Below are 71,219 nucleotides of genomic sequence, written 5' to 3'. Positions count from 1 at the left end.
ATATATGCTTAAATATATGGAAGTTCATGCATTGTTCTAGTGATCTTTATGCTAAATTTGTCATCTTGGGAGAATTGGAATGACATTTTACTCTTCACAATCTCAGAAAAAGAACATGTATTATTCACTCTTGTTTCTTGATGGGTTCATCTCATGAAGTTCAATATCATTCATAGAAAAATTGAATGATCCTTGTTTGAATTAATGATTAATGCAGCATGTTTCGGTTCCGATTCCTTCACCGAAGAAATACGAAATCTTGCTGAAGCTTGATGCAGTAGCTATTAATCCAATTGATTGGAAAATCCAGAAAGGCATGTTAAGGCCATTCATGCCTCCAAAATTCCCATTCATACCTGGTAAACTCTTCGAAAATCTAATATATTCACATTTTGAATTTATCTACTTTCAGAGCGAAGATCATTTCATGAGGTAATTAATAAGACAACTTGCCTGTGAAACAGTTGTTGATGTCACCGGGGAGGTTATCGAAGTCGGTCCTGGAGTGAACTCTTTCAAACCTGGAGATAGAGTTATTTCTTTGCTTGATTTTAAGGTATACTTCATCTGCATTTGTTCTATATAAAATGAGGAATAATACGACAAATATAATATGTTTCAATCTTTGACAGAATGCCGGAGGTCTTGCTGAGTACGCTGTGGCGCCGATTGATTTTACAGTGCATAGACCACCTGAAATTCCTGCAGCTGAAGCTGCAGGTCTACCCGCCGCCGCCTGCACCGCTCTTCAGGCACTAAAGACTGCCGGTGTTACATTTGACAAACCCAGCCAGCTAAAGAACATTCTTATTACTGCCGCCTCCGGCGGCGTTGGTCTGTTCGCCGTGCAACTCGCCAAAGTCGCAAATCTTCATGTCACTGCTACATGTGGTGCTAGAAACATCGAACTAGTGAAAAGTTTAGGCGCCGATGAAGTTCTTGATTATAAGACTTCAGAAGGTGCTGAATTGAAGAGCCCGTCCGGTAAAAAATACGACGGAGTAATACATTGTGCAACTGGTATCGCTTGGTCAGTCTTTGAGCCTAATCTGAGCACATACGGAAAAGTTGTCGACATTAATCCAACTCTGAAGTCTATGTTATTTTCTGTTGTGAAGAAGGTGACATTGTCGAAGAAGAAACTGGTTACAATGTCGTTGACTGCGAAAGCCGATGAATTGAAGTTTATTGTTGAGTTAGCAAATGAAGGGAAGCTCAAGACGGTGATCGATTCGGAACATTCGATGAGGAATGCAAGGGATGCATGGACTAAGAGCATTGATGGTCATGCTACTGGGAAAATCATTGTGCAGATTAATGTTGAGTGAGTGTCAATGCATCATTTGGAGTTTGTTGTAAAGTTTGATTTAATAATAAAAGAACATGTGTTTGTATAATAATACCTTCACTATCTCCGACGATAATAAGAGAGCCGTAACTCATTTATGTTCTGAGTGAGAGATTAAAAAGTTCAACTTTGAGGTTATGCCTTGTCTGGATTTACTAAATAAATGCAATATTGTCTAAAATTCAATTTTATGAAACAATAGTGCTTAACCCATTTTACCAAATAACTAAAATAACTGAATTTTAGTTTTTGTTATATGTGGTTTTGTTTTATGTACTATAATATATATATATATATATATATTCTCATGTTATATGTTCTATGTCTATTTTAATAATTCTTTTAAAATTACTAAAAAATATACTAATTTTCCAAAATTACTTTTATTTAAATATCCATAAAGATTTAATTAATTTCTCTTTATTTTAATCATAATTTTTTTGTTCTTCTCTCAAAATAGTGTTTTATTTTAAATATATATATATATAATATTACTTAATACTACAAAAGTTTTCCAATGGGCATATAAAAAAAACAAGAGAAGAAGGTATATAAATAGCACCTGATGAGAATATTTTCGTTTTTGCAATTTTTTAGTTGTTTATAATATATTAAAAGATAAGTACTTATTCAACTCTATTAACTATAGTTATGATATATATTAAATATATTATCAAAGACATGTTTGTATTATCTCACGAAAAGTAAAACTTATTTTGATTTGTAGTAAATACTTCTGACTTTTTATTTAAAGTTTTGAATTTAAACTGAAAAAATAAAATAAAATATAGTATTTCTATAAAGAAATTTTTGGATGTTTTTCAGAAATATCAAAATGGTTGTTGCAAAATGTATTAGTATTTAATTATTCAATAATTTTTGTTTTTCATTAATTGAAAATTTTCAAAATAACCAAACTGAAAAACTATCCGGATAATTCAGATTTGAGTTTGTGACATTCCATTGCATATCTCTTTTACTATTCTTTGGTTTTCTATTTTAATTGAAAAATGAAAATTGAAAACCAAAATTTATTCAGAAATCATTTTATAATAATATCTCATCCCATGAATTTTATTATCATGAATGTCTTAGGATAAACATCACATCCATGATGTGGAATTACTTTTAAATTTAAGAAAAAAAATCCTCTCTCTTCCCACTTGAATCTTTTTTATTTCATGCGTGTTAATTAACTATTAGTCCCCCTAAAAGTTCTTAAATAAGTGACAATCCTACATTGTTACTTGAGTTACACTCTAAAATAATTATTTGTCCTAAATCCAAGAAAATGTTATCATGGTTATGTTTATTTATTTATTTATTTATTTGACATGATGTACAAAGTCACCACTGTCAGGATGTGCGCTCATAGTCACAAAAGGAGTTCTTTTGCTCACTATAGACTTTAATTTCTGGAGCCGCAATAAAATTGAATTCACATTTCAACCCACAAAAGATCTTATACGCTTAGCTAAGTATCTTTTGAGTTTTTTTTTTACAAATATGAACAAATCACTTGTTAGGAATGGTATACACGAGGAGTTGAACTTTATAATGCATGTGGCCCTTCATCTACGCGACCTGGGATTTAAACCTTCCTCAATAAGATGAATATCTTATGTAGGGGAACTCGAATCAAAATGGTTGTTGCCCTACTTAATTATGTTTATTTTATTTTGAGTCTTGTAAATATATATCATTTTGGTCATTTTAATAATAACTCAAGTAAATTAGAAAACTAAAAGCAATCTATCATGTAAATAAATTGAATGTAATTCCAAGTTAATATGAAGTTATGAACCAATTAGAAGCTTTTATTCTATAAAAATAAAAAAATCAATTCATTACCAAGATAATTTATTAGATAATAAAATTTTCATGAGCATTAAAAAGTTCCATTATAACAATATTGCCATAAATACAAAGTCTCATTATTCATTCAGAAAATTCATAATTTTATGAGGATTAAAAGTTTCAAAAACACGCTTTGAAAAAGTAAGATAATTAAAATAATAAAATACTTAAACTTCCATAATATTGAAAGTCATAAAACATACAAACCGAAAATGATATACATGTAATTATAAAAGTTTATAGGGATATTTCTATAATATAATATTTTGTAAGGGGATATATGCAAATCTTTTTTTTTTTTTAATAAAAGAGTTTGGTTCATTGATTGGGGACCATTCTTCTCATCAATTTTCCTTTTTTTTTTAATTAATTATTTTATTTTATTTTACTCTTCTTCTCATAAATTTCCTCGCTTCTCTCTCTCTCTCTCTCTCTCTCTCTCTCTCTGAAATTTGAGCGAAATTTCGTGCTCCATTGCATCCAAAGATCATCTTCAATCGCGGTAGTGATTGTATCTTCTCAAAAGGGTTTCTTGCAATCGTTTCTTGAACCATTGGTGAGCAGTGTTTCTTGTATTTTTGGTTTCTATTGAGCTTTGGATTCTTAGGTTTTGATTTGGTGCTTTGGTGATCCTTGCTGTCTGTTTGGGGTTGATCTGGGTTGATGATTTTGGTTTTTTGGTCTGTTATGCGCTTCTGAATGCGTTTTTCTTTCTTTTGTGTGTAATCATGGGAATTGGGCCTGTTCGATCAGTGGAATTTGTTGGAAAATTTTGTGTTTTTTTTAATGAGGAATTTTTTTTACTAATTTTTGGTTTTTTTTTTAATCATTGGGATGCTAAAAGAGTGAATTTTGATAAATCCCTTTGGATGCTTTGTTTGGTTAATGGTGCTATTTTTAGATGTTTGGTGTGGTTTTATTTCTTTGAAAACGAAGGAAATCAAACAGTCATCCATCACATTACTTGACCGATTTCTTTTATTATTCACAATAATTGGTAGTTTCTTTTCCTTGGTTTGGTACAAATTTGTGATTCTGTTGGCATAAATTTCCATCTTGTTACACAATTAATCTGGATTCTTTTGATTTATACACTTGCGTCAATGTTATTATCGAAGATGCAAATTTTCTAGAGCTTGGAAAGGTTTTTTATTTTATTTTCATTTTATTTTTCTAAGAAACCTAAGCATTGTTAGATAGTTTGAAGTTTCTTGAATTGCTCTCAGGAAAACACTCATACCTATTCTTTTCTCTATCTATTGAAGATTCTATTTAGGGTATTACCAATCATCTTTATCAGTTCAAGAAAACAGAGTAACTGATATTAAAAAAGATGTTAACTGAGAAATAGTATCTGCTTAGTTGTGATTTGATTATTTTATTTTGTATGGTGGGAAATTATTCTTTGTAGCTTGAAGCCTAAGGTGCATCTCCTCAACTGCTGCTGTGATTGTTCCTTGCCTCTAGTATGGACAGGGTTCATAATTCTTTGAATGTCCAAAAGAATTTAAGGTAAATTGGTTCCCAAATTTTCTTTGGATATAATTAACTTAATCCATTTTTTGTGCTAAGTTTCTTCCCGGCCGTAGAAGCACCTGAGCTGACACCTGGTTGCTTCTGGCCTTTGGATGATATTAGTCCGTTGCCACTTCTAAAGACTCCATTTAAGAATGCCGATCACATTCTTGATGATTTTTGTGCCCTCTCAAGATAGCATTTCTCACGTGAAAATTAATGAAAGGCACTACAAAGCCATTGTGAAGGCTTCTGATCTTAGATCTTTAGAAGTACAGTGAAACTGTCGCACTTGCAAGTTACCACTCTCAAAATGGAAAAGTGAGTAAAGCACAATACTCTTTTTTTTTCCAAATTGATTATTATTTTGTTTGGAAGTAATCATGTTCTGTGTTGTCTGTTCATTTGTAGGTATAGACTAATAAAGGAAATTGGAGATGGAACTTGTGGAGTTGTTTACAAAGCACTTGATCTTCAAACCAATGATGTGGTAAGTATTGAAGGCGATTGACCAGTAGTTCTTTCTTTATTCGGTGCTGGGTTACTGGTTTCCTTGAAGCTTTTTTTTTTTTTATAGCATAAATGATATCTAAACTGTAGAGAGACTGGTATTAGAGTTTGATTTTATGTTTCTCAAGTCCATGCTTAAGTATGAAAGCATTCTCATATTATGCCAGCTCAACTGATATATTACCATATTTGATCATGAACAAAAATGGAAATAATGCATTGGTCTCGAAATTTGTTTTAGATTTACATTCGAGTCTTAATATTCCTTTTATCATCTGCATATTACTGCAGGCAGAAACATGGAAAGATATGCATTAATTTAAACATCTCTTTTAGATGTGCAATTAAGATTTGATTACAGTTCTATCATTGTTGATTGTGTGGTCAAGTAAGACAATCTGGCTACTTCTGCCCGGCAATATTTCAACACGCTCAGTTCCAGCGATTCAGATTTGTCTTTGTGGAACAAGAACATTAAATTGAAACAATTAAACTAGCCACTTCCACTTAAGCAGAAAATGGAGCTTCCAAACTTGATTTACTGTGATGCATTTGCTTGACTGGGGTTACTGCTGTGAATAACATGAAGCACCTTATTCATGATGATTTAGAAGACCAATGATAGTGCATTTCCATATGAATGACCGAAGTTTAGTTTTTGGAGCAGCATTTTTAATGTGAATTTCATCATGATCTTGTTTTCAGAATATTTTGTGTACTGGTTCTCTAGCATTTTGGTGCAATAGGTGACAACCAGATGGCATTGCTTTGGAGGAAATCTCGAATATTCTTTCATAAGCTACATAATCCCATCAACAACCTTCAATCTTTCAATACCAGTAATAATTTGTTTGCTAAGTTGATTGGCTTCTGTTTTGACTACAAATAACATTATTCTCACAAGGAACAAGCTCTGAGAACGCATTTCATTTAGATTTCTCAAAATAAATATTATTTGGCTGCCATTCTTATTACAGAAATTTTAGTGCGTTGTTGAGGTATTTAATCTTCTGTTGGCACAAATATCTTTGTGAAACCAGAGCTTACTTATTGTCTTGGTAGTAAAAGGAGGTCACCAATGTTTGCTGCAAAATATTTCCAGGTTGCCATCAAGAAGATGAAAAGAAAATATTTCTTTTGGGAAGATTGTATGAATCTCCGTGAAGTTAAGGTTAGTTCTCTATCAGTAATATATGAAGCCTTGGTTTTGCATGTGTCTTTTCCTGTTGCTACTACAACTGTTAAATGGGGTAAAATACCATTTTTTTTATTAACCTTGCAGGCTCTTCGTAGATTGGACCACTGTAATATTGTCAAGTTGAAGGAAATCGTTAGAGAGAACAATGAGCTTTTCATTATTTTTGAGTACATGGTATGTTTTAAATTAATTATTCTTCTCTATTAGTCTATTGTAGAAGAAAATTGTTTTTATGTTTATTGTCATATTGTCATTTATTTTATCTGAGGAGATCCATTTCCCGTGAGAATTTAATTTGCCTGTCTTTATTAGTTCATTAAAGAAGTTATGGAAATTGATTCATTATCCTTTGACAAGTGTTCCTTATGACATGTCTTTAGGAGTGTAATCTATATGAAGTCATGAGAGAACGAGTAACTGTTTTTTCAGAGGAAGAAATTCGGAACCTTATGTCTCAAATGTTGCAAGGGCTTTCGTATATGCATAAAAATGGTTTTTTTCACCGTGATTTGAAACCTGGTAATTGAATGATAGTTTATACTATTGGATACATTATGCAGTTACTAGAGAAGAACCTGACATGGTTGATCATATTTGCTTGTTTAGAAAACCTTTTGGTGACAAATGGCATCATAAAAATTGCTGACTTTGGTTTGGTAAGAGAAACTATGTCAAAGCCTCCATACACAGATTATGTTTCTACACGATGGTGAGTTAATTCCTTCCACATTTCTATATTTGATAATTATGTGCAATGGAGAATTATTGTTGTTTATTATAAGTTTTCTAAGATGTGGCTGCATTTTTTTTTGTTTTTTGGGCAAGGTATCGAGCACCAGAGGTGCTGTTGCAGTCTTCTTCATATACATCTGCAATTGGTATACCATATGAGTATTTGTTTTTCACTCTCCAAATATCTTGATCTATTTTCAGATATTTTTGGAATTCTGAATGTTATATTTGTGCATTTAAAGAGTGGTTCAACCATTTGTGATGTTTAAGCAGTATCAAAGATAAACCAGTTATACCATGCTAACTGCAACAAGAAATGGATGAAGAATTATCGTCTGTATTCTGTTCAACATATTCTTATGTGGTAGTCATTTTCAAGAACTCACTATTGCTGTAATATCCAACAGATATGTGGGCTGTTGGTGCGATTTTGGCTGAGCTTTTCACTTTATCTCCACTTTTTCCTGGAGAGAGGTAAATTTGCCTGAGCTTCCCATTCTTGAAAATTACATAGAAAATCTTGCCCTTCATAGGGCAAGCACTATCCAATGGAATGACACTTGGAACATTTATTGGAAATTCTCTTATTATATGAGGGTTTTTTGTTCATTGCGTCTACTTGTATTTTATGTAAGCTAAATTGGTTGTCCAATAATATGCATTAGCTGCCAACGACCTTCGGGTCTATTAGACACTGGGTCGCCATGCAGACTCTCACCGAGTGGTGAGAGTTCGATTCTCTACTGAGGCACATTTCCGGGAGTTGTGAATAGTGGTTGCAGACGGGTGGCTCCAGCTCCCACGTGAGCGCGGGCCCCGTCCCCACTTGTTCTATCGAGGACATGCGATGTCCCCCAGTCTCTAGTGGGTTCGCCCCGCTCCTCTTCCCAAAAAAAAAAAATAATATGCATTACCTTTCAAATGGAGGCTTACCTATGATGGTAATTCTTGCAGTGAAACAGATCAATTACACAAGATATGCGCTGTTCTTGGAACACCTGATGGTAGTATTTGGCCTGAAGGAATGAACTTTTTACGTGCAAACCATTTCAACTTTTTTCAGGTAATAGATACAATATCAATTGTTGTTTCTTCATTATGTCTTTCTAACATTTTGTATTCTGTTTTTGCTTCTAATAAAGTTTCCACCAGCTAATATCGCTGATATTATTCCAAATGCTAGTTCAGAAGCAATTGATCTGATTTTGGTATGTGTTTCTTTTTATTGTCTTTTTACGGTATTTAGTTGTTAGCTAGTCCTTCGGCTTTGGAATTAACATTTTTTTTTGTGTGGCAATCTACGACAGCAACTCTGTTCCTGGGACCCTCTTAGGAGGCCCACAGCAGAGCAGTCTCTGCAGCACCCATTTTTCCATGTGATGATTTATTTTTCTTTCGATATCCTTTATTCTATTAGTAGGATGGAAATAGCTTGATCTTACTTTTTTGAATTCGTTCAGGTCAAAACATGGGTCCCATATCCTCTGAAGGATCCATATTATCCAAGATTAAATCAGACAGGTGACATACTGACTATAATAATTCTGATTGCAAGAAGCATCCCCTCATTCACATACTACACTAACCTGTACATATGTTGTCAAATTAAAAATGGTTTTGTATGGTAGTCTCAGGAGCAACTCCAAAGTTAGAATTGAATCTCTGGGATTTTGGCGCTGAACCAGATGATAGCTTTCTTGGCTTGACTTTGGCTGTGAAGCCTAGTGTTTCTGATCTAGGTGATTAACTAGATTTTTTTTTCCTTGAAATAACATGAATGCTTCTGATTATCATAGATATCTTTGGAGTTCTATAAGTTTATTCAATCAGATTTTGAAGAGACTAGCCTACATGGTAGTGTTTTGAGTGCTTCTGCTGCAGTAATGAGAAGAACCTAGATTGCGCCTAATATCAATAGCTCATTTTAAACTTGTCTTCATTTCTAATACGATGCATTTTAATATACAGATTCTAAGAACCGTGTCTCAGGGCAACCGCAAGAGGTAAGGTTCTGGTGACCTTGATGAAACATATATGAACATAGGCATAGGCACATTTCTCATGGTTATGGTTTATTGCCGTACTTTCATCTTCCCACAGAGATGCAATTCCTATTTGTTTGTTTGGCATTCTAACAATCTTTTGATCGACAGGAATTACTGTTTTGCTCCGGTTTTCAGGGCCAATGTGCACAATCATGTAAACTTTTTGTTTCCCTATCTTTCCATTTTTTAATTCTTCATCTCGTAAAATATAGAATCTGTTGTTGGTTGCTATAAAATGAATCATCGAATAAACTTACATTATAAAATTAAAATCTCAAATCGAAGGGTAAAAGTTAAATTTATCGTTCCTTGTGTAGCGGTTCATCTTTTTAATAGAGGCTTTTCCAAACATTAATTTCTAGTTTTTGAAAGCTTAGATGCTACACTGCTTATGGTTGTTATTCATTACTTCTGCTCATCAACTGTTAAACATGTCTCATGCATTTTAGCCATTGTATCATCATTCTCAACAAATTTCTGTACATTTAAATAAATAAATGATTTCATTCAGTAATATGCTCTACTGATGTTTTCTTATACTACTTACAATTACAGTCTTTTGGCCCCTGATATCTCCGGATCGCAATGCTATGAACAATGCGCAGGTTAATCCTCCAGTATCTTCGTCGTACCTCACGAGCAGGTATTCGCAATGATAATTAGTATATCACTTTCTTTTTCAGCTGAATGATTCTGAATTTGTCGAGTTGTTTATATAGCCAAGCCATTCAACCATCTATCGGCATTCCCGAATCCTCTGGATATAGCTTCCCTCAACTGCAGCCGAAGATGTTCGACTTCGGATCACTTCTGAACATATCCTCACCACTCCAACAAAGAACCTTCTTTGATTGAAGATTCAAGACTGCATTCTCTCATTTCTAACAATTTTCTTCTTCTGTTCTTCAGAAATGTAAATATGTTTAATGGTCTTGTGTTGCTCTTTTTTTTTTTTCTTTTTTATCTTTTTTTTCATGTGTGATATAAATTGGGTAAAGTTCAATTAAGAGAATTTACTGGATGAATAATGTAAATTCACTCTTCTTTGTGTTTGATTGATCACTAAATTAATATAATTTTTAATCAGTATTAAAATGTTTCTATCACTAAATAATAACCATTAATTTAAGAATGCAAATTTAATAAAATTGTTTCTTGTAATTTATATTTTTCAGTTTGTTGCTTTATCTCATCAAATTTGATAATAATAATAACAATATTTTAGGGTCTTTTTTTAAATATTGGTTTTTTAATTAATTACCCAAATACGAATTTTTAAATATTAAAATTTTATTTAAAAAAACCATGACCCATTATTTTTTAATATTAAAATTTTATATTTTTTTTAAAAGCTATGGTCCAGTAGATTTTAAATTTATTATATTCAAGCCTTTATAATTTTATAATAATTTTCTTATAATTTCATAATAATTTTTTATAATTTATTTTTCCCCCTTCTCTCTCCTATTTTTACTTTCAAACAGTTATAATTTCATAATACTTCCACTAATTTTAGAGAAGCTTCTCTTTATATTGATAAATCTTTTACGAAATACGTATGTGTTTTTACAAAAACTTGGAGGTTTATAGGCGCTTCATCTAATAAATTGATGGTTAAAATCAATTTCATCTAATGACTCTAGTGAATGGGGTAGGTGCCACATGCCACCAATAATTCATCCTAACAAGCCCAATAAAAAAATTATAAAAAAATATTATGAAATATAAAAGTTTGAATGTAAAACTATTTTTTAATTTAAAAAAACTACTGGGTCCTGCAGTTTTTTTAAAAAAATAAAATTTTAATATAAAAAATTAATAGGACATGTTGTTTTAAAAAAAAATTAACATTAAAAAATTAGTAGGACCTTTTTAACTTAAAAAAATATTATAAAATAAAAAATACTTATTTTCATAAATAATTACGGAAATATGTATTTCAGTAATTAATTAAAAAATAATATTTATAATAAAAAACGATATTTTAATGATAAAATGATCTGAATTTTGAGGTCATTAATAGCTTAAATTAGAATAATGTGTAATAATTCAAATTAAAGATATCGGGTTATCGGATTTTAAAGTAATCGGATCCTTCGGAGGATCCGCAAACCGAAGAGCAACGGAAAGAGAGGCTCGACGCGCTTCTCTCTAATTCCCTCCCGCGTTTTATTCCCTTTGCTTCTAAAAAATCCTATCTTTCTCTGTGATCCTCTCATCTATCTCTCTCTATTTTTCAAATTCTCCAAAGATTAATGGTGCGTTTGTGTTTCTTCTCCTTTTTTTCTGAATTTTTCCATGTTTTCATTGTTTATTTTGATCAATTTCATGCCTTCATTTCAATATCTATCACTTTTGGATACGCACTGCTTTTTTTCCTTATTTTTTGACTAAATAAACCATGGATTGTTGAGAAATCATTTTGATGTTGGGGTTTTCTGCTTCTTTGTTTTCTTTGGTTTGTTCTTTTCATGCATGGATTTCTTGAATATTAGATTGTTGAATTTTGAGTTGTTAATTGCTTGAACTTGAGCCCTAAAGAAGGTTGTTGTCTTTAAGCATGAAAGAATGAAAGATATGTTTTTTCTTCTTCTGAAATCTAATATATATATATATATATATATATATATATTGTGCTATAGTTGAGTTCAAATCATTGTTTGAGAATATAGTTGCCACTTTGTTAAGAAAACCAAATCCAATAAGAAATATTTAATTCTTTATCTTTAGTATATTAGGTATGGTTTTAAGCTTGTATGGCAAGTTCCTTTTGCTGAGATGTTTTATTCTTAGGTTCTCTTTAGTGGATTTTTCTCATTTCCTTTATTCTTTTGTGATTTCTTGAACATTGCCTTATTGATTTGTTTTGTTCATTATTTTTTTATTTTTTGGTTGGATGGAGGGAAATACATGCTGAATATTAGTTTTATGTCTCTTTTGCTTCAATTGGTTAGTGGGAGTTTGGAATTTTGAGATATTGGTACGAATTCAATTGCAAAACTATGGGTTCATACAAGACTTGAATGGAATTGGATTCGGTTAGAGATGAAATTAGGTTTTTGTTTCCCTTTAGTGCTCAATTTCTTTTTCCTTGGTTGGTGATCGATCAGTTCTAGCATCTTCTTTTTGTGCGTTTATAGTCGTTCATTTTTTTTATATTTGCAAGTTTGCACTTATATCGTTCAGTAGTCACTGTCATTTTTTACGGTTTCGAATCCAGAAACAGTTCCCTTTTTTTTTCAATTTTTTTCCCTAGAATTGTGCTAGTGCTTTTCAACATCTCTTCTTATTATACTAGTTATCAATGTTGCTGAGAAGTTTCATTATAGAGTTTATAATATCCATAGCCGGATAATTATTTGATCTGATGTACTCTGAATCCAGTGATTCCTAACTTGGTATTGGATTCTCCTTTCATTGTCCATTTGGTGTTCCTCTTTTTCTTCCAATATTGTATTTTCAAATCACGTTTTGTGGATTGCTTTGTCTCTTAACTCCTTTATGTATGTCTCTCTTAGTCATCTTTTAGGCATCTCTTGTTGTTGATTTGCATTTATTTTAGCTTTAAAAAGTCCATACAAGCAATTATTATTTCCTTAAAATTGCTCACGAGGTCTGTCTCTAATTTGGCATTGAATTAGATTTAATAGCTTTTGGCTGCATACATCATAATTAAGTTTTCATAATCCTTGAAGGCAATTACCTTACACTGCAGAAAACATACATGTTTCAGGTTTGGTTGGCGTTTCCACGGTAGAGAACAAATTGAATGGAGACGCTACCTGAAATATATCCATTGACAGGCTTGCAAATTGGGTGAGTACCAAAATAATTTTCCTTTATAGCAACTATGATCAAGACATATAAGTACTATGGTTAACTGAAAATTTCGATTGCGGCATAGTAATTGTGTGTTTTGAATTCTCAAAATCATAAGGCCAAGTTGAGGAGCAATGAGGATATGAATAAATAATTATTATCAGAACAGGATTTTCGCTATCAACTGGCAAAGTTTCTGCACTAATGGAAAGATACCAAAAGCTGACTTGTTTCTAATTTCTGTACTTGGCCTCTTGTGTTTTAATCCACTTGATGTCTACTGCAGTGCTTCTGTTTTTTTCTTTGTTGTCTCAAATCTGATCATCATATTTCCAATTTTTTGTTATATTAAGAATGTTATCTAAAAATATTCGGCAGATGAAAAACAAACATTCTTGGTTACTGATTACTCATATGTTGAATTTCTGGCACACTGAAATATATGCATCAAGATTATTTATCTGTACTGTAAGCATAAATTCTCCAATGGTCGAAGGGAGTTAATACTTGGACAGATTAAAATTTATTTACTTACATTCTTCATTTTCATGCATAAGAATACTCTGACAATTCTGAATGAATTGATAACTCTCCTACTGAATGAATTGATAACTCTCCTATGATATTTTGCAGTGATATACAATCTTATGTTTCACGGGCTTTCTTGTATTTTACTCTCGGGAGTAATAAAATTTTGATTCTAGTTGATAATAGACCATGGTTGTTGAACCAACAGTCCAGATCAGCAAGGCTGTGGCAATTAATGGTTACCAAGGTGTGTCCTTCTCACCATGTCTTTGTTGATGTCCAGCTTTTCATTAAAAGTTATTGTTATTTGCTCATCGTGCTGCCTTATATGCAGTACAGAATGTCTCCATTTGCAAATACCAGGACCCGTGACAGAGCCACTAATGCAGGCAATGAAACAGAACGTAATGGCTGCTGCTCATCTAATCAGGATAATGCCAGGAGGTTGTGCAGATGGCTGCCGGTCATTGAAACTTTAAAAAGGCGAGAGAAATACCTCTTCTCTGCTATGGACTTGAGCAAAGCTCTTCATGGTTTTCTTGTGTTTGAGGTATCATGGAAAGATGTCCATGGTATTAACTATTTGAATGAGCTGCAGGTATCCATTTATGGACTTCTATTCTGTATAATAAATTAGTCCCTTTCAGTTCATAATTTGTGCTCTCTTGTGTTCAGAAGACTTGTGTGTTGTTCGCAGACTGATACATCTCTAGCTCTTGAGGTGAAATCCATGAAGAAATGGGAATTCTATAGCCCCGACCAAGCTTTAAGTTGTCTATCGGTATGGTTCTCTGGCAGAAAATCTGAAATTCAATCAGTTAAGGACAACCTAAGGAAGTTATGTGATCCCAAAACTGATCACTGGCATGATGATTCTTCATCTGAAGAAATTCTTCACGAATGCTCAGATGTTCAAGAATCTCCTCATGAGACTGATGATAATATGAATTCTAATGGTTCTGAAAAGAGATCAGAGGAGTGTGTAGAGATGGACGGGGAACCCGAAATTGGACCAACCCATTACTCAGACAAATTGCTACTCTTCAGATTTAACGACAGCCTACTGCCGTTCAAACTAAGGCAAATTATCATTTCTGAACTGAGGCTTTTGACATTGCTCGAGTCTGGACTTCCTTCTTGGGTTATATTTTTCCAATCCTATCCTCTTTTTTGTCATTTTTATCGTCCATGGATGCGGCACTTAGCAAGAACTCTTTATATATTGATATCATTAGTAACAGTGATCATCGGTTTCTATGATTTGTATAAGAATGTACCCCTACTGAAGGTCACTGCATCTCGCATTTGTGGTCCATTATTTAGTTGGATCGAAGCATGGGACATGGCTTCAAGAATACAGTATCTTGGAACAATGCTATTCCTTCAGAATCTTGAAAGAGGTTTTAAGTGGTTTATGATGATCATAGGGACAGGTAGAACGGTGCTAGCAGCAATTGCGAGACCATTTTCTGCACCACTCTCGGAAGTTGCAGGATTCATCTCTCCTTTGTGGGATGCATGTTCTGAGACTGCCGAGCTTTTCTTATCAACAGCATGGTTTGCTATTGAATCCATGTACAACATATTTCTCGATCTAATTGATGTTTTTGTTTCTCCATTTGAGCTACTCTATTCATACATTTGCACAATTGGTACGCCATTCACACAAAAATTTCTTATATTTTTTTAAATTATCACTTCAATTTGTGTCTTACCATATTTTTTTCCTTACAATTTCAGCAATACCAGTTTATCCTTTAGCATGTTCTCTATGGGAGTTACTCCTTTTTCCCATAAGATGCATCATCACATTGGCAAGCTATTTGATATCGTTACTATTCGATGCTGATGATTTTGTAAGATACGTATGGGGGTTCGCTCGAAATATTCTTCAGCTGGCATATGTGTCAAAAGCAAAGCAAGGGGCTAATGAAATATCGGTGTGGCGGGGGCTATGGAACGATTTATTCTCTCAGGTTTACTAAATCATATTTTGATACAACATACTCAATCTTGTATTCATACAATTGCGAACTAAAGCCATCTTGTGCATTCTAGGTTTTTCGAGCTAGCGGAAGCATTATAAAAGGCTTGTTGGCATTCTTCAGTACCTGTAATCGTCACAGACTAAGGTGTGAAATCGAGTTTAAACCATTTATTAGCTTTAATCGATTTCTTGTGATGCCTATAAAAATTAGCTAGTTAAGCATACAAGAACTCATCATCAGTCATGTTTTGATTGAATGAAGTAAAGAAGGAAATTGTTACCTACTGTTAGAATAAATGAATGAACTGCATGCTCATTTTTCGATTGTTTCAAACAGGATGTGAAACTGAGTTTAAACAATTTATTAGCTTTAATTGATGTTCTGTGATGCTTAAAAAATTAGAGAAAAGAATCAAACTACACACTTTTTTTCACTGTTTTAAGGCATGTTTTGTTGAATGAAATAAGACATTGAATGAATGTACAATAAAATCATTCTCTCATCGCCTCAGTAAATTTAGTTCAAGCACTTCAATTGATGTTCTGTGATGCCTCGAAAATTAACAAAATGAATCTAAACCATGCACTTTTCAGTCATGTTGTATTAAATGAACAAAGATGGGAAATTGTCGCCTACTGTTTGATTCAATGAATGAACAACAAACTTATTCTTCAATTTGTTTCACTTGTATGTTTTACAATTAAATCTTTGAATGCAGCACATCGAACCAGATCCGAGCATTCTTCTTGCGCCTTGCTCGCTTCATTCACTTGGCACCTCGAACCTGCCAATGCAAACAAAGACGTCGAATTCAGCATCTTCATGAGGAGGTAAAATTGCATGTTTTTCATATAACAAACTATCCGTCGTCTTATTGGTATAAAAACAAGTAACAATTTGCTTTTTGATTTCAGGAAGAACACACACAATGTCATCACTGTGAATGAGAATCAAATTAGAAGTTCATCCTCATGTTTTTATGTTCATGTATATTAAAAAATCTTTTGATTAGTTTCACTGTATATAGTGAGAAGAATTTTTACTACAATGATGAAAAACTTGTGTGGACTTGTATAGATAAAATGAGTAAAGAGCTCTTCATGTACAAACTGTGAAATTGTTTTAGTAAAGTGTTATGGCTTTTTTTGTTAATTGTTTTATTTTTAATAAAAAAAATTAGTTATTTAAATTAATATTTTTTTAAGTATATAATATATTATTTATTACTTTAGTATATAATTTGGCTTATTTGGATTTTTTTAAAAAAATTGGTTTTATATCCATTTGCATTCTAGTTTTATTTATGTTGATCTAAAATGTTTATATATATTTTTAGATTGCTTTTAAAAAAAATATTAAAATTTTACATTTCTTATAATTTTAAATTGAATGAATAATTTAATTGAGAAAAAAAACTGAAATGTATAACTTTTTAATTAAGTGATTAATTAATTTTTGGTGGATATGACATGAATCTTGAAAATGACCTTCATGTGACAATTAATAAATCTAATAAAATTGATTAAACTCATTGTTTATTTAGTCAAGTCAAAAAAACAAACCACTCAAAAAAATTATTCACCAAAACCAATGGTTTTATGGGGCCATGTGCAATTTCAAGTCTTTCAAGGGTTTATGAGTAAAAAGAGAACTAATAATTTATTAATATAAATGCTTTAAATAAAATTCTCAAAGATAGCGTAACTTAACAGCAACCAAATCAATGAGTCAACTCAATATAATGATCCAATAAATTTTTAAAATAGTTTATTTTGAGACACTTATAGTTAACTTTATCTTTATAAAACTTTAAAAAAATAATAAATATTGAGTTTAACAAATTAAATAGATAATTTAATAAAAACAGATGATTTAAAAAATAAATAAATTGATGAAAAAAATTATCCATTTTTTTGATAAAAAAAAAATCGTAGATTCCCAGAAAAGGAAGATAAGGAGGAATCTTGCCTCGAGATTGCAACCTAATCTTAAATCCACGCCGTACGATGGTGATCACGCTTTAAATCTGGAGGCAATCGTACGGTTTAGATTTGTGAAAGTGAATCGCCGTCGCGTGCAAGGAGATCTCTGCCGTACAAAAACCTTGATGCAATGCTGGCCGTTAATCTGGTGGCGGATTCGAAATTATTATTCATTTGGATTTTTTTGGGTCGTCACTATAAATTGAAAGGCGAGAACACCACAACGCGTCTGTGATTTAATTTTTAATTGGTTTTCAAAACCCTAGAAACCCTAGATCTCGAGGAAGACGACGATGTCGGGGCAGCAGGAGGAGGATAAGAAGCCGGCCGGCGATCAGTCGGCGCACATCAATCTCAAGGTCAAGGGTCAGGTTCGATTCTCTATTCGCTGTCTCTTTTGATGTCTTTTTTATGTCTGTTTTTTCTAGGTTTTGTGGGATTTGTTTGATCTGGATTGAGATAGTAATGTTTGTGTTGTTAATCGTGTGGTGTTGATGGGATTGTTGGTTGTTTTGTTGGTTTTTGATGGTTTTTACAAGAATTTTTGTGTCGATTTGGATGATTGATGGTTTGAGTGAAGGTATTAGGTTTGGAATTATGGTGATTGTTTGGTGTTCGGTTTGATTTGGTCTAGATGTCTCGGATGGTGAAATTCTTTGTTGGTTGGTTGTAATTTGGTGCTGATGCAATTATATAAATTCGTATTTGATGGTGAATGATCTGAATTTGAGGAAAAGACCATGCTTTTGTGATTGAATTGGGGTTTTGTTGTTCTTAGTAAATTTAGGCCTTAAAGGTCTCTTCGCTGCTTTGTTTTGGGAAATCTGATGTCGTGGTTATGTATATTGTTTCTGGAGCACTTGTGATCAATTAATTGCTTTGATTATGTCCTCTGATTTTAAATCATTTGTAATGGATCACTTCAATTCCCTTTTGAATCTCTACTGGGCAACTGTATTGACATTTGTTTATTTTTCTGATGTTTGATGTACTGTGAATGTTTTACAATTCTGATTTGTTGAAATGAAAAAATGTAATTCTTGGAAATGGATCTTCAGTAGGAACTATTTATGCCTGATTGCTTGGTTAGCAAATCCATAATGCCTGTCTCCAGATATATAATCTGCATTTACGTGTGAGGTAGCTCTTTGAGGATTTGTGCTTATGTTTCTTTTGATATACAAAAATCGACACATTACATAAATCTCAATTCCCTGATTTGTGTGGCCCCATCATATTATACTTGTTTGCCTAAGGTTTGCAATAATGTATATACCTGACTCCAAATTCTGATGAATTCTTCAATTCATTTTTATCATCTATTATCTATGACTCATGTATTTGTATCCATCAACTAGTTTGTAAAGGAACCCTTATATGATGAACTTCGTATTGTTCTTAGTTTAACTAGGCACATTGCAATATTATTAGTACATCCATTCTGTATTTGCTTGGTCTGTCATCATCCATTAACCTGAAATTAACCATGATTCCATAGATAACCCCATTCAATCATTTAAAATGGTAGATTGACTTTGATCTCAGCCTTGTTTGTTGATAGTTCTAATTGTTTGCCTAATTATATCTAGCTTTCTGAATCCATTAAGGCTTTAAGTGTGCTTCTTTATGGGTAGTTCTAATTTTGCTTAATGATCTGGACTTGAGCTAGTCCTGTTTTGTCTACTGGTTTTCAAGTATGCCATCACATGCCCAGGTGACTGTGCTAACATGTTGTGGTCGTTAGTTATTCTGTATAGCCATATGTTATAGAAGTCTTTCTCCCCTGTAATATATATATTTCCTTTGATTCTCAGTACTTTCATTTCTCATAACCTCCAATGTAGGATGGGAACGAGGTTTTCTTCAGGATCAAGCGCAGCACTCAGCTTCGGAAGCTGATGAACGCATACTGTGATCGGCAATCAGTGGATTTCAACTCCATTGCTTTCCTGTTTGATGGGCGTCGGCTTCGCGGGGAGCAGACCCCAGATGAGGTAAATATCCTAAACATAGCATTTGCCTTCAATCCTTGTTGTGATTGGATTTAATCTGATTAAACCTTCGTTTCTTTGTCTTTGTTTTCTTGTATGCGTGTGTGGTGCTACTACTATATTCAGCTGGAAATGGAAGATGGGGATGAAATTGATGCCATGCTGCACCAAACCGGTGGTGGTGTTGTTGGTGGTCTGACTGAAGTTTAGGTTTTACATTTTAGTTGAGATATTTAGTGGTGTGAATGCAAAGTGGGCCTTTGTAGAGTGAAATGACCAGCACTATTCTGGATAGACATGGAATTAGAGATTCTATATGGTTTTAACTTTGTTCGACTCTTGTGTCATTTTCTGTTCAATTTGGACACACTTGCAATCATGTGTGCGATGTTTATTCCTGCCTTTTCCTCTTCTCTGCCTCTATTTTTATTTTATGTTCAATTAAAACCCTACCTTCAATTTGGTTCAGTATTTTTTTTTTTTACGAGGCCAAAAAAATTTGATCCGGTGCTTTTGAAACGTATCCTATTCTAAAGATTTTTATTTTATTTTTTATTTGTTTATTATAAAAAATTTGTAAAACATGAAATATTATTTTTTAAAAATCTATTTTTCCTATTTAATATATTTTTATAATTTTTAATAAATTATATTTGACTGCATATTTTTAAGAAATATATTTTAAATAAAAAATAATTTTGTAAATGTTTATAAATTTTAAATTATAACTAATTTTAATTAATTTTTTTAGTATGTATAAATCAGTTAAAGTGAACAAATAAAAAAAGTAATGTTTTTTGACATCATATTAGTTTGCATTTTTCGATTCCTATTTCTGTTTTACTCGCTGCGGTAAATAAATTGTCCGTGTTGAGATACAGTAGCAACACTTGTAAATAAATGTATTTATTAATCATGTTTAAGAAAACATTAATATTAATAAAATATCTAATATTAATCGAGTCTTCCAAATAAATTAAAAAAAGAAGTTATCATGTTGCTGAGAATAAGAATAGGGGGAAAAAGGAGGATAATGAAGAATGTGTTTGGATGGAGGGAATGAGAGTTAGGAATAGAAAAAAGTAAGAGAGAGATAAAATAAAAATTACATTAATACCCTTTGTGTAAATAAATTATTTGTATAAAATAATTAATTGTGTTTAATAATAAATATTTAATATTATTTATTATTAAATATTTAGAATTTATTATAATTAAATATGTAAATTAATATAATTTACATATTTAATTATAATAATTAAAATAATAATAGGGTATTACACCCCATTAATTAATTATTTTAATTATAATAATAGTTAAAAAAAATAATGATGTTTAAATTATTTTATTATGTTAATTAATATGTAAATATGTTATTATAATTAATTATTTAAAGTAATAATTTTTTAACATATAATTAATTAACAAAAATAAAAAAATTTACTTATAAAATAATTTAAATATCATTATTTTTAATTATTATTTATTTGAAATTAATATTTAATTAATTATATTAATTTTAAATATTAATTCAATATAAAGACAGGGGTAATATGGATATTACATCCCATTACCCCCTCTCATGAGTTCCATTAGGGGGTAATGGGAATCCCCTTAATGGGATGGTCCAACCATCCCATCAGAGCAATGGAACTCTCATTACTTTAACCCAAACATGGGAGTGGGATGCATGAGTACTTGTGATTCCCACTCCCAAGGATCCAATCCTGGATCCAAACGCCCCCTTAAAGCTTTGTTTGGTTGGAGGAATGGAGAGGGGTGTTTGAGGGTGTAGAAGTTATTTGGTTAGAGAAGTGAAGGGGGGTGAGAGAGGGTGTGGAGGGCAAGAGGGGTGCTTCACCCCTCATAACCCACTCTCCCATATTGGAGTCTTTTAGGAGAGTGGGTGTTTATTATTTATTTATTTATTTTATTATTTTTTAAATAATATAAAATATCAATACTATCCTTCATGTATTTGTATAATTCTCATTATATCCTACCTATTAAAAAGACCTATCTTTTCTCATTTCACAAATGAGAAAAAGTTGGCTGCCATTGATAGATGCACTGTGAAGGCCATCGTTGCTCATTGATTGGCATCCTATCTCTGATTTCAAACTCTTGGCTTCCACCAAATTCAAAAAGATTTGTTATCTCTTATTAATGAGGATTTTCATGATGGGTTTGTCTAAAAATCATGATTTTTTTATATATTTTTTTATTGGATGTCAATCTTGATCCTTTGTGAGCATCTTTAATGTTTATGGTCGGTCTCTGACCACAAATACAAGCATTTTATTAGACTTGGTTCTTCTCATGTTATGCTCTCTCTGACCAAATGGCCTGCTTGACACAAATACAAATACTTTGCCACCCCTTCCCCAAGTAATGTTTATTTTGGGATTGTGAAAACTTGAATATGTTTATCACGGCAGAATTTTTATTAAATATGAAAAAAAAAATATAGTATGTTTTTCAAATATATTTTCACCATTTTTGATAAATTTGTGAAAAAATATGAAAAAATAGGATATGTTTGAATGATTATTAGATGTTAACAATTTAACCAATATTCATCAATTATAATTACAATGTTATGACTCCTCTTAATTTTTTTTTCAAATAAATCTCTTTCCTTAATTATTGTATTATATATATTATTATATATATTTATATGTTTTATAATGTTTATCATATATTATGTTATTATTATTATTATTCTATAATTAATTATTATATATATATTATTACTTATTTTATTATAAAAGAGCAAAATAGTTAAATACACATTGTACTTTCTCTTTCCTCCCTCTTTTTCAACCAAAAATAATAATAAATTACTCTACACTCTACAATCCTCCATAAACCAAACACAATAGTTTTTCAATCACTCCCTACTCCTCCCCCGGTTCAAACAAAGGGTAAAGGTGCAACTACACCGGTGTTGATTTTTAAATTTCAGTTATCACAGCTCATAAAACAAACATTAAACTTTGATACAAGAGAGTATGACTTTCACCATGTCTTATGAATGAAGTGGCCTACATTTGACTAGTTTTAAATGACCTCAATTGGATATAAAACATTCACAACTCTTAAGCGCTCATGATTGGATCTATAAAAAACTCCTGGTTATTCCCCTCTCAAAGGAACAAATACACCTTCAAGAAGTAGAGGATCTTGATACTATGAGATGCGGGTGCCAAAAGATCCAACAATCCAGTCTTGGCATGAAAGAGTACCAAAATGTTGATGAAAAAATGTGGTCCACATTAAGCTGGTAACTGAAGCTTCACATTATTTTTCCAGCTGCAAAAATACCAAAAATGTCATTTTAGGAACGTATTGATTACACATTTGAATTTGAGTGTGTCACAATTGTTCACCTGTTGAAGTAATAATAAAAGAAGTCGGCATAGAGCAGAGTCTGCACAGTTCCAGAAATCCAAGCTGTGGCGAGAAAAACATAGTTTGGAAGGAATTAATAAACAGAGAAATAGTATTAACTTCATCTTATGGTAGTGTATTGTCGGAAAGTTGACATCATTCACATACTTATCCAGTGAACATAGTTAGGCTCCGTGATGTAGCGGTATATCCAATTTAGGATGTACAATGCTCGATATGCTCTGCATGCAAAATGAGCTTGTTCAGTTCGACCATTGCATGGTTTATGTAAAATTAGGTGTCAAATGGCATTAGAATGTGCAGGAAACAAACTGAAATTTACAAAGATAAACAACTACTATCACAACAAAAGGTCAGGTGCGGTATAAAATTTCATGTATAAGGAGGAGGAACAGAAAACTGCCTCTTTCATGGCCAATGCAGAAAACATGTCAGTCGACAGGAGGTAGAATCTATTATATTTAATATTTAAAGTTCATACTCTTCAAACCTTCTCTACTGAAATGGAAGACACTCAGCTCAAGAAACACATACAGTTTCTCAATAGCCACAGATTATTATTTATATCCACTTGATTTATGAAAATGTAGTTCATAATGAGAGAGAAGGTCTAACCTAGATCTATTTTCATTCTGAATATAACCACAAGTATGCATTACAATGAAGGTTATCCTAAATATAAACACCAGGTGTGCATTATTATTGATAATGGCAAAATATAAAATAAAATAAATAATAAAACAACGACATGTAACTTGTTTTAATTTTCTCACTTTGCTTAAATCAGGAGATCATAAAACAGAATCAGAGAGAATTTGCTCACCCTAGAAGGAGAACATATTGCCCAGTTAAGTTGTCAATATTCCTTGTCCTCTGCAACAATACCAACTGGGGGAGTATCGCAACAGCCTCCAAGTATAACGAGAATGCCCACATTACCTGTGCAAGCAACATTTGGAGGTGGCAAAAGTAAACATGCAGAAATGATGGAAACTGAATAACAGTCATGAACATTTCTGAGGTAAATTCAACATATTTAAAAGCAAGGAGTTGAAAGAAATCACTATGGTAAATATGGACTTACCTCCTTGAAGGTAAATTTTTCATTAATAAATAGCGCCAAAACAAAGCATGGCAATATGAGAAAGTAATGGCGGAAGGTATCTTGTTCCTTATCATAAGATCTCCGAACAATCTTGTGGCGTCTCATGTACCAAACAATGGAGAATGAAGTACCCAAGAAAATCAATTTCATAATAGTATTGTACAGTGATATGAAGTCGGTAACAATGTCCAAATACCGACTAGCAAAAACAAGAGCAAAAAGTTCTTGAGTTTTCAAGGAAATTCCTGCAGGAGAAAAAGGATGGAAGGTGAACTCTGCAATTAAATGATAGGATAAATACAGTTATTCCAGAATTGCATAAATAAAGATGATTTGAAAGCCGTGAAAATTGGCTAATGCATCAACGCCATCAGCACAACCCACTGTAAAAACCACAGATGGATGGTCTGCCAAGTAAAATTATGGAGATTTTTACTTCATTTGCAGGTATTCATCAGAATTACAATATTTACACCTCATTGGTCTTGTTCCTACATCTTTGCATATATGCCTATGATCAATAATTGATCATTGGATCACTAACAACTTCAACAATGATTTGATTTGGTGGTTGTAACAAAATACATGCTAATAAGAAAATTTTTGAAGTTTCAGCAAGAAATAAGACATATATGTTGACAAGTAAACAATATCTTAAGGTTGTCAATGATATGTAACTGTTCTTCTTCCCAGAATCCCAGGCTTAGTGTTGTTTACTTTATCAAGCTTCCAATATTTAGTTTCATAAAAATTAAGTTTATTTTGAAAATTTTCTCACTTAATTCAAAACTAGCTTAGTAGCTCCATTTTTGTAATTGCCAGAACACGTTGGAGATGTAAACTCCTCTTGCTTGTCTTTGTTATACACATATTGACTTCTATATATCAACTTTTGATTGTTCTGCCGGCAAGCATTCGTTGGTTATGTAATGTCAGAGTACACCAAACCAAAACAAGTTGATTCTTTGTAATCCTCATTATTCTTATTGTAAAATCATGTAAAGTATTATGCATAGTTAGCAATTATGCTTATGTTAAAAAAAATAATATTGGTCCTATAGGGATTTATCAGGGGGAAATAGAATGAATACACCTAATAATGTTGTTTGGCTGGATTTGAATTAATGATCCTTCCAAAACCATACCTATAATATTTTTGCTTAAAATTGTATCCATGCCGAACACAATAAAATAAGAAACACAATCACTCAAGTGTCATTGGTTAAAATCCAATAATTCTGTAAACTCCCCACACTCCATTATTATTTTATAACATACTCAGGGGGATTATCAAGGTAAAAATTTCAGAACCATAACTTATTCTTAAAGTTAACTCCGCCCAATGGGCACCTATCCCAAGTTCTATTACGAAGAACACGCTCAATTGAGATTTTCTTCATGGTCAACCTTCGTGTTTAAAGGATACATAAGTGAGTCGTTTATCTTTCCATCTATCTACTAGCACAGTTTTTGTCCACAAAAATCATTACTAAGCAATATCCTCTACTAGTAAGAAAAGAACAAATGGCATTAGGACAGATACCCGCTACAATCAACCAAGACTTGGTTATCTCACTTGCCACCTAACTCTGGAACCAGAATTTTGACATCAAAGGAGTTCTCACCCAAGCATTTAATTGTAAAAGAAAGAAAAACACACAAAACAAGTACTAAAACATCCAACACCAAGAATTTTTTTTTTTCATTTTTTTTTATTTTTGCAGGTCGCACAGCCTCTAGAAACACAAATCCCAGCACTAATTGGTCATACATAAAAATCAAGTGCCGAAGTAGATGAATTGTAAGGAAGCTCTTGTTAATTTCTCTTTCAGGCTAGATCCACAAACTATCAAAATCACAGGCCTCCCACAGTAATTTACACGCTTATGGTTGCCCCTAACAAAAAATTCACATAACCAATCTCAAAAATGTAAACAAATCGAGTTGAACTCCTAATCCTACCCACTTCATCAGTAAATCCTACATTTTTCCCATACGCAAAACCTAGATTCAGACCTTAATATCCATTCTGATTCTATGACAATTTCTCACCACAAAGATCATCACAAAATCAAGCAAACCACACCTCCAATCACCAAAAGAAAACAATTAAGCCAAATTATAAAACAAATCCACCCAAATCATAAATTCCTTCAATTTTTCCTCTATTTCCCCATCAATCCAAACAAACCCTACCAACTAACCACACACCAAAGTTCCCCAACCCTTTGCATTTCTAGATACCAAAAATCAAAAACAAAACCAGATAAATCACATCAAAAACCAAAAGAAAACCCCCAGATCATGATTCAAAGAGCGGAAATCAAGAAATAGCAAGAGAAGAGCAATACCGGCGCAGGATTTGATGGTGTGGATCTTGAGGAGGAGGACGATGACGCTCAAGAGATGGGTCATGTCCCCGGCGAGCCTGAAGATGTTCATCTTTGTAGCCTGAAATCCGGCGAGCTCGCTCCCTCTCCGGCGATCCCTCTATCGGATCTCTCTCTCGATGGTTCCACCGCTGAGAAGAACCCGCGAGATCCGGAGAGATCTAAAGATGGGAGAAGAAAAAGGCAATAACGAGAGAGAATGGAGAGTTTCGAGCGGTGCTGACCGTTAGATTGTTTTGCTTTAAGATTATCTATTATTCTTGATATTAGAGCTTGCTTTGAGATTCGGAATCTATGAATGTACATTTGATTTGAGAAACAATAACATCAATTGAGTGTAGATTTTGCTTTGAGAGTCGTGCTTAGAGTGATGAGATGTAGATCTTGATTTAAGATTAGTGATTTGGATCTTGCTCTCCTGCTTGAAGTTTAGATACCAGCTCTATTTTTTTTTTTTTATTGAGTTAATCATTCAATATTAGCATACATAAACATTGAAGTGCAAGGAAACACTACCAAAATTAAAAAGTGCATTTAATGGTGGTAGCATAGTGCTCAAACTTGTATTTCTTCCGTGATTCACGCAAATAAATGTTTGGTACATATTGATGTAATTATTAAAAATGAAATTATTCTACTCTAGCCATATGTTTCAAAACATGGTTTGGATGATAAGCATCCGAATCTATCTATTTAATATAAAAATCTAAGATGAGCTATCTGAAAAATTAGACTTCTTTCATTGAGAAGGGGAAAACAGTACAATAATTCCAATTTTGGTTTTTGCAAAAAAAACATTGCAAAATCAAATGCTTCACATAAGAGCACATATTTTGTAGTTTTGTAGTTGAAGATTACTATAGTCCTCATAGTAAGATTGTCTAAAATTATAATTTTATCATCCCCAAACAAACCAATTAAAAATACAAATTTTGCATAAGCAAGACTCTTCTAAAAGGTTGAATTGGGGGGATACTTGAGTCCACTATAGTAGAGAAATCTATTGAAGGATTTTGATAAAAAATAAATAAATAATTGTTAGTGCTCTTGAGAGTCCAAACTTTGGAGTCACCCACACTTGGGGAGAGAGAGTTGGGATTGACTCGATAAGCCCAATTAAGTCAGAAAAATGGTTGCTCGAAATAACAGGGGCAAGAAATAGACAACGAAGATGAATCCACTAGCCAAAATGGAGGCACGACGTGTTTTGAAAGAACTCAATCCAGATGTTCTCAAAGGGCAATGCCATTCAGCCATAGGTCATACCATAAGAAGTAGATGTGCGAATAAAGTGATGAATGCAAGAATAGAATCAGGGTAAGGGACAAAAGAATTCATGCCTAGAAGAAATATTTTCTTTCATTGAGGGGAAAGGAAGGCCGTTTGGTTCGAGAATGTGAAAACATTACAGTCTGTTATGTGGTAATCCAAAAAGATTACCATGTTTGAATTGGTGGCGGTAGTAATATTGATGGCAATATGTGATTACCAACCTTGGAAGATTACCAAAAAATTTGATAATCCAATTACTACCAAAATAGGTGGCTATGTTGGATTACCAAGTGGATGGTAATCTGAAACATTTTTTGGCAAATATGTCCCTTTGTTTAAAAATAATAATTTTCATACTTTATTTGTTTACTTTATTTATTGGATAAAAAAAATTAAATTTAAATAACATTATTTTGGGAATATGTTCAGCTTCAAAAATTTAATTTTTTTATCCAAATTTTATTTTATTTAAAATTTAAACTTGTATAAAATGGTAAACACAAAGGATATTTTGGGAAATTTAGAACATTATCAAGTTGATTACTATATAATATGAGTTTTCAACTAAACATGGTTATCATAAATTACCACAACAATAATGGGCATATAGCATTCCCGATATTATTACCATTGTAAGCTCATTATATGGTAATATATCATTATCGTGGAACAAACAGCTACCGTTTGGTTCGCGGTAATGTGAAAACATTGCCTCTTTGTTACATGGTAATATTGATTACCAACTTTGGAAAATTACCAAGATTACCAAGATAGGTGGATCTGTGATTACCAACTTTGGAAGATTACCAAGAAACTTGGTAATCCAATTATCATCAAAATAGGTGGATATGTTGGATTACAAGTGGGTGGTAATCTGAAATATTTTTTGGACAAATATGCCATTTGGTTAAAAATAATAATTTCATACTTTATTCGTTGGATAAAAAAATTTAATTTGAATAACATTATTTTGGGAATATGTTGAACTTCGAAAATTTATTTTTTATTCAAAATTTTATTTATTTTAAATTTAAATTTGCACAAAATGGGTAAACACAAGGATATTTTGGGAAATGTAGAACATTACCAAGTTGATTACTATGTAATATGAGTTTCCAACCAAACATGGTTATCATAAATTATCCCAACATTTCTGGGCATATAACATTCCCGATTTCATTACCACGATAATCTTATTACGTGGTAATATATCATTTTTGCAAACCAACCATCCGTAGTAGTTAAAAAGTATGACTAGAAACTAAAGCCATGTTTAATTAGAGCAAATCTTCCGACACCATTTACCAAAGAGAGCATTTTTAAAATGGTAAAAGTTAAGAATGCGCTATCCCCTGATCGTGAGACTTGCAAATATGATTGGTAGAATACCCTATTTAGTCTCTATAATATACTTGATCTCCCTTTTTAGTCCCTTTATTATAATTTGTCCTCAAAAAATCCCTTTACTATTTAGATCGGATAAATTAAATCCCTCACCCTGACATCCGTCCCATTTTCCGTCCATCCTTACTGATGTGACAGTTTTATGATTAAAATATAATTAAAAAAAAATTTTTATCTAATAAATTTTTTTAATATTATGGGTCACAATTATGGTAGGATCCAAACCCGATAAGAGAAACACTTGGGCCCTCCTTCTCTCAAGACCTCTTCTCCAGCAACCTACCCCACCAATCACTAGCGCCCACCGTTGGTCCTCTACTCCATCAACCACCGTCACCATCCTCGATGTCGTCGGCATGGTCCCAACCTCCAACCTCATCTTCGCGATCCTCTCCATCCCTTATACATATTTCCTCTCTGTCATCCCCTTCTCCTCCCTCACGTCCGACCTCGTACCCTATGTCTTCTGCGATCGCAACCCCATCCTTGCTAGATACATCTTCGCCGCCACCATCATCGGCATCTTCCTCCCCATCGCTTACATCCTTGAGGACATCTTCGGTGGTAATCAAGAATCAATCAATTCTGCAGCTTCACACTTGTTCTTGCTTTCCTTTTAGGTGTTCATGGAGGGGGTGATGTTCTAGCAAGGGTTTTTGATCCCAGTGAGAATGTTTGTCCCCTTGGCTTTCAATTCACGGAGGTTATTCTCGATTGCGGATTGGTTGAGGAGCAACTTAAGAAAGAAAGATATAGGGTTTCGGTTGATTGCAGAGAAAGTGCTTGCGATCATGAATTTGGCATTGTGGGCTTTCAATCTCTTTGGGTTTTTGCTTCTTATTTATCTCCCTAGAGCCCTCAAGAGGTACTACTCCGTTGCTTAGAGTTCCATAAATTAATCTTAAAAAATGCTTTTTTTTTTATTAAAAAGCTAATTCTCTTTCCTTGATTACATGTAATTTTCCATATGTATATCTGCTTCATTGTAATCTTGTGCTGTATAAAATTATGTTCACATTGTTCAAGAATTTTCTTATTAATTTGAGTATCTAAATGCTTATAGTCTGATAAAGTATTGAATGAATTTTTGCTATTAATTTTAGTGGTTGGATGCTTATTCTTGAGTGTTATTTGTGTTTGAATGATTCAAAGTTATCTTTTCAGGTTAATGGAGTAGAGGACCGAAGATGGGCTGTGGTGGACGGGCGACTGTAGTTGGTGGGGTAGGTTGCCAGAGAAAAGGTCTGGAGAAAGGGAGAGAGTATTTCTCTTATCGGGTTTAGATCCTACCAAGATCGGTACCTGTAACATTAAAAACTTTTGATTAGATAAATTTTTTTTTAATGATATTATAATCATAAAACTACCACATCAATGGGAATGGATGGAAAATGAGACGGACGTTAGGGTGAGGGACTTAATTTATCTATCTAAATAATAGAGAAATCTTTTGAGGGCAAATCATAATAGAGGGACTACAAGGGGAGATCGAGTATATTATAAGGACTAAATAGAGTATTCTACCAATATGGTTTTAAGCAATTTAGGAAATTCTACAAGAGCCAAGATAAGGTCCTCGCTAGAGGAAATCCCTTATAAACTTTATAATGTGTACATATATATATAATTTATTATATATGTATGTAAGAATTGTAATTAGATAAAAAGCTACCTCTATTCTAAAAAATGTGATAGGCTCTACTCTACAAAGTGTGGTAGGCTACCATTTATACCATAAATTCACACCCTAAATTATATAGTTGACCATCACTAAGACTGGTTGCAACTTGACGAGTGATCCAAGCTCGCCTTGCTTCATGGAAACTTCAATACATGTCCATGGATGTTAGATTAACATTGATTACTTAGTACACTCCACCATTCCCACCTACTGGATGTCAGTGTTAAAGCTTCTGAAATAGGTGATTCAAGAAATTAACAAAATCCACGGGGAGTTTTTATAGAATGATAAAGAGATAATCCAATCGAAATGCCGACTAGTGTCTTGTCCACGCATTTGCAAATCAAAAGACCAAGGAAGCTAGGGGTATCTTGAATTGGTTCAGCTTGTCAGATCTGCTTCTTCATACCTTACCATCTCTAAAATCTTTATTTTATAAAGAAATCCTTAATTACTAGGACACCTACCACCAAGGAGTGATCACAACTCTCAAGAATGTAAAATCGGCCTTGTTTTGGTTTGACATATGGCTTAATGGGAAAGCACTTAAGTATGTATGGCCTAATCAATTTGCCAAATGACAGAATCCCTATCTCAAAATTCTCAAATTTATTTCACTAATGACAACCACCCTTGATAGCAATTTACTTCAACTCCAATGATACCGGTCAACAATGTTAATTGAGGTGCAGATATTAAGACTTGACGTTGTGAAAAAAGAGACTTTCTCTGTCAAATCTTTTTACAAGTTTTTGAACGATGGGGGACTTAGGAGTCCTCTTTGTAAATCTATCTAGAAAGGAGATTGCCTCCTTGAAAATCAAAATCTTTTAGCTAGCTTGCCTTAGACAACAAAATTTTGACTATGAAAAATCTAGCAAAACAGGGCTGGATCTCCATGGCCACATGCATTCTGCCACATTACAATTGAAAATGGTGGACCATCTATTTCTGAATTGCCCCTTCATAGCTAGGATTTGGATACACTACTATGTTATATTCAATACTCCCAATGTCCCAATCCCACTTTAAGAGGTCTGGTCCTCCTGGAGTACTAATAGGGTCCCAAGTTTACATGATTTGGGAAACCTCATTTTTGAGTGATTTGTTGGTCCATCTGGATTGAGTAGAATAACTGCTTATCCTCCTTACTTGAATAAATACAACTCTCCTGGAAGACCCAAACTTCAGGAGACACTTGTGGCAATCAAAAGGAGCCTCGACTTTGTGTGCCCCCTTGCCTATTGCTCCGGAAGGATGAAGCAACTAGCAAAGCACCTTGGATTTAACTGTTGGATAGCTGCCGGTTTCTACTTTGTCTGTCTTTGGTTTGTGGTTTTTGTTGTTGTTTGGATTTTTATTTATGGTTTTGTTGTCGTTTGGGTATGTCTATGGTTTTAACTGTTTGTTTGTTTTATTTTGGTTAACTCCTCGTCATCAATTGTTGTTGTGGTCTTTTTCTGGGATTTATTTCTCAATTGTTGGATAATGGTTGTTATGGCATTTTTCTGGTGTTGTCTTCAATTGTCATCTCTCTTGTGGTTTTTTTTAATTTTTTTATTTTTTTATGGCATGTTCCCCATCCACCTCTGATTGACTGCTTATTTTTTTTCTGCTTTATTGGATTTTGTTGTTGTTTTCCTGTCATTTTGTAATTTTTTTAATATTAATTATTATTTATCCACGTTCTTTATAAATAAAAATATAATTAGATATATTTCTATCTCAAACTAGGATTGTTTTTAGAAATGACAATTTGTACCCTACCCGACGGGTATACCCGTACCCGTAACCCTCTTTGACCGGGCATGCAGTGCGGTAAAGGCATGCCCCTCTACCCTAGCAAGGGTATGCCCTTACCCCTCTACTCCTTACTCGTTGAAGAGGTGCAGGGTCGTACCCTTACCCTCTCATATATATATATATAATTTTTTTTATTAAACTAAACATTTACTCACAATTTACTCAATATCTATTTTCATGGTGATTAATTTGAAAATAATACTTCAAATTTTCTCTTAATATATTATTTTAAATTTTATTTAATTTCTATATTTATATTTGATAATATTATCAAAATTGAATTTTAGATATATATTAAGAATCATAATTAAATTTAAAAAAATAAACAAATATAAAAAATAATGTTACAATAATTTATTCTATAAATTATAAGAACATCCCGAAAAAAATAAGATACTTAATAAATAATCAATTGGATATAACTTATGAGAATTACTTATAATGTTTTTTTATATTCAAAAATATTACTTTAGATATTTATAAAATTTGAAGTTTATATAAAAATATAAATAGTAGATTTATTAAAAAAATTTTTAAACAAAAACCAAGATGGTTAAACATGAACAAAACAAAAGGTAGAGTTACCATTGAAAGTCCCTAAATATACGTCATTTTTTTATGTGATTATATAATTTAAGATATACAAATATATATCAACTTTGTAATTTTTAATTTATGGACATGTGTTTAAAGATTGTAATATAATGTATAATTAATTTATTTTTATTATTATTTAAATTTAATTCGATAATTTGAACAACGGGTAAGCGGTAAGGGTAAGGATATGATTTTTTTTACCCTGAAGGATACGGGTATGGGATAGGGGTTACGGGTATGGGTAAGGGTTTTGGCATACCCTACCCATACCCTACCCGCTGCTATCCCTAATTGTTTTCAACTATAATATTGCAAGGATTTATCCACAAAATAGTGTTTTTTTTTTAATTTATATTTGTTATATACACTTACAACTAGGGAGTTTTAGTTATTTTCAAATTAATCATTTAAATAAAATATTACTTAAATTTGATAAACTCAAATATAATTTTTTAATTCAATTTAATATTTGAAATAAATCATCTTAATTCCACAAGTTTATTATTCCCTAATAAAACACAATATATATATATAGCCTATAAAAATCTTGTCCAAACATAACTCTGTCGGAAAAAAAATTAGTACTAACTTTTTTTTAAGGTATGAAAAAGTAAATAAAAATAAGTAAATAAGAAAATATATATCTATGTTAAAAAAAAAAAAAAACCACTCTAAAGTATGAACCATCCCTGCGCCCTAAGCACACTGAATAAATCTCTTAGCAATGGCTCTAATGCTTCTCTCCATATCGAGCGCCACGAGCTCTCGCGCTTTCTTTTTCTTGGTCTCCAGACCTTGATCCCAAGCCTCCAGGTAGATTATAAACCCTAATTTGTTCCAATCTTTTCTTCAATTCATCTCTAGTTCGATCAACTTCTCTTTTGATTTTTTTCTCTTTTTCCTTATTTTTTTGGCAGATAAATCAGGGCTTAAAGCTTGGATTTTTTGTAGATTTTTTTGGGGTTTTTAGATTCAATTTCATTGCTTTGATTTGTGAACATCTAATGGGGAAGAAGCTGAAGTCCAAGGCTGGCCGGAACGCACGGAAAACGCCGGCACGGGCGCCGTCTGATTCCGGTGATCGGAGCGTCGGTGTTACCGATGGGGCGGCGAAGCCTGAAGAGGGTTGCAATCATTACAGCAAGGATCGTTCCTATTTGAATCGGATTCTGTTGGCAATCCAATCTTCTCTGAATGTGGCGGCGGCGTGTGAGCATTGCCGGGAGGAGCCGGTGACGAAGAGAGGGAACAAAGAGAAGGGAAACAAGAACAAGAAGAAAGGAGGAGCTAAGGATGGTGATGCGAAATCGGAGTCGAATTTCATCTGGGTTTGTTTGGATTGCAATCGGTACTTTTGTGGAGGTGCAGTGAATGTCTCGGTGCCGTATGGCCATGTGAGGAGGCATGCTAAGCAAGATCACCATCCGTGGGTGGTGAGGCTTGATGATCCTTTGGTATCTTGGTGTTTCATGTGTAATTCTTCAGTGCAGATAGAGTCACCGGAGGTTTTGAATGCGGAGGTAGCAAAGTCTGATGTTGAAGAATGCTCTGCTAGTAATTCAGGGCCAATGGAGAATAGTGAGGAGAAGGGGTTTGCCATTAGAGGGTTGGTGAACCTTGGCAATACTTGCTTCTTTAATTCAGTAATGCAGAACATTTTTGCTTTGAATGTGTTGCGGGACTATTTTGTAAGCTTAGGTAGGCCTTTCGGGCCACTTTCAACTGTGTTGAAAAAGCTGTTTTGGGAAACAAGCATGGCTGCAGACTCAAGAAGTGTTTTGAATCCAAAAGCTCTTTTCGGGTGCATATGTACAAAGGCTCCTCAGTTTAGAGGGTACCAACAGCAGGATAGTCATGAGTTGCTTCGGTATTTGCTTGATGGGTTGCACATGGAAGAGGTGAGTGAGAAGAAGTTGGCTGATGCTTCTGATGAGAAGGATAAGGGCAATTCATCCTCAGAGGCAAGTTTTGTGGATGCCATTTTTGGAGGCCTGCTATCTAGCACTGTCTCGTGTGTGGACTGCGGGCATACTTCGACTGTGCATGAACCATTTCTTGATCTTTCATTGCCAGTACCTTCTAAAAAGTCTCCACCTAAAAAGGTTCCTCTCCCTAATAATAAGAATAAACTACCTCTGAGAGAAGGGAACAAGAGCCGGAGATTTCGAGAAAAGGCACCTACTGTGAGTGAACAGCCTAAGGCAGAAAATTTGAGTTCTTCGGAGTGCAGTGTGTCTGGTGCTCCCTGCACCACACCAAGAACCAGAAGTCACATATGGCGGGGAATCTGATTTTGCATGGATGGACTATCTTGAACCTAATTTGACAACAGATGCTGCTGATTCTGTTTGTGAGGAGGGTGAAATTTATGTGGCTCAATGTTCTGATGGTGTGAACATGAGGCAGAAGGAGGTTCTTGCAGAATGTTCAGATTCTGCGACTGAAATGTGCTCTGAAGAGGTAATGGTACCTTCAGAGTCTTGCGCGGACAGTTCCCTTGCAGTTGAAACCCTGCCTTCATTTCAACAAAATCCTGGTGTTATATTACTTCCTTATAAGGAGATTGAAGCAACCGCTGAGGAAACAAACAGAGAGGCATCATGCTCTCTGAAGCCTGAAAATTTCAATTGTGTTGATAATCTGGCCAAAGAGACAAGTATCCAGAGTACTTCTGTTGCTGGATGTGAGCAAACAGAAGAGGTTTTTGATGGCCTTGGAGACTTGTTTAATGAGCCAGAAGTTACATCTGATATCAGGACAGAAACTGGTATGGATGAGGATGTGGAGATGACTTTCGGAACTGGTAATAGCACTGAGTCTAATCAGGATGAGATTGACAATAGTGACTCCCCGGTATCAGTTATCAGTTGCTTGGCCTTATTCACTAAGCCGGAGATTTTGTCTGATGAACATGCATGGCATTGCGAGCATTGTTCTGAGAGCTTGCAAGGGCAGAAGGTGGTGCGTAATAATTGTAAACGGCGTGCTGTTGCAAGTCTTGCAGAACCATCAAAGTCGCAAGTGAATAGGGCTCAAGTTAGCAATAAAAGGACTTCATCTAGTGGAGAGGCAAACTGTTTGGATCCCGCTGAGCGCCATGCTCTAGATAATGGCAAGGTGACATCCACATCTGAAGATGCAGTTTCACATCATGAAAGACTTGAACCAAATATAAATGTAAATATTACTACAGAACCACATTACTTGGTTGCAGGTTCAGACAGTTTGACATGCAAATTTGTTAAAGCTGAGAATGAGAAGAGTTTGGTGTTATTAGACCCAGCCTCTGATGATCAGGCTCAGTGTCCTGATGTTACCATGAACGATGAAGGCTTGAACAAGTTAGGTCATGTTTCTAACTATACATCACATGCATTTGCTCATGAGAAAGTTACCTTATATTCAGGCTACCATGAAAATGGTTCTTGTAGCATAAATGATTCAAATTGTGTTAAATGTGATGGACATGATAATGCAACTGTCTCTAGCAGCTCACCTGAGCACACACAAACTGCCACGCAAAGCGCCTGTGAGAATGACCACTTTGGTGAAGTCGACCAAATGGCAAAGAAATGTGCACAGTCAATGGTTGAAAAGTGTTCAGAGGATGGAAGCAGAGATGATGATGTGAAGCATGAAAGTAAAAAGGTGAAAAGAGATGCAACAAAAAGGTTCATGATCCATAGGTGCCCTCAGATTTTAACAATTCATCTAAAACGGTTCAGCCAAGATGCTCGTGGTCGATTGAGTAAATTGAGAGGTCATATTCCATTTCAAGAGACACTTGATTTGAAACCATATATGGACCCCAGGTAGGCCTCAGATCTTTCTGGTTTCTTTGTGAATTATGCAGTGCTATTTAGAAATTTGATGCCACTGCCTAATGTTTTTGACTTTATTTCAATAGTTTAAAATGTTAGCGTGCCATTCCTCTTGTTTATATAATAAACTGATAGCCTGCTTCAAGTTCGAAATGTGCTCATGTTGATTAGCTAGATCCTCAAATTATTGTTTGTTTATTATTGTTGTTGTTGATGATGATGATGATGATGATGATGATGATGATGATGAGGTTTAACATCAAAGTCCAGTGGGATTTTATGTTGTGGAGGTTTAATGTCAAAGCCAAATGGGATATTTTTGTTGTTGAGGTTTAATGTCAAAGGCAAATAGGATATTGATGAAGAAGAACTCATCAACAAATAAATTTTATCTGTATCTTGTGAGTTTTGACTGAATATCCTTTCTCATGGATTGTGTTCATAAGTGCTATGAATTCATTTTTCATATGGAAGTTTGTGTTATATGAAATGTTGTAACTGGGATAAGAAGAATGAAGCCATGGTGGTTATCACACATTTATTTTGTTGTAGTTGGTTTTTTTTTTTAACTCCTTTTCCATACAATATTTGATTGTATTAATTATTTCCAAACTTTGTTTTTCCTAAAAGAAATCAAGCACTTGCAACAAACCATTGTTTTGTAATAATCTTTCTTGAAAGTGCTATATTTAATATTTTGGTACCAGGTCCACATTCTATAAAAGTAAAGACCGGTAGATGATTGGTATTTGGCAAAGTTTATTCCACCTCAGAACTTCAGTTGCCTTAGACTGATCTAAGTTAGAAAAATACTCCACTGGACCCGGTTCCGTGGTAACGATCACGGAACTAAGATGTGGCTCATTCTTAGCCATGGGCTTATAACTTTTATTATTTGTTTATTATATAATATAGGGATAGATTGGTAATTATCCTAAAAAAAGAGTTGTGACTCTTTGTTCTAAAAGTTACTAAATTGAGTCAATCCAACATGTGAGGATAAGCCACATTTTGGTTCCGTCATAACTACCACGGAACCGGATCCATTGGGATCATCTCTAAATAATTCAGTGGACTCGGTTCATGGTAACTATCACGGAACTAAGATGTGGCTCATTCTTAGCCATGGGCTTATAACTTTTATTATTTGTTTATCATAAATTACAAGTATCAAGAGATTTTCTCCATGATATTTTGAGAAGACTCAAATCATTGATCTTATCTATTCTTGTGGCCTGAAGGATGATGACATAATTTAGAGCTAATATGAACTTTGGAAACACTCTCGTGACTCCCTTTAATGGGTGGAATATGTTGTGGTTTAGGTTAACATTGCCTGAGTCATTTTGTCATGGCTAGTCCTATAAATGGATAAAGTTGTGGTTCTGTTTTATAGTCAACATTACTGGTTGGAGACTGATAGACCAAAGGAATGGATGATGGAATCTCATACATATTAAATAAAAAAATAATTAAGGACGTCTTGATAAATGAGCCAGCTTGAGGATATGCAATGGTGTGTCTCATGTTAACGAAATGCCTCACTGCTTCGAAATATTACTTACTTTAAATAAATAGCCTGTGTGTAAGGATATGCGGTGATGGAATGGGAAAATACCTCAATTTCAGGTCAATGGGATTGCTACAGAAATTTATACAAATTTAAAGATGGTGACACTTGACAGAACAAACTTATATGTATGCCAAAGTTCCATCCTAAAATTATTATATGAAATTGCTCTGAAAATCAGTAGCCATTTGCCTAGGTTGTCTTGGACCATATCCATCCCAACCCTCTCAGGTGGATAACTTGATAAATCTGAAGAGGTTTTGGCTATAATAGGTCCACTGTAATGTTTAAATAATAGTAGTTGGCTTGGTTTGACTAATTGGTTCCCCTAACTATCTACTTTTTTCAAGTTCAAAACATAAATTGTGTTTATTAATAACAATTGTGTTATAAAAAGTAGATTTTTTTCTTTGTTAAGATTATACTTACAATGACAAGGTGCTACATTACATTTCTAGCCTATAATGTATCTTTTGATGGCTTTTGGGCTCAACAGTCATTAAGTTATTAAACTTGTCCTATAGCTTGTGTTTTATTTTTCGCATTGAGTCTCTCTGAGATCATCTAATTCAGTTGCACTTCTTAAACTATTTTATGCACTCATTTATTAGGCCTCTTTCAGCATATTAGCCATCAAAATTTCGAATTCTACCTTGTGTTGTATTTATTAACTTATCAAAGTGGGATAGCTTTCATTTCAAGTCCTTGTGGGTTTATTTTCACTTAAACCCTGGCTTCTTCCTTCGTTTACCTAAGTTTGGAGCTTGACTTTTAGCACTTGTTAATTTGTGATCACGCTTTAAAATAATCCCTCATATCTGCCCCCAAAGGTCATTCATGCAAACTTCAGCATTTGCATTCAAACGCTTTGTCCATTACCTGGCACCATACGTTCTTTCAGCAAGATTTGTTTAGGTCCCGTACCTTTTTATTTTATTTTTAATTTTTCTGAGCCAGTATAAAATGTTATGTTCATCATCTCCACAAAGTATACAGTCGTTGCTACACAGGAGGGATCATCCTCACCGAAGAAGTTGTACATCCTTTTCATATAACCTCACACCTTTGCATATTGTGTTTCTTTCATGCTTTCTTTTTATGACATCCAGCATTTCTCTTCTAAGAGCCATGTAACTGGACTAGCATATGAACAAGTTATGCTGATCTATTACATACTTATACATCTCTTTGGTCTGGCAGGAGTGATAAGACTGAGAAGTGTTCCTATCGCCTTGTCGGAGTTGTGGAGCATTCCGGTGGTATGTCAGGAGGCCATTATGTTGCTTATGTGAGAGGGGAGCGAAGCAAGGGTAAGGATCTGAAAAGCTCTGGCCCTGCATGGCACTATGCAAGCGATGCTTATATCCGTGGGGTTTCTTTGAATGAAGTTCTTCAAAGTGATGCCTATATCCTATTCTACGAAAGAGTGGAGAACTGAAACAAGAGTTTGGCCCATTTTTTGAACAATCAAGAAGAATGGCAGATCGTCTCAAAATACACAGCAGATCGTCAAGAATGAAAAAAGATCAGATGATACTCACACTGATACGGTCGGGGTCATCATCTTTTCGACACCTGAATGCAGGTATAAGCTGTGTCAAAGATTTGTATCATCACATTAACAGTAATTAGCTTCTCAATTTATCGATGCGAATTCTCTGTTATTGCCGGAGGATGACATTCACTTGCCCTCAGGATGAAATGGTTTTTGTTCAGGTGAGATAGCCTTGTTCATCAAAGGGGGTAGAATTGGTGGTATTTTGGTTATAAGTGATCACCTTTAGGAACTTCACTGCAAACAAAGACACACATATATAAGACTTCATCTGTGGATTGCCATCCCTTATTGATTACTTCTTTATTTTTCTTTTTTTTTTTTTCTTTTTTCTTTTTTGATGAGAAAAGATTGCAACTCTTTGGCTTCACAAAATTTCAATTATATTTATATTGTATCTTATTCATGTTATTTTATAAAAATGTCTTGTTTGCAATATATTTTGGGGGGAAATACTGAAATTAAGTTTCCTCTAGCAAATAGCAATGAATAGGAGGAGATGGATCCAATTTCTGTGTCAGTAGTACATGTGGGGGCATTCATTAATAACAAAAAGACAGGGCCAGTGCTACTCCTTTTTAATAAAAAAATAAAAAAAGAAAAAAAGAGAAAAAAACAAAGAAAAGGACAGCAGCAGTGTGGATGATTAAAGCTGATCAAGTTTATCTTTACCTCCGTATTTATTGTGTCCTGTGTGTACTAATCCTTGTTTCATGTTTATGTTGTGTACCTACTATAGCTTGACTAGGGAATGTTCAGCAGTCTGCCTGTCGACCGCTCATTGGTTCATCTTCAAACGTTGGAGAACCTGATGATTGTGACCAGTACTATTTTTCTAATTTGTATTAGCATTAAACTCGAACACACATTTGTTTTGTTTTTGTTTGTTGCTTAAGAAGAATTGTTTGAGTTTGATTGATGCCAAGGTTTGTTATCAATAAGACCCTATGTTTTGTTTGTGGGTTGTTATCCATGTTATTTATTATTATTCCACTTTATTTTATATATATATATATATAAGAGTTCAAGGCATTTAGGATGCTTCACAATTGTCATTAGTTATTGTCTATTTATATACAATATCAAACAACATTGATGTTCCACAATAGTTTTTAGCTATTATCCATTTATGTACAAATAGTACTGATGTTCCACAATGGTCGATAACTATTGTTTATTCATGCACAAACAGTATTGATGTTTCCCAATGGTCGTTAGCTATTGTCTATTTTTATACAATATTAAACCGTATTTAATTTTTTTTTAAAAGACGTGCACAAAAAATATGTACTATGTAGATATAAATACATAGACAAGTCACAATTAATTTTTAAGTTCTTCCGTGTACATTGAATATGTAGAAAAATCATAATTAATTTTTGAATCGGAGGAATAAATGTAAATAAATTTTATTTAATAATTAATTTTATAAAATTTTTATTTACAATCTATCAGTTTGCTAAGAATTATTATTTTTATTATTTTGACAAAAACAACAAACACTAGTTTACAATTTCTATAAAAGTACATATTTTACATAGTAATTAAATTTTTTTATAAATAAAATTTTAAATTCAAAATTATTTATTTAAATACCTCAAATCTTTTCGTTTACCACTTAAACCATCATTATCGGTGATTTTATAATTTTGTTAATATTAATAAAATTTATTATTAAAAAAATTAAAAATATAATTTTAAACTTTCAAAATAAATTCTAAATTTCTATATTGACGTAAATTAATTAAAAGGTCTAGTACGTGCACAGCATGTGAGATCTATCAGTACATACTTTTAATTAATAATCAGAGTCTCCAACCTTCACAACCTTTATGGTAGTAGTAAAAACTCACAAAGATTAAAAAAAAAAAAAAAGCGGGGGTGTTAATTAAAATAACGAGCGTACGTATAACCAAGCAAGATAAGAACATATCATGTGGCCATTTCCTCTGCATTTGATTTGACCAAACAGGACAACGTCTTGTCCTCCAAAACGTGAGGCCACTACTCGGGTAATTCTGTGATTCCGCACCACGGCCAGGGGTATTTCCGTACAAACAACTCACCACGAGGTCCACTCCGTTGTCGTCCACCCCGATATTTTCACGCCTCTTTATTTCTCAACCCTGTCATGGTGATTATTTCCCATGGATAAGATTTATTTCAGTATTGTATGAAAATTGGGAGTGTGAATATCAAAACGCAAAAGATAAGCCCAAGCTTTACTGTTATATCCCAGTAAAACACCATAAAAATCCAATTTTTTTTCACTCTTTCCCATTTTTTTTTCACTCTTTCCTCCTTTTTGGAGGTTTTCGATCTACTTTTGTGGTTCTTTTTAAGGGGGAAGGACGTGAGTGGAAGTCTGAATTCCTGGAGGTGCACTTCTTTCTACTTGAATCTCTTTTTCAGCTGTTCTTGATGAAGGTCTTGCGCTGAAGATCGATCTGGCTTTTTTTTTTCTTGGCTCTTGAAATTTGTGCTTTTTTTCTTCATTTTTTTGTTAGATTTTGATCCAAAAGTTGGCTCTTTTGGGTATTGTTTTTGTGTTTGGTTATGAATCTTGTGATCGTGTTGTATTTGGAGCATTTTTTTCAGACCGATTTCCGGATTTCATGTTTCAGGGTTGAAATATGTGATTCTTGTTTCTTGATTTGGATCTTGCATGTGATGTATGTGTTGTCTGGCAACTGGTTTTCCTCTATTTTTAGTCCCTGTCCTCATGTGGCAGTGTTTGGCTATTGCTTTTTCTGATATTTTGGTTGTGTGGTTTGGGAGTTGGATCTCATGCTAGGGTAGGGCTTCTTTTAGTATCCAACCTCTGTGTTTTTGGGAAATCTAAGTATTCTGGTTAATTTGGTTTCATTTGGAGTGTGAACTATATGGCTCTTGACATCTCAGACCTGAAATTTTGGAACTTTCTAAGATATTCATGTTTTACACATTATTGTCAAACTTAATCTTGCATAATATATGGTTTTTCTTTTTGTGGTGTTTGTTTCATTGAGAATATTATATTTTTTCTGATATATTCTTTTGTTTAAAGTTAAAATTTTGGATCTGGATTTTCCATGCTTTCAAGTGATGCCATGGTTTCTTGTGGAATACTTATTTCAGGATTTACAAATACTGGTGGATTATTCGTTGCATGAAGTATCTATATATATATATATATGTGTGTGCATATGTATTTGAGTTGTTTGTTCTCACTTGGTTGCAGAATGGCAGGTGGTGATAGTGTGAGTGCTTTGTGGTGGTGTTGGTTGACAACGAGAGAGAGCACGCCGGTCAGCATTCATGCGATAGGGTTCCATGACTGTGTACTGGCGTGCTCCTTCTGGTTGTCAATCTTTTCATCCTGCAAAGCAACGGCTTCCGGCCATTCTCCGGGTTTGCCTACATGAAATGTCAAGCATAAGGAATGAATCTAAGAAATAGTAATCACCTCAACAGTTAACCAGTACTGTTGCTTTGCACTGGCTACTTAATGTTGAATCAGATTGATAAATTTTTGTAAGTTCTCAATATTGAGCCCCTTATTTCTGTCCTTTTTGCTGGAGATTATGTTGCCGAAACAAGTTTCGTTAGCATTGTCTTTTGAGTTTAATAAACATGCTCTTCTTTTTGCATACAAGACGTTTATGTGGGTTTTGGATCCAAAACAGTCTTATATCTACCACTAGTAACATAAGCCCTGATAGCTTTCATTCTATAAATATTATAGGTTCTATCTTGATAAGTCTTAGATAAATATTAGCCTTATAAATTAAAATCCATTGCACATGTTGTCTGATTCTTTTTTACACCGGCCACCCTTGCTATGTCAATCTTCTTTTTTATTTTTTATTTTGTAATGAGCAGAAATAGTTCTTGCTTAAGCGTTAATCTCGGATTAAAATAGTTGATAGGAGAAACTAATGTTTATGCATTACTTTTCTTACTGGGAGTTGCCTTCAAATTCACTTTGCACTGTCATTAATTGATGTGGTCCAAGGAATTCATGTCTTTACCCTTAAAACAAGTTTGATAGAAATTTTGACAGAAGTCCTGTTGGTGCTTATTTCAATACACCTTCATTAAAGTTTAGCAGCCAAGAGTCCCCAAAAGTGAATTGTACGGTCTAGAGGTTTCTACATAATTGATGTTGTGCAGCTTGAAGTTGAAAAGGTTATTTTAGAGGAGAGAGCCTTCTGTGAAGGTAGGCTATTCCACCCCAAACAAAAGGAGATTCCAACTCAGCACCTTTTGAGAACCCAAAATCGTATTGAAGCTTTAAAAGGAAGTGTCTAGCTAACAAAGATGGCCTTGTGGGGCTAGAGATGCCACTTTATATATGTTTATTTGGATCTATATTGCTTACTGCAATTAGATTAACTTTAAGAGAGTTATTATTAGGGGTGTGCATTGTATTTATTTCTAACTGAATTTACTGACAGAATCCATTGATTTCAATTGGTTTGATTCAGTAATTTTTAATTTTTGGTTTTGTTAGGTCATTTTTTATTATTATTATTTATTTTTGGGGTTTGGGGATGATGATGGATATAAAAATCTAGAGCCGAATTAACATATTTGACATTGTAGGTGTAGTGATGAGCTTAAGGTAATCATATGTTAAGCCAGGCAAATCAAGTTCAATCTAGTGTATTTTATGCATAAACAAGAGCATAGCTTTAGAATGGCAGATAGAGAAATAATTGCATCACTTTACAACTCTTACTATTCAAAGATGTGAAATTTATGTTGCAAGTTCAAGCATACCACTTATTAGATTTTCTGTTAATTTTATTTTGTTATTTGTTTCTTGTCATGGGGATTCTTTGTTATGTTTTATTAGGATTTTGAAATGATATAATATATTATTAGTCTTTAATTTAGAGGAGGTATTTGCTTTTCAAATCACCATTGTTCTTGTTATAAATTGATTTTTGATTTCTACTTACAAAAAATTGTGAATAAATTGTTTAATAATGTAGATACAGTGATGTAAATGCCATGAATTTTTTTTAATAATATTTAATGGGTCTTAACATGTTTTTAGAAAAAAAAACAAACTGACTTAATTATTTTTAGGGTATTATATGATTTGATAAATTTGGCTGGTTTGATTAAAGGAATTTTTTAGTTATAAAAAGTTATTAATTGAACCGGCTGGATGCATAGTACCATTAACAGTTGGTGCTAAAAATTTTCTCTTTGGAAGGAATAAGTGTAATTGAAAGTAATTGGAGAGTTTCTAAGATATAACAGATTTGTGAAGGTTTCAAGATAAAAAAAAACAAACATTTTCACCAAGTGTAGAAGAAGAGGAGTAGATAGATGAAGGAGCTTTCTTATTCCATTTACTTAGTTCATTTCATTGCCTTGGATCTCTTACATGCCCCAGATAAATCACATGTTAAGTCCTTAAGTCATTGCAAAAGGCCCATGACACTATTTCCTAATGAAAATCTCTCTCACACACAAATTAACTATGATGATTATTGCAATGTGTTCATACTTGGAAGTGAACACATTAGAATTTTACAATAATAATTAATAACAAGGCATTATTTTCAGCACTCACTTTTTATGGCTTTCTTTATTTTTAAATTTTAATAATAATAATTATTATTATTATACTTGGAAGTGAACACATTAGAATTTTACAATAATAATTAATAACAAGGCATTATTTTCAGCACTCACTTTTTATGGCTTTCTTTATTTTTAAATTTTAATAATAATAATTATTATTATTATTTTGCACTCTTAATTTATTATAAGTAGACAATTTTCTCTTGATAAGAATTTGTTTACATCATCTACTACCTGATCTTAAATGCCTATACATGTAAGTTGAATTTCCTTATTTTCATTTGTTTCTCATGTTAAGTCATGTTTGGTTGTAAAATATTTAGTATGATTGTGATAAGTGAAACTCTTTGCCAATAGATTGCTAGTTTGTTGTCACAAAGTCATTTTGTAGCTTCAACTCGCTTTGTTCCAATATTTTCCACAATTCTTCTTAGTCATGCTGCTTGTTAAGATCCCATGCTCACTTCTAGCTTTTGTTGTACATAATTAAATCTTTGAGTGTTTATTGGTTGCCATGTGAATGATAGTAGAATCAAGTGAAAAAAAGTATAATGCTAGATGCTTCTCATGCATCTACATTTTTATCTGATCATGTTAGAAAATTTGCTTACTGCTATGTAGTTAAACTTTGATACATTCAGATCATGCAATGCACTAAATTTGTAGAAATCAGCACCATCAGGAAATAGTTTTCCAAACATGGATTTAAGGCACAAGTCGGAAAATTCACTAAATCATGCAATTCACGAATTTGCCTTCTGTACGCAACAGTTTTTGGGCATTAATTGCTAGTGTACACATAGCATATTCTAGCAAAGTGGATGTGCTGACCATTAATCTTAGACAAAATGAAAAGAGAATGAGTAGAAAAAGAAAAGGATGATGTGTTCTTTTGAAGAACTCTAGGGTTTTTTAAGTTCTACAAAGAAAATAATTGTGGAGGGGCGGGGGATGGGGAATAATGGGGGACGGTCTAACGGATATATGCATCCAAAAATGAAAATTTTTGATTGAACGGGAGCTAATACTTTACAATCCAGACGACGAGTCCAACAAATCACTCTCATGGTACCTAATTAGTTCAATTCTTGACTTCTTTTACACATAAGCCAAAAATTGCATTTTCCTTTGAATTGTTAACACTAAGATCCACGATGAAGTGTGATTGGTTCCTTCATAAATCAAGGTAATTAATTGGCCGCATGCATAATATGGTCTTGTTGATCTTAAGTGCAAACATGTTCCTTTCATTAGTTTTTTAATTTCAGCATGTGTTTGCGTTAAACAGTTATCCCTACTAATAACCATATTACAATTGACAGGTTGTATAATTTTTAATACTTTGACTCTGTACAATATCCTATTAAAATTCATTTCTATGACTTCTCATTTAGTTTTTGATGACTTTGAGAAAGGAGCAAGGATTAAGCAATGCGGCCAAAATTTTTTAAATGTTTATTGAGGGTTTCATGCCTCTCTAAGCCTCGAATGGAGTCTTGTTCATCACAACTCACATTAGTGAAATGTTGATCAAATACCTTACTGTGGCTACTGACTCAGCCCAAAAGATGTTGGGAAGGTCTCTTCATTATATCAAGCTCTTCACCATCTCAACTTGGCTACAATTCTTTCTTTTAACCACTTCGTTCTACTCCAAGGTGTAAGGTGCACTAAGTTCCCCTCACAATAAGTCCTGAAATCATTAGATATAATCTTCCCTCCTCTATCTGCCAGATTGTCTTTCTGTTAAGGTCTTGAATTTTTTAAAGCAATTAAATGCTTAAGACTTAAGCTTGATGAAATAAACCCAACACATGCGACTATAATCATCAATGAAAGGCACAAAAAAGAAAAAAGACTGACTTCCTCCTAGGGACTCTGCTCGGGGCCACAAAGGTTTGCTTGAATTAATTGATGACTTGCAAAATCCCTCCAAGCTTTGCAAGTTAGGAAGGACTTCTTGCTTTGCTTTGCAAATACACAAGCTTCACAAAACTGCTCGATATCCAGTAGTCCTTGCACCATTGTTATTTGCTTTAACAGTTTCAAGACCTTAACATTTAAATGTCCGATACAAGATATATCCAATAGAAACATGTTCTTAGTCCTTTGTATACTAACAAGTTGTAGCCCTGTGCTTTTGTTTTTAATGGTGTAGGTATCATTCATCTACAAACTGAGCATCCATTGGATAGCAATTGTCCCACACCTAAGAGTTTATGTCTAGGGATCAACTGCACATTATGAAAAAGCTTGCCCTTGTCTTCTGGAGTGTTGAATGCACGTGTCCCTCTGCATTTGACCTTAATCTCCTTATCATCTCTTTTGTGATTCATCCAGGTCCTTGAATAACTCCATCCCAGACATGTGGTTTGAACATCCACTGTCTACCAACCATACAACATTTACACCATCATTAACTTCGCAATGTGCCATAAATAAATTGCTTACATCTTTCTCCTCAGCCATAAGAGTTGTTTCCTTGTTTGCATTCTTGTCTTTAAACCAACAATTGGCTTTTGCATGGTTGAATTTTTTGCAATTATGGCACTGGCATTTTATGTTTCTTTGATAAGTTCTCTGATCACTGAACTGCTACCTTTGATCAACACTTATGCCTCTGGCTTTGCTGCGACCTTTACCTCGAGTGAATCCTTTGCCATATCCTTAAACAACATCCTTATCTGCATCCTTTGCATTAGATGCTTTACCTTTGACTAGAAGAGCTCTTTGATACCTTTTGTAACAAACCGGTTGATCCTTGCTACATGCACCTACAAGGATCCACTTAACTCATTCATTGTCAACTTGGTTGAGTCCTTGGATGCTTCAATAGCTGCTAATATAATCAAACCTTGGTGTGAGACTTCTTAACACATTGGCAACAACCATCTGCTCTACAATGTTGTCACTAAAACCTCGCATTTGATTTACAGCTAACACTATGGATACAAAGCCTTGCATCTCTTTATCACTTCTTATTTATAGAGTCTCAAAGTCATGCCTCAAGGTTTGAAGCTTCACCACAACCATTCTAGAAGGGCCTTGAAATTCAGTCTGTAAAATTCCCTATGCTTCTCTAGATGTTACAACAGTATACTTCTCTTGGCGTTACAACATTTGCAATTCAAGAAATGAACTCATGCACAGCCTGTTGAATGAAAAACTAAAGCTTTAGCATCTCTCTTCCTGTTCGCTATTAGCCAAGCCTCCTCAGTTGGGCTTGCAAACCCTTTCTCAACCAATTCTCAAAGATCCTGAGATCTAAAAAGGGCCATCATCTTGATGCTCCAATGTTCATAGCTTTTTCTATCGAATATAGGCAGAAAAGGTTGCGGGACATCATGTTTCCATTGGAGGCCATCAGCGTGATTGAAGGTTATAGACAAAATTTCACACATCTCTGATACCACTGTTGGGTGGAGAAAGAATGAAAACTTACTGATTCATTTGTTCATTGACCATGAGAACATACAATATGCCATTCATAATAAGGAACCAAATGCAAACTAAAAAACTTCACAACTACCAGGCATGAATGCCATAACTTAGTACACCCAAAACATGGGTAAATTTCTTGGTTGGGTACTAACTTTTAGTCAAATCTCACTTTGAGCACCAACCTTCAATTCGTACTAAAGTGAGCACTAAGTTTCTATTCTCTTTCACCGACTGAGCACTGCAGTAACAGCAGAGGTTACTGTTTTCGGTGTTGAAGTCAATGCAAGAGGTCTTCCACTTAAAACAATAGAGGAAAAGCTGCAGCAAAAGCATCAAGGGTATAAATTGGAAAATTCACAATTCTTCCCTCCATTGGTTAATTCGCAAGCAACATAAGTCATTGCTTTGTCTGTGTTAATTCACAATCATGGATTAATTCATGCATCATTTTTTTTCTTATAAAAGTTCACAATTCCTGCAAAAAGTATGAAAATTCACTCCTGCATAAAAATTCACTCAATTTAGGATGAATCTGACTCGATTCACCCCAATCAAATGTAATCAGATCATATTATACTATACTGTACAAATTTTTCATTAAAAAACACATTTCATAAACACAAAAAAATATGAAGTTTAGACAACAAAACATACAATGCTTTGTTGAAAAACACAGAAGTTCACAATATGAAGTCCCAATAGTTCCAAAAAACACAGAGCATACAAGTATGCATTAATACTATGCATTTTACGAAAAAATAAAAGTAAAACACCCTTTTAAGACCTTCCCACAGGTGGTTTCTATATTCTCTTTCTATATAGCTTCCATAGTGTTGTCATTCATTCGAGACCTCAATACAGGTCTTGTACCCAATTTCTTCTTCCTCGCTCTAGTTGGCAGTTGTTTCTTACCTCTACTTGTCTGACTCGTTGCCACATTTTGGTTATAGATGTTTTTCACCTGAAAGCCAGGAAGAACACGAATTTACAAATTCTCCATAATGCTTCTCCTTTGGTTGCACTGCTCGCCAAAGCTTCCTCTTTATTCTGATGGACTTTCGGCCCAATCTCTACACCACTTGTCGATGCACTACTGCCGCCGATTTCACCCTCACCACTGTTGTAAAAAACTAGGGTTAAAAGGTTAAAACGATTTGAAGGAAAGTGCTCACTTGAAAGATGCCTACGTGGGAGCTGACGTGGGTCATTTCTCGCTAATGTGGGAAAGTTGTTGACATGGAAGGCTTCACGACAACCTGTTACATCGAAAATAGGAGTCCATGCAAGCAATCCGGCGGCCACATCATAAGTTTCTCATCGAAAAGGGCCAAGAGCTCAATCGGTGAAAAAGAATAGAAACTTAGTGCTCATTTTGGTACAAATTGAAGGTTGGTAGTCAAAGTGAGATTTGACTAAAAGTTAGTACCCAACCAAGAAATTTACCCCCCAAAACATACTTAAGCTTACTTGCAACCACAATAACATCCATACTGACGTGATATTACACTTGTCACGCCCCGACCCATGACAATCGTCGCGACCACCCAAGGAGGGATACCCACACCACTCAACCTTCGAGTCGCTCCAAGGCTAACAAAAATCTGGAATACAACAATACTAGATCTAATTTACAAGTTCAAAGAAAGATTTAAACAAAGAACACAGATAGCACAGAGGAAGAAACATCAACAAAGCCGACAGTAGAGTTCAAAAAACATGTTGGACACCAATACAACAAAATTCAATAAAAGTAAACAACATACCAGCCATGCAATTACTACACGAAAAAACAAACACACTAGTGGATCCATACTCTTTATACAATGAGTTCATTCTCAACAATAAACATACACAGGAATAAAACTGAATAAAAACAAGCAGGGATATGCCCAACACTTCGCCTCGCCATAACACAACTACAAGCTAGAGTCAGGAAGGGAGAGGGAGAGTAACCAAAGTCACTTAATGAATGGGTTAGCACACTTCTATAACACATATATATTAGAACATTGTTGGATAAAATGAGTCAACATACAAAAATATATAGAAACCACGAATAGCATATAAGAAACACTTTTGCTCAACTGAAAATCTCAGCATTCAAAACTCATGAATAACATAATATGAGTTTTAAAAGTGTTACACAAATTTCATCGAAACTCAAAGATTTCTTTTTCATGAAACATGATTTCCAAAATGTAAATTCGCATATCTCGGGTGGTTTAAAAAGACAAAACAATCGGTTCACGATTCAAGTATTTAATCTAAGAAATTAGAATTTTGAAAAAACTGACACACAATAACATTCTTTAAACCCAATAGCCTGAAAACTTCTCTGACTTCAGCTGTCCACCGTGACCAAGTCTAGAGTCGTCAAGGTCTTCATACCCTTGATGCTTGTCCAACGAGATCTCCTGTGGTGATATCAAGTTTCTTGGCGAAATACCTCTTCAGGGATTCTACGTGCCTCACGAAAAAGGGAATATCAATGGAACCCCTCACTCCCTCTATAGGATGGTCGTGAGTGTTTCCCTTGTTGTAGGTTATCCTTAAGTTCTAATCACCATCAAAATCAATACATTCATGTACATCTCAACATAGGGTCCATATTCAGGACAATAGTTAAATACAAGGAATGTTATCCAATTTCACAAGTATCAATACTAGAAACATTTTTAAATAAACAAGTGCTCATAAACCATTTCAACTCCAAAATACCTATATAATTGCAAACTCATTCACCCAAACATCAAGGGTTTAATATATAATTTAATAGTACAAAAACTCATTTCCAAACTATTGTTTTTAATTTGGTTCATTCTCATTGTAAATTTTTTTGGGTTTATATAGAGCCTTACACCTCACTCTTATAAAAACAACCCTGGACTATTTCATAGTTTACTTATTTGCCCATAGTCCCCTGAAAAACCTGAAAATATATTAACATATAATAAATCTCAACACTCCCCCTCAAGATGGGCGAAAGATATCCACTAAGCCCATCTTGTCACATCCTCTAGCCAAGTCTGACGAATTGAGCCCTTTCGTTAGACAATCTACTGCCTGGTCTTTGGTTGAAACATGGCCTAGCTCCAGTAGTCCACTATTCAACTTCTCTTTGATGAAGAACCTATCGATCTCGATATGCTTGGTCCTATCATGTTGCACTGGGTTGTTGGCAATGCTTATGGCTGACTTGTCACATCACAACTTCATTCTAACTCATTGATCCGGCTTCAACTCCACCAACATACCTTCTAGTCATAACAACTCTGCAACTCCCAAAGCCATAGCTCTGTACTCTGCTTCCGCTGTCGATCTTGCCACCAAAGACCGTTTCTTACTCTTCCAAAAGACCAAGTTGCCTTCTACAAAGATGCAGTAACCCGAGGTGGATCTCTTATCATTGGAATAACTAGCTCAATCAGAGTCACAGTAGCCTTCAATGCTTACATGACCATTCTTCCTGAATATCAGCCCTTTCCAGGGGCACTTTTCAAATACCTAAGGATCTGGTACACTGCATCCATATGACCCTTCCTGGGGTCATGCATGTAGCGGCTCATCATGCTCATTGCAAAAGAGATATCAGGACACGTGTGACTCAGATAGATCAACTTGCCTACCAATCTCTAGTATCTCTCGCGATCAACTGGTTCTCCGGCCTTTGTGCTCAGCTTGAATCCTTGGTCGATCAGTGTAACTGCAGGTTTACACCCCAACATACCTGTCTCCGTGAGAAGATCAATTGCATACTTCCTTTGAGAGAGAATCATTCCCTCCGCTCCTCGAGCTATCTCAATCCCAAGGAAATATCGAAACAAACCAAGATCCTTCACCTCAAATTCTTTGCCTAGTCTCACCTTGAGTTCTGCAATTTCCTTCTCATCATCCCCTGTGATGATCATGTCATGTACATATACTGCAAGTATAGTAACGCAGCCCCCATTTCGTCAAAAAACACAGTGTGGTCAGCGTTGATCTGCTGGTATCTCATACCTATCAAAGCTTTCCTGAACCTGTCGAACCAAGCTCGAGGGGACTGCTTTAGCCCAAAAGAGATTTCTTCAACCTGCAGATCTTGCCCACTGTCTGGTCTGTGCCAAATCCTGGTGGTATATCCATGTACATCTCCTCCACTAAATCCCCATGAAGAAATGCATTCTTTACATTTAGCTGGTGTAGCTTCCACCCACCATTCACTTCTAGCAAGACCGTCCGGACGGTGCTCATCTTCGCTACACGTGTAAAGGTTTCATCATAGCCGATGCCATAGGTCTGGTTGTACCCTTTTGTAACTAAGCGTGCCTTGTAGCACTCAACCTGCCCATCTGGATTCTGTTTCATAGTAAAGACCCACTTGCATCCAACTGCCCTTTTCCAGGATGGTAGTGATACTAACTCCCATGTGCGATTTTTGTCAAGAGCCCTCAGTTCTTCCCGCATGGCTGCCTTCCACTTTGGGTCCTCCTTTGCTACCTGCCAACACTTGGGTATAGAGACAATGTCCAAAGATGTAATGAATGCTTCATATGTGGATGATAGATTAGAGTATTGAACAGACTGGCAAATATTATCTGGAAACCCAAAACGATCAGGAGGATTTCCCGCATTACTGCGAAAAGTCCTCTTTAATGTCACGGGAGAAAAAGAAAGGAATCATATCACCAAGGTTTGTGGTGGATGATGTAGGTGTCTCAGGAGTTGGAGAAGACCGAGACATGGAACTTGGCACGAGTGGTACTGTAGGCATAGGTACATTCACCTTTCTCCACCTTTGGTACATTCTCGGCTCCCCATGAGCCTGTTTTTCTCTTCTTTCTTCTCCTGCCACCTCTATTTCAACCCATTTTTCCAGCTCATCCTCAGTCGATTCTTCCCTCAAAACAGAACCTAATCCAATCTCTAATTGAATCAGCTTTTCTCCCTCACTTTTCTCCCCCTCTCGCCCTATTTCTCCACTATTTGGGGAGTCACTAAAGGATGAGGTTACTCTCAAGAGGTAATATGGCTCAGACTCGCAAAAAGTCACATCCATACTTACAATCACCTTTCTCCTAGGCTCCAACACACATACCCTTTCTGAGTGGCTAAGTAGCTTACGAAAACACATTTGATTGCTCTAGGATCTAACTTCCCCACTGTTGGTCTGTTGTCTCTCATAAAACACACACATCTAAACACTTTCAAAGGGAGAAATCTGTTATCACCCTTCAACATCTCACAGGGAGATTTCCAATCCAATATTCTCGAGGGTATCCTGTTGATCAGCTGAGCAGCTGTCAAGACCGCTTGCCCCCTTAGATAATTTGGGACATTCATCGATATCATCATACACCGGGCTACCTTTAGAAGGTGTCTGTTCTTCCATTTTGCTACTCCATTCTGTGCCAGTGTATATGGATAATTAGTCTGATGATGTATCCCCTGTGTAGACAAGTACTCCCCCAAATGCCTTGTTAGTGTACTCTGTGACATTATCGAATGTCAATACCTTAACCACGGCGCCTTATTGAGTTTGTATTGCCTTGTGAAAGTCTTTGAAACAAGCAAGTACATCATTTTTATTTTTCATCAAATATAACCAAGTAACACGAGAAAAACAATCAATAAAAGTCACAAAATATCTACAACCATTGATTGTATTTGCCGGACAAGGCCCCACACATCAGAGTGAATAAGATAAAAAACCTCAGAACTCTTATTCCCAGAGCTATGATAATAGCTTCTGGTATGTTTTCCTAACTCACAAGCATCACAAACTAACTTTTCTTTATTTGCCCTTTCATACAATGAAAGGTACAACCGACTCAAAACAGACAATGAATTGTATCCCATACGCCGATGATGCAGTAGAAACACCTCTACAGTCATCCCAGACACTCCTACTCATGCTCCCTCTACCAAAGATGTCAACGCTGAATCCATCCCCTCTGTCCATGTACCACAATCTTCTATGCTACGTGCTAGTCCCAAGTCTCCGACTTGTCCCCTTCTCTGTGAAGTTCACCTTGGGAATATGAAAAGAAACAACACAATTTAGTTGGAGGATAATAGCATTGATAGACAATAGATTTACTGAAAATGAAGGAGCATACAATACATTGGACAAGGTCACTAAATCGCTACATTTAACTGTACCCTTACCAACCACGGGCTGGGTTGTATCATCCGCTGTTTGGATGCTTTCTGGAGGGGTCAAGTGAGTGAAAGAAGTGAACTCACGAGACGCCCCTGTCACATATCGAGATGTACCAGAATCTATGATCCATTCTAGTGATCTAGTGGGAGATATAGAAGCAAAAGCATGTGCAGTACCTGTGGCAGAATGAGCAAAAGTAGAAAGATTACCCTTTGAGTCAGATGTGGATATCTCATATGTCATGTTCTTCTTTCCCCCATGTTCTGCCATTCTCTGCTTCCTCTTTAGCATCTCGAAGAGCTCATGCTCCTCCTCAGTAAGAACTGACTTCTCCTTTACTTGTGGATCTATCATCAGATTTGCTCGGTAACCTCCACCTCTGTCTCCTTTATGGCCCTCACGTCCACGACCACGACCTCCAGATTGTCCTCGCCCGCCTATCTCTCTCTACTTAGATGGCTTTGGACATGCTTTACTCAGGTAGCCCACTTCTCCACAATTATAGCACCTGCGGGTCTCCCCCTACGCACCTGTGATACATGAGCTCAAGGTAGCCAAAGCTGATCGAACACCTGGAAGTCCACTCGACTCAGAGTGTAGCCTCATGCGACTTTCCTCCTGTATCATAGCAGAGACAGCCTCATTCAATGAAGGGATCTTTGTTTGGGCTAGAAGCACTGATCTCCTCTGATCAATGGCCGGGTTTAGATGAGCCAAGAACTGCATATTCCTCATCTGTGCATTAAACTCTTTGCTCTTATACCCTGGATCACTACAACTCGATATAGGTGACAAATGATCAAGATCTTGCCACAGTTGTTCCAGCTCCATGGAGTACTCTTGAATAGATCTATCACCTTGCACCACCGCCTTTATGTATCGCTGGATCTAGGACACCCTCATGTGGTTCTCAGCCCCAGCATAGGTCTTCTTCAGCTTCACCCAAATATTCTCTACCTTTCAAATACCATCCATTGATGAAGCAACCTTTGGAACCATTGAGTTCAATAGCCAGGTGTAAAGCAAGGCGTGTGTGGTCCTCCACTCATCCTCCTCAGTGCTTCCACTTGTTGGCTCAGCCTTCTCCTGTCAGCTATCCATCTAGCCTCTTCCCCACTAGAGTATCCTCAATCCGATGTGGCCAACTTAGATATGTGGCTGGTCCATCAAGCTTTAGATCTACAGGAAGGAGATCTAGCCTCATAGGCTGTGGATATACCGGTGTCGATTCCTCCCCTTGCCGACCCAATACCAAAAACAAGGTTTTGATCTCTGTTTCATTCAGTTTTTTTCATAATATCCTCCATCGATCAATCTCAAGTATCAAAGTCTAGATCACACAGATCTCACGTGACTTCCTTCCTATTCTTAACTTGACCCAGCCTCGATCTTCTTCATCCACAAGATCAAGATCCCTTTCATTCAACCTTTTTTTTTTGTTTCTTGATACAATCTTGGTCCTTCAAGACATCAAGATCTAGATCAAACCCATCTCAACCCCTTCTTCGGGATCGGTGCGGTATCGGCCCCCTCACTTGGGCAAACTTCAATTGACGGAAAAGGAGAAAGGTGGTGGCCGAGTAGAGAAAAGATGCGGCGGTACTGTAGCGGCGGCGGTACTATTAGGGTTTTGCTAGATTTTTCTCTGATATCATATTGTTTTTAATTTGATTCATTCTCATTGATAAATTTTTTGGGCTTATATAGAGCCTTACACCTCACTCTTATAAAAACAACCCTGGACTTTTTTATAGTTACCTATTTGCCCATAGACCCCTGAAAATCCTAAAAATATGTAAACATATAATAAATCTCAACACAAACCAATCAATAAACCTGAGCATTTTTACTAGGCATCAAGAGTTTTCCAATTAATGTAAATCAATAGTAAGGCAATCCTTCCGAATTAATCAACATATCAATTTAAATATGATATAACCATGAGTCAATCCCAAATCAAGTAATGAAAACATTTGAATCATATTCTATTAGAAATGTGCATCAACATAACCTACTCACAACTTAAGCGAGAAAACCACAAGCAAGCTATTCCTCCACCGGCTCTTTGCCTTGCGACGAGCCCTCACCACCTAACCAACCAAATACATACACCAACACAAGCAACAAACAAGAATTAAACAAAAGAAGACAAGAATGAAACCCTAGGTTATCAAGCAATACAACCCTAGCAAAACCTATGGTTGGCTCAAAACTGGGTTTCAAGGTTTCCAAAGGGTTCCTAAGGGTGTTTGGCTTCAATCCAAACCAAAGAAGCAAAAAAACAATCAAGTTCCACTGGTGCTACAGTATCCAAGAACCATAGCAAGCAATGGTTCATAGATACAACACATCAAGGAAGCATAGAGATGCAAATCCAACTCTCAATCTCATAGAGCAATGACCAACTAGAAGAACAAGAATCTAGCCTTAATTCAAACCCTAGATCATCCATCCATCAATAATTAGGGAAAGAAGATGGAAGCTTACCTCAAGGTTTCAAAGAGCAAGATGGATGGATCTTGAGGCTCCAAAGTGGGAAGAACAATGGCTAACAATTTCTCTTCTTGATCCAAAGAAGGCTCAAGGCAAGGGAGGAAGAAAGGAGGAAGAATAAGGCAACCAAAACAACCCAAAAAGAAGGCTCAAAAGCCATAAAAACGAGACTGGGCGCGTCTTGCGGGCATCGTGCAAGCGCGCGTCGAGCCCTATGCTCGGCGCAGGCGTTTCGACGGCTGTCCGGCAGCCTTAACGCTTGCCCATGAGCGTGGGTATGTGAGTCCATCTTTGGTTGAAGCCACAAAGACGAGCACGTACGCGCACGCTCAACTATTCGAGCCCAAGAGTACCCCGAACGCACTCAAATGGACACAACCTCAACTGCCGAGTCAAAAACAAACAGGTTTTAACAAAAGCTCGAGTCTACACAAAAAACTGAAGCACCACAACACTAGTGAGATACGTATGTTCTTCACATTGGTATTGGCCCATGCACACAAGGCTAATAGAAGATCCATACTGCAGACCATGCCATGGTGCAGTTTCCGATCACACTTATGCAGTAGTCTTCTTTACAGCTTCCACGTTGAGATAACCACTCAGATGAAGACTACAACTAGATATTATGAGGATGAAGTGCACAATCCCTAATGAGCACAATGTTATATGCCGAGCTGATGACAACATTGATTTTCAAAAGATGTGCAACATCCATTTAGTTGACAAAAATAATGTGAAAAAATTTTGGCAGATATTACTCGGCTATGGTTTATTATTTCACATGCAATTTAGTGATTTATTAGCAACGTAGTATCTGTTGAGGTATATGAGAGAAATGCAGAAGAGTATTCACTCACACTCACAGCTTACAAGAAGAAGAGGATACCAGGAAGCATACTTGCTTAATAGTATTAGAACAAGGTTACAACTTAAATAGAACAAAAGATAGTTGACTTGTCATACTGACACAAAAGTAAGAAAAGACAAAACATGAAAAGCAGAAAGAAGTAAAGAAAAGTAAACATCCAATCCAAGAGTAGCATGATAAAAACCCATCCAAAAACCAATGCAGACGTACACTGTAGACTCACTCTAAACATTGCACTCCTTCATAGCATTCAATAAGGTTCAGAGTAAATCCATCAACACACTCCCCTTACTCTAAACCCTTCATACCTAGAGCTTCCCTGAAGTACTCGAACTTTCGATTTGGCAGTCCTTTTGTGAATATGTTAGCGACTTGTTCATGTGTACTGCAGTGTGATGCTAATGGAACCATTTTGAACCAGGTCGCGAATGAAATGATACCTCGTATCTATGTGTTTAGTGCGACCATGTAAGATGGGGTTTTTAGCAATAGATATGGCTGATTTATTATCGCATAATATCACACTAGAGTCCTCTTGCTTCTCACATAGGTTTTCCAGCAATTTTCGTAACCATACAGCCTTATAGGCCGCCGAGGTAATAGAAATGTATTCAACCTCGGTGCTTGATAATGCTGTTATCTGCTGTTTCTTCGAACCTACCATAAAAACCCATCTCGCGGTGCTGCGACGATCATCCGGTAACCCACCCCAGTCACTATCCCAGTAGCCCATTAGTTTGAGATTCACATTACTGTCATATTGAATCCCATATCCCACTGTTCCGCTTATATAACGCAAGATCCTTTTCATTGCTCCATAGTGATGATTTGAAGGTGCTTGCATGTATCGAGAGACAATCCCAACAACATGCATGATGTCCAGGCGTGTATGAGTGAGATACAAGAGCCTTCCAACTAGCATTTTGTACCTCGTGGGATTTGCATTGCCAGAACTATCTTGAAGGTGTAATTTTTCATTTGAGTTCAGAGGAGTGGAGATAGAATTACAATGCAACATATTAGCAGTCTTCAGAAGATCTTCGGCATACTTTCTCTGAGAAACAAATAAAGCATTCTCATTCTGTGTCACCTCGAGGCCGAGAAAGTATCGCGGTTGTCCAAGGTCTGTCATCTCGAACATCTTCATCATGTTGCTCTTAAACTCCAACATTTCACTGGAATTTCCCATGTAGATGATATCATCTACATACAAACATAATAAGAGAATGTTGGTGCTTCCGCTGTGTTTCCTATAAACCGTAGGCTCATTATTACTTCGTATGAATCCTTCTTCCTAAAAATATGAATCAATTCAGCTGTACCAAGCTCTGGGAGCTTGACAGAGGCCGTATAAAGCTTTCATGAGCTTGAAGACCTTCTCTTCTTTTCCTTTAATGGTAAAACCTTCCAGTTGGCTCACATAGACCTCCTCCTTTAGCTCTCCATTTAGGAAAGTTGTCTTGACGTCCAACTGGTGAATTTTCCATTTCCTTTGTGCTCCAACAGTGAGGAATAGCCAAACAGTCTCCATCCGAGCAACAGGGGAGAATACCTCCTTGTAGCCAATCCCTTCTAGTTGGCTATATCCCTTTGCAATGATCCTTGCCTTCTTCTTCAATAGGCTTCCATCTAAATTGAGTTTAGATTTGTAAACCCATTTGAGTCCGATCGCCTTCTTTCCTTCCGGCAAATCTGACAACTCCCAAGTTTTGTTCCTATAAATTGCTCGCATTTCCTCTTGCATGGCGGTCACCCAGTCATCACTCTTGATTGCCTCTTCATATGTGCTCGGGTCTACAGTAGTTAATGCAAATGTACATGCATCATAAATTTCGGTTAGATTCTTATACCTCGCCGGTGCATCTTTATCTTCGGTTGGTTCTGGTTGAGAGTTATTTAAAACTTGAGATCAGATTAGCCGTTCATCTGATAAATCGTGTGGTGGAGATACCTTTGATGGAATATCAGCTTCATCTTCCTCCACGTGTATACTTGGCACAAAATTTGTTGCAGATGCCACAGCATGGTTGGACCAATCCCATCTCTTCTTCTCAAAGAAATGAACATTCCGGTTAACTTGAACTCGTTTTGTGAGTCGATCAAAGACCTTGAATGCCTTTGTATTGTCACAGTATCCTATGAATTTCCCTGGAGCTGACGTGGCGTCGAATTTCCTCCTTTGCTGCTGGTTAACAAACGAGTGAACCGAACATCCAAACACGCGTAGATGCTCCACATTTGGTTTTGACCCGGTCAAAACTTCATGTGGGGTTCGTCCCTTCAGTGCTGTCGTAGGAGACCGGTTCAAGATATATACCGCCGTGGCTACAGCTTCACCCCAGAATTCTGTTGGTAACTGTGCTTCCTTCAGCATTGTTCTTGCCATTTCGGTGACTGCCCGGTTCTTCCTCTCGGCGACACCATTCTGTTGAGGAGACCGGGGCGCTGTGAGCTGCTGGTGAATACCAGAGAGTTTACAAAAAAATTAGAATTCATTTGATGTAAACTCTCCTCCACGGTCTGTGCGCAACTTCCTCAATGGTAGTGACAGTTGCTTCTCCACAAGAAGCTTGAACTCCTTGAACCGTGACAACGCATCTGACTTCCTCTTAAGAAAGTAAACCCATAGATGTCTGGAGAAGTCATCTGTTAATAAGAAAAAATAAATGTTACCTCATTGGGGGTTTGCATCAGGCCAACAAGATCGGCATGTATGAGTTCAAGATGTGCAGTTGCTGTCCTTGCTTCTCCATCAGGAAAAGAATTTTGATTTTGCTTTCCTAGTGAGCAGATTTCACATGGCTCTATGGTGGAGATGCTAGGAAAGCCCGTGACCATCTCCAGGTTGCACAAACTTCTCAAGCTCTTCTGATTCAGGTGTCCGAATCTCTTATGCCAGAGATCTGATAACTCTTCTGCTCTCATAGCAACGTTAGCATTACCAACATCATCGGCTTCAAGTGGAAATAATCTGTGTGACGTCATGTTTACATGCGCGATTCTCTCCTTTGATGCAGCATCACGAATGGTGCATACTCCTTCAGTGAACTCCACCATGTACCCTGAGTTCATCAGTTGCCCTACGCTTAATAAGTTGTGCGCAAGATCAGGCACAAACTTAACATTGGTCAGGGTGCAAGTTCATCCACTGTTTGAACAAAGAGCAATAGATCCGATGCCGCTAACCTGCAGAGACTTTCCATCTCCAAGCTTGATGGACTGATTTTGGACATCTCTCAGCTATTGGAAGAGTCCCTTGTTTCCTGTCATATGATTTGAGCACCCAGAATCAATTAGCCACATACCTCCTCCATCATTCACCTCTTCACATGTGGCCATAAACAGTAGTCCTTCATCTGCTTTTGTTTCTTCAGTAACATTTGCCTCTTTTTTATTATGCTGACATTGTGATCGAATATGCCTGAACTTCTTGCACTCAAAACATTAGACTCCTCTATGTGATTTGTTTACCTCAGGGGTGGGAGATTGCTCTGCATTCCATCTTCGACCACGTCCTCCCCCTCTGTAGTAACCTCTACTGCGACCTCTACCTCCTCGGCCGCCATGTTCACAAAATGAGGCACCTTTGACATACAATACCTTCTCCTCTGAGTGGTCTTGCTCAACATCTAATCTCCCTTCATGACCTCTGAGAGACCCACTGAGTTCTTCAATAGTGAGAGAACTCAGATCCTTCGATTTAATGATAGACGACACCAAATGACTGAACCTTGGAGTTAGACTCCGGAGAATCTTGCCAACGACGGCTGGATCACCAAGCTCCTCTCCTAGGCTTGAATATGGTACACTACAGTTAGCACCCTGCTAATGTAGTCTTGTACTTTTTCTCCGTTCTTCATGCGTGTATTCTCGAAGTCTTGCCGATGAGAATGAAGCTGGGCAGTAGCATTCTTGGTGCAGCCTTGATACTCACCCTTTAGGATATCCCAATCCTTCTTTCGCATTCCTTGTTTGTGAGATTTGAATGAGAACCTTGGCATCCAAAGCTTGCTGTATGAGACATAAGGCCTTTGCATTTCTTTTGATGTTTTTTTGTTCTCTTATGCTCATCTTCTTCTTCTTTATTGTACCCTTTCTCAACCATTCCCCATAGATCACGAAAGAGAAGGATGGTCTCCATTTTTAAGCTCCATAGGTTGTAACCATCTCCATTGAAGGGAGGCACATTGACATGAGAAGAACCAGCGCCACTGCCATTCGCAGCCATCTTCTTCAAGGTTGAGCTCAAGATGGTGTCTCTGATACCACTGTTGAGGTATATGAGAGAAATGCAAAAGAGTATTCACTCACACTCACATCTTACAAGAAGAAGAGGATACCAGGAAGCATACTTGCGTAATTGTATTAGAACAAGGTTACAACTTAAATAGAACAAAAGATAGTTGACTTGTCATACTGACACAAAAGTAAGAAAAGACGAAATAGGGAAAGCAGAAAGAAGTAAAGAAAAGTAAACATCCAATTCAAGAGTAGCATGATAAAAACCCATCCAAAAACCCATGCAGACATACACAGTAGACTCACTCTAAACACTGCACTCCTTCTTCATAGCATTCAATGAGGTTCAGAGTAAATCCATCATCAGTATCTTCCTCTTGCAATGGAGTATTTTTCTTTATTTAAAATAGTATTTACTATGGAACTACTCCAACAAAATGCTGTAAGCCCTTGTATAGTTGAGTTACAAGATGTGTTCATTTTACAAAAACAAAATGGTTTTGGACTGATAGTTTTTAGGGTCTTCATTATCTTCACATGGAGTCAAAATGGCAAGAAGATACTTAAAATGTCCTCTTTGGCTTTTCCAGCAAACAAGATAGTCTCATTGCGGTGAAAACACTTTGAAGTGGAAAAACATTCAACTATTGGCGAAAATGATGTACTCCCTACCTAAAAAAAGGCCAATTACTACCACAAATAGACGGGTAATGATATAAGTGACAATTTACATGGTAATTTGAAAATAAAACACTAAAAACTAACTGCTCAAGATAAATTAGAGATTTTCGGGGTAAAATATCTAGGAATAATATGGGAAAGTGGAAAGTTCTCAATGACTAATTAGTACTTCTAAAATAATCACTTTATGTATTTAATTATCAAGCTTGTGCATCTTTTTTTCTTGTAATATGTATATACCAAATGGATTGAAATACCTTTAAATGGTTACCCAATGGTTTCCTTTCTCGTGATGCTTCAAAATTTGTTTGATTTTGAATGGCTTTGGGAGGACATGTACTTATCAGCCTGACAATAAGATATACTTCTTTGGCCCACAATATAGTTGAAAGGTTTTTTGTATATCATTGGCTTTATCATCTCTATGATTATTTTATTCTTCTTTTTTGCAACCCTATGTTATTCCTTAATGCTTAGTGGTCTAATACCCATTTTAGAAACGACCAACAAATATCTAAAGTTCTTTATATATATATATATATATATATATTCCTCTATCACTTCTACTTGCTTTTATGTCTTAGCCAATTCATTTTAACTAAGCTTTGAAATCTCGTCAATATCATTTGGTCTTCATTTTTTGAATAATCATGTAGAACTTGTTTCTGACGGAAGAAAGTGTTGAAATATATTTGATATCTTGATATATTAGAAAAGTCTATAATATTAGCACCAGAGTGGATTTGATCTCAGTATGGTCTAACGGGTATTTTGGCTCTCTACCCCTTTGCCTTTTTGTTCCAAAAAGATAAAAACTAATCAACTTTTGTGATATTCATCTTGCAGCATTCAACTACCCCGATCTAATTTCAACATCTTTGCCATACCAGGATTAAATTGGCTTTGATACCAACATTGAATTTCCTAATATAGCAAGATATCAAATATTATTTAACAAAAGGTGTTTTCAGAGGCCTATACATACTAGTGAGAATAAGTTCCTTTATTGTTGTAGCCTTTCAAATTCTTTCTTTTGGGATTGGATGATGATATTGGTCGTAAGTGCACATACTTGATAAAATTCATTTGTGCCTTGAATTAAAGACATGCAGAACATATCCTTCTAATTTAGTATTTTCCATGCTTTGAAAATTTAGCCTAATTTACTGACATTGTAGTCATAATTTTATATATTTCTAGTTTAGTGTTGTAAGTGCTGGTTGACATCAAGGCATTGCACACCTGTCGGCATTTAAGCAATGGGGACTTATGAATTTTTTTTGTCGTAGGTCATGCCTTATAGAACAACAACGGCTGGCTATTCTTTAGCTTTGCTTATGTGAAGTGTCTAGTGTGAGGAATGAATCCAAAAAATTTAATCACCTAATGTGTCAAAAGTACCACCCTTTCTCTTAGGCATCTTAATATCATATTTGATTAATTTAGTTTTTTTTTTCAAGTTCTTAATGATTAATTTAGTTTTGTATGTTGGAGCATCAGATGCCAGCCTCTTTCACTCTAATACTGAGAACTTTATTACAAGAGACTATGCTGCTGAAGGTCTTCTTTGGACAAAATTGAATGCAGTTGTATGGCTAGCATTGTTTTAAGTTAATAAATATGCCTTGTTTTGCTTATAAAATATTTCAGTTAGTTTTGGATTTAAAAGAGTCTAATATCTGTTAATATAGGGACCCACCACCCTAATTTCTCCATAACTCGGGTTACAAGGAAGATTGGTATGGGTATATAAGACTAGAGGGATTGACTCCCACAGGCGATGTGGGATTATAGACCTGAGCCATTGCGTCCTAACACCCCTGGGCCCTCAGTGAATGTGGGCCCAAAATCCTAACCATAGCCGATCACAGCCCTAGGACCCACAGCTCTGATACCATGTTAATATAGGGACCCACCTCCCTAACTTTTTCATAACCCGAGTTATTGGAAAGGTTTGGTATAGGTATATAAAACTAGAGGGATTGGCTCCCACAGGTGATGTGGGACTATGGACCTGAGCCATTGCGTCCTAACACTACCACTAGTATATATGATCCTGATTTTTTTTTCTTCCATAAACATAATATATCATTATAGAGTGATTACATTTTTTTCCATACATTGCAGATAAAAATTACCCTGATAACATACATTGCATATGTTGTCTGATGTTTTTTGTGTCATTCTTACTATGACAAGCTTTCTTCTTTTTCAAATTTTAACAGGAATATTTTTTTTTTCTTGTATGATTACTTTCTCAGATCAAAATAATTAATAGGAAGAACTTATATTTACTGATTCTTTAGCTTAATTGGAGTTGTCTCTCCATTTATTTGAACTGTCTTTGATGTACTTCAAGCAATTTATTCTTGTATATCAGTTCTTTCCTGAGTTAACACAGATGATCTCTCACTTGTGCTTCTGTCATACACATTCGTGAAAAATTCAGCAGAAAAGAGTCAACACATTGCGTTGTCAAAGGTGAATCTGTCCAATTTAAAAGTTTATGCATGTTTGATGTTTGCTGAATTTCTTAAAGTTAAGAGTCAACACATCTCATTGTTTGCATTCATCAAAATATTATTGCAGTCTTTAAACACAAAGTGTCTTGCTAACAAATTAAGATATATAGTCTTATTAGCTAGAGATTCTACTTTATGTTAATCTGAATCAATATTGCCCATAAAACATATTCAATTTGAGGAAACATGTGTTGTTGATTCTTATCAAAGGAATAACTTTAATGGAAGGCAATCAATGTTTGTCTGAAGTAGATGGAAAGAAGTTGATAGATGAAGGTGTTTTGGGTTTTTTTCTTCCTAGTTCATTCTATTGGTTTGTCTCTCTTACGGTCTTACCTACTTCAAACATATCACATGTTTAGCACGTAACGCATCACACAAGATCCACTTCCGTTAATAATGCTGCACAGAAAAGTTCTACACTCACATATGCGAGGTTGAGTATCACAAACTAACACAATTTCTTTGGAGTAAGCAAATTTTTACTCAGTAAGACTTTGTTGGAAATGTTATTCACATTATGTTGAGTATCACAGGGCATGTTCTGTATCCTACAATGGTTTCATGTTGGGACAGAATGGAATAGCCATCCCTATTTCATTGCTTGGTGTTTATACATAGAATGGCTAGATCTTATTTTGCATCTAGTTTTTGGATTTAGGCTAGAAGAGAATGATTTATGAATTTCTTTTTTTTTTGTAAAATAATTTTTAGTTTAAAATTAATACAACCTCTTCTTACAACTAAATGACTAATTAACAAGTAATGAGCATTAACCTTACAAGTGTAAACAATAAATTCCAATTTTTAGGAACTCAAAATAAAACATGAATATAGTATAACAGATACATGTTACAATCAGTAACTTTCAAGGGAGCAAGTTAATATTTGGGTCTTTCACAATCTTTTTTAGTTGTCAATTTATATGTTGGTTAGCACCAACTATGAAAAGTTAAATTTGTTATTAAGTTCTAATAACTTGCACATTATTGTTTCTCAGAGCAAGCTCATATGACCAAATTGATTATGAGACTTCCCTCGAATTTGTGATTTCATTTATGACTGAATCATTTGTTGTGTTTTAGGATCAGCGCAACCGGGAGAGCCTTATACATTTGTACAAGACTTTGCAAAGTTCCTCCTCCCTAACTTGAACCTCCATTTCATATCTAACTAAGCAACATGGTTATAAAGCTCATTCGGAATTTTATGGATTACATGTTTCATTGACCAGCAAGGGTAACAATTGTTTGCCCAACCATTTTCCATCAGTAGGCCATTTAGAATTTCAAGAATATCCTTTACAATCTTAGTATTGCTTGAATTTTCTTTTTCTTTATTTATTTATTTATTTTGTTTGTATAATTGAATGATTAGAAAGGACAAACTGTTGTGCAGTGCAAAAGTTGCTGTTTGATACAAGCTTCACCATGAAGGAAAGTTTTACTTTTTAACGCCATACTGAAATAGATCAAATTATTGGAACGGGTTTGAAGCATAGCAAACCCGACCCGGTATGGATTCACTACAATGAGAGCTTATCTACAATGAGCAAAAGGTGTTTGATTGAATGTCTTTCATCGTTTGCCATGTTCTCTCTTCCTTCGAGTTTCGTGCTAGACCTCTCTAATGCCCGTCTTCATTCTTATGAGAACTCTCCCGTCACTCGGTTTAGCTGTACCTGTGGACGTAAGCACAATGTCATCACTTCGGTCAGACCTCTTTTCCGCTCATGTGTTTGTGATGTTTTTGTTTGGCTGTATTCATTTCATTCCCAAAGTTTAAAGCTTTTCTTATCTTTGTTTGACGTGTTGCAAGGAATTATTTGTGTTTTGATTACTTGTATAGTTGTATGTTGTTTAGGGAATTATATTGGTGTTTGGGTTGTTCTTAAAGTGTTTTTGGTTTTTATGTAGTTTAGGTGTTTGTGGAAGAATTGCCTCTGAGAATGCCTAGTGGGAAGAAATGCATCAATTGAATTATCATTCCTTGTATATGAGTTTCTTTTTATAAAAACACTTTAAGAACAATATCATTGGGCTATCCAATGGTTGACATGAGTTTCTTTTTATGTAATTTTTTTTCAATAAACACATTTTTGGATATCATGTTTTTTTGTTTTATTTGGAAAGCTAGCATTTGGACAATAAGAAGAATTTAGGGATCTTGTTTTGTATACAAGAGTAAAGTTTTTTCTTTTTTTGTGTTTTCCTGCAAGTACTTATTTGTATTTCATTTTCTAATCTACAGTTTGTTAGCTGAATGTTGAAAAAGAAAAAAGAAAAAATTAGAGTTAATGAATGTTGAATAGTGTTTAAAAGGTTTTGGGAGAAAAATATAATTGGGACGATAAAATCATTCAAGTGTTATATGTAGCTCAATGAATGTATGAATTATGAGCATTGCCTCACAAATTGTCCTTTTTTTTCCTTATTTGTAAGCATTTATGACACCACAGAGCACTTAGGAATACTGAGAAGAGATAATTTGGATTTTGACACAAAGGTTATTCCATTGTTGATTGCATTATTTATTTCATGTTGCTTAAATTTTTTTTGTTTTGATTTTCTCTTTGCTGTTTGATCATATACTATGAGCCTCTGTATTAAACTAGATCTCAAGGTCACTAGTTTGATTTGTATTGCCAATAGACGGAATGCATTTATTTTTTATGCAAACCTCTTCCTATAAATTTTTGGAACATATCCATAATATGCATGCCTTTTCTCTGTTAGCAGCAACATCCCAAAATTGTTTATTTTCCTCAAACAACTTCAAGAAATCATTGATCAAAGTTGTAAAGCAATGAATGTTTCAAAATTTGCAACAGGAAAGTGTTGCAGGAGATACCAGGAAACATGGTAGCGCCTCATTGATCACTGAAAGAATCTCCGGTGCTGACAATCCAGTCACAGGATGTCTGCCCACTGCTAAATTGGCTTCTGCTCCTCTGCTTCAAGCAATGAAAATTTCTGCAGAAAAAGATGTAGCCTGTTTTCACTTCCCTGGTCATAACCGAGGGAAAGCTGTTCCACAATTAATGTCTCAACTTATCGGCCCAGAAACATTTAGGTATGACCTCTCTGCCCTTCCTGAACTCAAGGATCTTTTCTCTCCCGATGGAGTAATCTCAGATGCTCAAAAACGAGCTGCTGAATTGTTTGGATCATCGGAAACTTGGTTTCTGGTGGGAGGCACCAGTTGTGGAGTCCAGGCATCAATTATGGCCACTTGTTCCCCTGGTGAAACACTCATCCTTCCAAGGAACGCACACTATTCTGCAATCTCTGGTCTAATTTTATCTGGTGCAGTACCGAAATACATCATGCCAGAATACAATTCTCAGTGGGACATTCCTGGCGGAATCACTGCATTACAGGTTGAGAAAGCCATTGAAGAATTGAAGGAAGACGGTAAAACAGCAGCTGCAGTTCTCATCACTTCTCCAACTTATCATGGAATTTGCAGCAATGTGAGAGAAATTGTAAAACTTTGCCACTCACATAGCATTCCAGTTATAGTTGATGAAGCTCATGGTGCACATTTCAGGTTCCATCCTGAGTTTCCGAGCACTGCTCTTGAACAAGGTGCAGACTTAGCAGTACAATCAACTCACAAGGTTCTCAACTCTCTGACACAATCCTCTATGTTGCATATGTCCGGGCAATCTTGTAGACAGAGACACCGTGAGCAAATGCCTTCAAACTCTTCAAAGCTCAAGCCCGAATTATCTCCTTCTTGCATCATTGGATGCCGCAAGAGCTCAGTTTAGTGAGAATCCACTTGGCATTTTCAACAAGACCATGGATTTATCACTAGAAGCCAAGGGCAAGATTAGCAGAATACCAGGAGTCTCAATCCTGAATTTACCGAGCTTCACTTCAGGCTTCCCCACCATTGATCCTCTACGCCTCACTCTCGGTGTATCACAGCTCCAAATTTCAGGCTACACGGCTAATGACATAATAGAACAGAAACTAAATATCTACTCCGAGTTACAAGGGAGCCAATCAATAACATTTGCAATCAATTTAGGTACTCAAAGAGAGTGCATTCAAAGACTTGTTTTCGGAATGGATCACATATCTGCTACTTTCTATCAGAAAAGTGACCAATTAAGAAGAAATGCTGATAAAGTTTGTGCACCGTTTGATGATATTACGATGAAATTGAGTCCCAGAGAGGCTTTTTTTTCGAAGAAAAGAAAAGCCAGCATCGGAGAAAGCTTCGAGCAGGTATGTGGAGAGATGGTATGTTCATATCCACCTGGAATTCCGGTTCTAATCCCTGGTGAAGTTATTACTGAAAAAGCGTTGTTGTATCTTTTGGATGTCAAGAAAATGGGTGCTGCAATTAGTGGAGCTGCTGATCATCAACTGAATTCCATTGTTGTTTGCAATGTTTAGAATGTCCGGATTGAATTCTCATATTGATGTGAACTTAACAATGGTTTCATTTCTCTCTCTTGAATTATTTGTGAAGACTTCAATGCTATAATCTCACTTAAAGATAAGTTGGATGTGCCTGTTCATATAAAAATTAAAATAATAATAATAAATAAATTAAATGCATCTCTTAATGTAAAATTACCAAATATCCAAATCTCAATACCAGCTAAGAGCACCGATATCAAGGTGGTCTAAAATACTTAAGTCTCATATCAGCTGAGAACACCGATCTCGAGCCGATCCAAAATATTCAAAATACATGAATCTCAAAACCAGCTGAAAGCACCGATCTCGAGGCGGTCTAAAATACTCAAATCTCAAGACCAGATCGAGAGCACCGATCTCAAGGCAGTCTAAAATACTCAAATTTCATGATCAGCCAAGAGCACCAATCTCGAGGCGATCCAAAATATTCAAAATACATAAATCTCAAGACTAACCGAGAGCACCGGTCTCGAGACTGTCTAAAATACTCAAATTTCATGATCAGCCAAGAGCACCGATCTCGAGGCGATCCAAAATATTCAAAATACATAAATCTCAAGACTAACCGAGAGCACCGATCTTAAGGCTGTCTAAAATACTCAAATCTCAAATCAGCCGAGAGCACTGATCTCGAGGCGATCAAAAATATCCAAAATATTCTAAATTACTCAAATCTCAAGATTAGCTGAGAGCACTGA

The 71,219-nt window shown here is 35.3% G+C and overlaps 7 protein-coding genes across 17 annotated transcripts in view; 6 read left to right on the top strand and 1 right to left on the bottom strand.

Annotated features, from left to right (window-relative positions):
- Window positions 1-1,451, top strand: part of LOC120275294 (quinone-oxidoreductase QR1, chloroplastic-like) — a 2,154-nt gene extending 703 nt beyond the window's left edge. The window contains exons 2-4 of the mRNA XM_039281827.1: window positions 218-359; window positions 465-556; window positions 633-1,451. Of these exons, the coding sequence (XP_039137761.1) occupies window positions 218-359; window positions 465-556; window positions 633-1,328 (930 nt within the window). The 3' untranslated portion in view covers window positions 1,329-1,451. The remainder of the gene's footprint in view (window positions 1-217; window positions 360-464; window positions 557-632) is intronic.
- A 2,105-nt stretch (window positions 1,452-3,556) lies between these two features.
- On the top strand, window positions 3,557-10,243 carry LOC120275461 (cyclin-dependent kinase F-3). Of its 8 annotated transcripts, none has more exons than XM_039282039.1 (19): window positions 3,557-3,761; window positions 4,617-4,671; window positions 4,778-5,041; window positions 5,132-5,210; window positions 6,333-6,401; window positions 6,513-6,602; window positions 6,809-6,947; window positions 7,035-7,137; window positions 7,254-7,306; window positions 7,568-7,634; window positions 8,115-8,223; window positions 8,303-8,368; window positions 8,468-8,536; window positions 8,621-8,681; window positions 8,789-8,899; window positions 9,129-9,163; window positions 9,314-9,359; window positions 9,761-9,848; window positions 9,925-10,243. In XM_039282039.1, exons 3-19 carry the CDS (start codon window positions 5,034-5,036, stop codon window positions 10,058-10,060), a joined length of 1,329 nt encoding a protein of 442 aa, XP_039137973.1. In that variant the 5' UTR covers window positions 3,557-3,761; window positions 4,617-4,671; window positions 4,778-5,033; the 3' UTR covers window positions 10,061-10,243. The 8 variants fall into 8 exon arrangements, with proteins under 8 accessions (XP_039137973.1, XP_039137974.1, XP_039137972.1 ...); XM_039282040.1 differs by having other exon boundaries at window positions 4,617-4,717; window positions 4,844-5,041; XM_039282038.1 differs by having other exon boundaries at window positions 4,617-4,717; window positions 4,798-5,041.
- A 1,129-nt stretch (window positions 10,244-11,372) lies between these two features.
- LOC120275460 lies at window positions 11,373-16,675 on the top strand. 4 transcript variants are annotated; one of them, XM_039282033.1, is made up of 9 exons: window positions 11,373-11,463; window positions 12,939-13,021; window positions 13,658-13,799; window positions 13,887-14,150; window positions 14,250-15,204; window positions 15,293-15,528; window positions 15,611-15,684; window positions 16,259-16,370; window positions 16,455-16,675. In XM_039282033.1, exons 2-9 carry the CDS (start codon window positions 12,975-12,977, stop codon window positions 16,485-16,487), a joined length of 1,863 nt encoding a protein of 620 aa, XP_039137967.1. In that variant the 5' UTR covers window positions 11,373-11,463; window positions 12,939-12,974; the 3' UTR covers window positions 16,488-16,675. The 4 variants fall into 4 exon arrangements, with proteins under 4 accessions (XP_039137967.1, XP_039137968.1, XP_039137969.1 ...); XM_039282034.1 differs by lacking the exon at window positions 11,373-11,463 and adding an exon at window positions 12,300-12,603; XM_039282035.1 differs by lacking the exon at window positions 11,373-11,463 and adding an exon at window positions 12,619-12,818.
- Window positions 16,676-17,737: 1,062 nt separating this feature from the next.
- Window positions 17,738-19,922, top strand: LOC120275463 (small ubiquitin-related modifier 2-like). The gene is made up of 3 exons (XM_039282046.1): window positions 17,738-17,893; window positions 19,367-19,516; window positions 19,640-19,922. The coding sequence occupies exons 1-3, from the start codon at window positions 17,816-17,818 to the stop codon at window positions 19,721-19,723; spliced, it is 312 nt and encodes a 103-aa protein (XP_039137980.1). The 5' UTR covers window positions 17,738-17,815; the 3' UTR covers window positions 19,724-19,922.
- Window positions 19,923-22,435: 2,513 nt separating this feature from the next.
- LOC120275462 (ER lumen protein-retaining receptor) lies at window positions 22,436-26,617 on the bottom strand. The gene is made up of 6 exons (XM_039282045.1): window positions 26,381-26,617; window positions 24,009-24,274; window positions 23,748-23,863; window positions 23,072-23,145; window positions 22,903-22,966; window positions 22,436-22,825 (listed from the first exon to the last, which is right to left on the bottom strand). Exons 1-6 carry the CDS (start codon window positions 26,469-26,471, stop codon window positions 22,789-22,791), a joined length of 648 nt encoding a protein of 215 aa, XP_039137979.1. The 5' UTR covers window positions 26,472-26,617; the 3' UTR covers window positions 22,436-22,788.
- A 7,249-nt stretch (window positions 26,618-33,866) lies between these two features.
- LOC120275524 (ubiquitin carboxyl-terminal hydrolase 2-like) lies at window positions 33,867-40,533 on the top strand. Its single transcript, XM_039282139.1, is given in 4 exon segments — window positions 33,867-33,989; window positions 34,094-35,467; window positions 35,469-36,988; window positions 39,768-40,533. Coding segments are annotated over 3 exon segments (3,045 nt in total). The 5' UTR covers window positions 33,867-33,989; window positions 34,094-34,180; the 3' UTR covers window positions 40,006-40,533.
- Window positions 40,534-42,430: 1,897 nt separating this feature from the next.
- LOC120275045 (arginine decarboxylase-like) lies at window positions 42,431-70,561 on the top strand. Its single transcript, XM_039281530.1, is given in 7 exon segments — window positions 42,431-42,549; window positions 43,343-43,635; window positions 65,947-66,047; window positions 67,174-67,359; window positions 67,487-67,800; window positions 68,919-69,749; window positions 69,751-70,561. Coding segments are annotated over 3 exon segments (1,740 nt in total). The 5' UTR covers window positions 42,431-42,549; window positions 43,343-43,635; window positions 65,947-66,047; window positions 67,174-67,359; window positions 67,487-67,635; the 3' UTR covers window positions 70,495-70,561.
- Window positions 70,562-71,219: the final 658 nt, after the last annotated feature.

The sequence above is a fragment of the Dioscorea cayenensis genome, chromosome 14 (genome assembly GCF_009730915.1).
Source record: "Dioscorea cayenensis subsp. rotundata cultivar TDr96_F1 chromosome 14, TDr96_F1_v2_PseudoChromosome.rev07_lg8_w22 25.fasta, whole genome shotgun sequence".
NCBI classification, from domain to species: domain Eukaryota; kingdom Viridiplantae; phylum Streptophyta; class Magnoliopsida; order Dioscoreales; family Dioscoreaceae; genus Dioscorea; species Dioscorea cayenensis.
Note: the sequence above shows the minus strand (reverse complement) of the source record. Positions and strands in the feature narration are given on the sequence as shown.

Bases quoted from the DNA above. Each gene is read 5' to 3' on its own strand.
- LOC120275461 (XM_039282041.1), top strand. The intron at 9,360-9,760 runs GTAAACTTTTTG...TTACAATTACAG, and splicing joins GGGCCAATGTGCACAATCAT to TCTTTTGGCCCCTGATATCT. The intron at 9,849-9,924 runs GTATTCGCAATG...TTGTTTATATAG, and splicing joins TCGTCGTACCTCACGAGCAG to CCAAGCCATTCAACCATCTA.
- LOC120275462 (XM_039282045.1), bottom strand. From the start codon at position 26,471: ATGAACATCTTCAGGCTCGCCGGGGACATGACCCATCTCTTGAGCGTC. The intron at 23,146-23,747 runs GTGAGCAAATTC...TTTTGCATGCAG, and splicing joins CAATATGTTCTCCTTCTAGG to AGCATATCGAGCATTGTACA. The intron at 22,826-22,902 runs GTGAACAATTGT...GTATTTTTGCAG, and splicing joins TTTTATTATTACTTCAACAG to CTGGAAAAATAATGTGAAGC.
- LOC120275460 (XM_039282033.1), top strand. From the start codon at position 12,975: ATGGAGACGCTACCTGAAATATATCCATTGACAGGCTTGCAAATTGG. The intron at 13,800-13,886 runs GTGTGTCCTTCT...CCTTATATGCAG, and splicing joins GGCAATTAATGGTTACCAAG to TACAGAATGTCTCCATTTGC. The intron at 15,529-15,610 runs GTTTACTAAATC...TGTGCATTCTAG, and splicing joins GGAACGATTTATTCTCTCAG to GTTTTTCGAGCTAGCGGAAG.
- LOC120275463 (XM_039282046.1), top strand. From the start codon at position 17,816: ATGTCGGGGCAGCAGGAGGAGGATAAGAAGCCGGCCGGCGATCAGTCG. The intron at 17,894-19,366 runs GTTCGATTCTCT...CCTCCAATGTAG, and splicing joins ATCTCAAGGTCAAGGGTCAG to GATGGGAACGAGGTTTTCTT. The intron at 19,517-19,639 runs GTAAATATCCTA...TACTATATTCAG, and splicing joins GGGAGCAGACCCCAGATGAG to CTGGAAATGGAAGATGGGGA.